This window comes from Phodopus roborovskii, unplaced genomic scaffold, assembly GCF_943737965.1.
Source record: "Phodopus roborovskii unplaced genomic scaffold, PHOROB, whole genome shotgun sequence".
NCBI classification, from domain to species: Eukaryota; Metazoa; Chordata; class Mammalia; order Rodentia; family Cricetidae; genus Phodopus; species Phodopus roborovskii.
In genome coordinates, this window is record NW_026125934.1 from 20,516 (window position 1) to 92,604 (window position 72,089).

The 72,089-nt window shown below is 38.2% G+C and overlaps 1 protein-coding gene and 1 pseudogene across 1 annotated transcript; both read left to right on the forward strand.

The window, feature by feature from the left end:
• Nucleotides 1–5,160: 5,160 nt before the first annotated feature.
• LOC127218022 (isobutyryl-CoA dehydrogenase, mitochondrial-like) lies at nucleotides 5,161–5,926 on the forward strand (annotated as a pseudogene).
• Nucleotides 5,927–31,412: 25,486 nt separating this feature from the next.
• On the forward strand, nucleotides 31,413–32,318 carry LOC127218029 (olfactory receptor 10A4). The gene has a single exon (XM_051179038.1). It carries the CDS (start codon nucleotides 31,413–31,415, stop codon nucleotides 32,316–32,318), a length of 906 nt encoding a protein of 301 aa, XP_051034995.1.
• Nucleotides 32,319–72,089: the final 39,771 nt, after the last annotated feature.

The following is a 72,089-nucleotide window of genomic DNA, read 5'->3' on the forward strand; positions in this document are numbered from 1 at the left end:
AGATATTCTACAAACAACAAGAGAGTATAGATGCCAACCCAGACTACTATACCCAGCAAAGTTTTCAGTCACTACATACAGAGAAACTAAGATATTCCAAATTTAAATGATACTTATCAACTAATCCAGTCCTACAGAAAGTTCTGGAAGAAAACTCCAACTCAAGGAAGTCAACTGTACCCTCAAAAATATAGGCAATAGATAATCCTGCTTTACCAAAAGTCAAAATAAAAAGCAGGGTAAATCTACACACAATACCACCACCAACCAATCCAAAACAAACGAGAATTAACAATTAATGTTCCTTAATTTCCCTCAGTATAAATAGTCTTAACTGGCCTATAAAAAGACACAGGCTTGCAGAGTGGGTAGAAAGACAGAATCCATCCTTCTGCTGCATACAAGAAACACATTTCAATTTCAATGACCGTCATTGCCTCAGAGTTAAGATTTGGGAAAACATTTTCTAATCAAATCGACCCAAGAATCAAGTGGATGTAGCAATCCTAATATCTAACAATTTGCACTTTAAAGTTAATCAAAGAAGAAGGTCATTTTTTAATCATCACAGGAGAAATTCATCATGATGAAGTCTCAATTCTCAACATCTATGCACCAAATGCAAAGACACCCACATTTGTAAAAGAAACAACTAAAACTCAAATCATGCATAAAACCTCACACACTTATAGTGAGAGATTTCAACACTCCACTCTCACCACTACACAGGACTACCAGGCAGAAACTTAACAAAGAAACAAAGGAACTAACAGAAGTTATGTCCCAATTGGGTTTAACAGACTACTGTAGAACATTCCATCCAAACACAAAAGAATATATGTTCTTCTCTGCTCCACATGGAACCTTCTCTAAGATCTACCACATACTAGGTGACATAACAAACCTCAACAGATAGAAAAAAAATTGAATAGCCCCCTGTATTTTATCAGACCACTGTGCTTTAAATTTGGAATTCAACAACAACACAAATTGCAGAAAACCTACAAACTCATGGAAACTGAACAATGCTCAATTGCACCATTCCTGGGTCAAGGAAGAAATGAAGAATGAAATTAAAGGCTTCGTAGAATTCAATGAGAATGAAGACACACATATCCGAACTTATGGGACACTTTGAAAGCAGTGCTAAGAGGAAAGTTCGTAGCACTGCCCACATGAAACCAGAAACTAGTTTTGTTGTTGTTGTTTTTTATTGTTTGTTTGGTTTTGGTTTTTTGAGACATGTTTCTCTATGGCTTTGGAGGTTGTCCTGGAATTAGCTCTTGTAGACCAGGCTGGTCTTGAACTCACAGAGATCCACCTGCCTCTGCCTACCAAGTGCTGGGATTAAAAGCATGTGCTTCTAACACCTGTCGAGGATAGCTTCATTAGAGAATTAACAGCAAAACTGAAAGCTCTAGAACAAAATGAAGCAAACTCACCATGGAGGAGGAGTAGACGCCAGTAAATAATCAAATTGAGGGCTGAAATCAATAATGTAGAAACTAGGAAACCAACACAAAGAATCCATGTAACAAAGAGTTGGTTTTTCGAGAAAATCAACAAAATAAATAAATCTTTATCCAAACTAACCAAAAAGCAGAAAGGGAACATGCAAATTAACAAAATCAGAAATGAAAAGGGGGACATACCAGTAGACACTGAGGAAATCCAGAGAATCTTCAGGTCATACTTTGAAAATCTGTACTCCACAATATTCAAAAATTTAATGGAAATGGACAGTTTTCTGGAGAGATATCACTTACTGAAGTTAAATATAGAACAGCTAAGCAAATTAAAGAGATCTATAATCCCTAATGAAACAGAAGCAGTAATCAAAAGTCTTCCAACACAAACAGTCCAATTCCAGATAGCTTCAGTGCAGAATTCTACCAGAAATACAACATCAGCAAATACCAGTACTCTTCAAAGTAATTCACACAATAGAAGCAGTAGGGTCATTGCCAAACTCTTTTAAAGAGGCTACAATTACTTTAGGACCTAAGCCACACAAAGACACAACCAAGAAAGAGAACTACAGACCAATCATCCTCATAAACATTGATGTAAAAATACTCAATATAATACTGGCAAATCGAATCCAAGAACACATCAGGGACCTCATCCACCATGACCAAGTAGGCTTCATCCTAGGAATGCAGGGATGGTTCAACATAAGAAAATCCATCAATGTAATCCAGCATGTAAATAAACTGAGAGAGAAAACCACATGATCACTTCACTAGATGCTAAAAAATGCCTTTGATAAAATCCAACACCCCATCATGATAAAGGTCTTGGAGACATCAGGGATAACGGGAACATAACTAAACGTAATAAAAACAATATACAGAAAAAAAAACAATATCAATCTAAATGGAGAAAAACTCAATGAGATTCCTCTTAATTCAGGAACAACACAAGGCTGTCCAATCTCTCCACATCTCTTCAATATTGTACTGAGATACTAGCTAGATCAATAAGAAAACATAAAGTGATCAAGGGGGTACAAACTGGAAAGGAAGACATCAAAATTACATTATTTGCAGAGGACATGACAGTTTACATAAGTGACCCAAAAAACACTCCCCGGGAACTCTACAGCTGATGAAAACCTTCAGCAATGTCCCAGGATACAAGATTAACTAAAACAAACAAACAAAGAGTAGCCCTACTGTATATAGACAATAAAGGGGTTGAGAAAGGTATCAGAGAAACAGTACCCTTTACAATAACCACAAACAACATAAAATATCTTGGGGTAATGCTAACCATACAAGTGAAAGACCTATATAGCAAGAACTTTGCATCTTTAAAGAAAGAAATTAAGTAAGATTCCAGAAAATGGAAAGATCTCTCATGCTTTTGGATAGGTAGGGTCAACATAGTAAAAATAACAACCTTGCCAAAAACCATCTATAGTTTCAATGCAATCCCCATCAAAATCCCAGCATAATTCTTCATAGAACTTTTAAAAAACATACTCAACTTTATATGGATAACAAAAGACTTTGGAAGCCAAAACAACCCTGAACAATAAAGGAACTTCTGGAGGCATCAGCATCCCTGACTTCAACTTCTATTATAGAGCTATAGTCCTGAAAACAACTTGGTATTGGCACAATAATAAACAGGAAGACTAATGGAATTGAATTGGAAATCTTGATATTAACTCACACACCTATGAACACATGATTTTTTGACAAAGAAGGTAAATTTTACAATGAAAAATAAAGCATCTTCAACAAATGGTACTGGCATAAATGGATGTTGACTGCTCCTGAACATAACACAAGTAGTATAAGCAGTGTGATCAACAATTAATAAATGGCATGTGATGGGAGATGTCATTCTGTATATGTTTCTCATACAGTATGAGATGGACATTACAAAGAGTTCCTGCTTCATGGAAGAGTCTGCCAGACAGTCTTCAGGACACAGAGAAAAATGACAAGCTGCCAATAAAAGAAGACAGTTTAAAGTTTCCTGCTTTGCTGAAGAGTCTGCCAGACACACTATGGCCTATGGGCTGAAGATGAAAGATTACAAAAGAACTTTGGGTGATCAGGCAGTGAGTTGTCTCTGTCATTTCTAGAGTTTATATACTATCCTTCTGTGGTCTTTGAAGGAGTTGAAGACAGATATAGTTAGTTTTCCTTAGTTAGGATTAAAGATAAGTTACATATAGACTTTAGACACACAAAGATAAGATAGATAATAGAATATTTTCTTCAAATCTTGCTAAATGTTAATGGATGGACTAAATATTGTTAACTGTTGTGTTATATATTTTGCTATGTTAAGCTTAAAACCCTTCTTTTATTTTAGACAGAAAAGAGGAGATGATGGGAGATGTCATTCTGTAAATATGTTTCTCATACTGGTTAATGAATAAAGCACTGTTGGCCAATAGGAAAGGAAGATAGGTGGGACTAGGAGACAAGGAGGAAAGAGAAAGTAGTAAGGAGGAGCGAAGATGGAGAGTCTGGAGAGAGAAGTATGCCGCAGCCAGCTCCGGGTAAGAAGACCACGTGGAAATACATAGATTAACACAAATGGGTTATACTTAAGACAGAGCTAGCCGATAAGAAAGTAGTAACTGGCAACAGTATAATATCTAATACAGAGTCTCTGTGCATTATTTGGGGCTGGCGCGGCAGAGGGACAAGACTGGCGGCAGGCGAAAAAACCGTACTCCTTACATGCATGTCCTGAAATTAAAAAGCTTTTGTAAGGCAAAGGACAGTAGCCCATAGAATGGGAAAAGATATTCACCAGCCCCATAACTGTTAGAGGGTTGCTTTCCAAACTATACAAAGAACTCAATAAGCTAGTTACCAAAACACCATGTAATCCAATTAAAATTTGGGGTACAGAACTAAATAGAGAATTCTCAATAGAGGAGTCTAAAATGGCTGAAAGACACTTAAGAAAGTGCTTAACATCCTTCGCCATCAGGGAAATTCAAATCAAGGCAACTCTGAGATACCATCTTACTCCTGCCAGAATGGCTAAAATTAGAAACACCAATGACAACTCATGCTGAAGAAGATGTAGAGAAAGGGGATCACTCCTCCACTGCTGGTGGGAGTGTAAACTCATACAGACACTTTGGAAAACAGTATGTTGGTTCCTCAGGAGAATGAGTCTACCTCAAGATCCAGTAATTCCACTCCTATCCATTTGCCCAAAAGATGCACATTCATACAATGACATCTGTTAAACTATGTTCATAGCAGCATTATTTTTAATAGCCAGAATCTGAAAGCAACCAAAGTGTTCCTCAACTGAAGAATGGATGATGAAAATGTGGAACATTTACACAATGGAGTACTACTCAGCAGAAAACAAAACAAAAAACAAACAGAGGGTTTGAGACGAAGAGCAGCTGTAGCGATGTTGTGGTGTGGCTCCCGGGGCCTTGACTGTCTACGTGCCACCCTCTGGTCCATGGCTCAGACCGACCACCAGAGTGTCTCCTTATGCATCGATCCTTCCTTGGGACTAAATGAAGAACAGAAGGAATTTCAGAAAGTGGCCTTTGACTTTGCTGCTCGGGAAATGGCTCCCAATATGGCGGAGTGGGATCAGAAGGAAGCAGGAGTGATGCTGCCTCTCTTCTGACGTCAGCCAAACAATAGGAAGATCATTACATCCTCAATGGTTCCAAGGCCTTTATCAGTGGGGGGTAGTGAGTCAGACATCTATGTGGTCATGTGCTGGACTGGAGGATCCAAAGGCATCTCCTGTGTAGTTGTTGAAAAGGAAAACCCTGGCCTTAGCTTTGGCAAGAAGGAGAAGAAGGTGGGGTGACACACTCAGCCAACCAGAGCAGTGATCTTTGAAGACTGTGCTGTCCCTGTGGCCAACGGGATTGGGATCGAGGATCAGGGCTTTGTCATCACCATGAAAGGACTGAACGGTGGCAGGATCAATGTTGGCTCAGCTGAAGTCCTGACTCCTCCTCTCTAGCATCCTGCCCTCTTGGGGCTGCTCATGCTTCAGTTGTCCTTACCCAAGAGCACCTCAAGGTCCGGAAGCTGTTTGGAGCACCTCTAGCCAGAAACCAGTACCTGCAATTCCAGTTAGCAGACATGGCCACCAGGCTGGTTGCCTCCCAGCTGATGATCCGTATTGTGGCGGTAGCTTTGCAGGAAGAGCGGGAAGATGCAGTGGCCCTGTGCTCCATGGCCAAGCTCTTTGCTACAGATGAATGCTTTACTATCGCAACAAGGCTTTGCAGATGCATGGGGGCTATGGCTACCTGAAGGATTATGCTGTTCATCAGTATATGCGGGACTCCAGGGTCCACCAAATCCTAGAAGGTAGCAACGAAGTAATGAGGATGCTGATCTCTCGAAGCCTGCTTCAGGACTAGCTCCCAAACTGGAGAGTCAAACCTGGGATTCATGTGCAGCTGCAATCAGAGTTGTCCTGTTGCAAATGGACCCTGGAGTAGGTTGAAGAGCTTTGCTCTTCTGATAGAGAACCTCAGGTCAGCAGCAATGCTGGCTCTAAGACAAGAACAGGATTCTCAGAGCTGGATGGGCCCTGAGGGGCCACCCCAGGAGACCTGCTTTCCTCATTCTGGAAGGAAAAGCAGTCAACACTGTGGCTCAGATCCACACTATGCAGTTTGATGATTCTTGAAGTCTGGGTACTTCAATGAAGCTTTTCCTGATTGTGGATGTAAAGTGTGGGGAAGCAAGGGCAATGGACAGCCTGTGTCTTTCTGTTCTCTGTTCTGCACTGGCAGTGTCTCAGGACAGTACTCCTGAACTCAGATCATGATGAAGTGATTATTTGGGAACCTACTGCTAAGCTATGAATTAGGGTACACCTTTACTCCTGCCATGTAATAAATGCCAAGGGCTGAGGTTATTTGGAACACTTGGAGTTTTTATATGGGCTTTTATTTCCTTTTTTGGGTCTACTTCTCTTTTTAAGTACTTTTATTAGTACCTTGGTAAATAAAATATACATCTTTACTGTATCCTTCAACTAAAAAAACCAAACAAACAAAAAACAATGGAATCTTGAAATTCACAGGCAAATGGAAGGAACCATACTGAGTGCAATAACCCAGTTACAAAAAGATGAAGATGAATTTTACTCACTCATACATGGATTTTAGACATAGAGAAAAGGATCATTAGCCTACAATCCACACTGCCAAAAATGCTTTGAAAAAAGTAGAACACTAAGAGAGACATGCATGGTTCTCTGTAGAAGGGGAATGGGACAAGATCTCCCAAGCAAATTGGGAGCATGGCGGGGGGAGAGGGGAGAGGTGGGCATGAGGGAGCAGGAAGATTGAGTCTGGAAAAAAATAGAGGAAAGGAAGAAAAGAGATACCATAATAGAGGGAGCCATTATAGGTTTTAAGAGAAATCTGGCACTACGGAAATGTCCAGAGATCTACAAGGATGAGCCCAACTAACAATCTAAGCAATAATGGAGAGACTACTTAAATGCTTTTCCCTGATAATGAGATTGATGACTACCTTTTATGCCATCCTGGAGCCATCATCTAGTAACTGATAGAAGCAGAAGTAGACACCTGCAGCTAATCACTGAGTTGACCTCCTGGAATCCAGTTGTAGAGAGGGAGGACTGAGAGTAAAGGGGTTAAGCCGAGGCTGCAGACACCTACAAAAACTGTTTTCCTGAACAAAGGGAAGCTCATGGACTCCAGTCTCACAGCTGGGAAACTAGCATACTACGCACTGAGACTCCCTGAACGTGGGTGTTGGTTAGTAGGTCTGGGCAGTCTATGGGACCTCAGGTAATGGATTAGTATTTATCCCTATTATAGGAATGGACTTTGGGAGCCCATTCCAAATAGCAGTATACTCCCTCAACCTAGACACATGGGGAGGGCCTAGGGCCTGCTCCAAATGATATGACAGACTTTGAAGACTCTCTATGGAAGTCTGCTCCCTGGGTAGCTAAAAGAGGATGGGATGGGTGTTGGTGGGGGGAAACAGGGGAGGACAGGAGGGTGTAGTAACTAGGATTGATATGTAAAACAAGCTTGTTTGAAATTTAAACAAAAATTTTAAATTTATTATGTATAATATATGATCATTTATTTGCTGTTGCAAAGTAAGATGACTATATATAATGATGCATATTTATAAACAGTAAATGTATATACACACACATATATATCCACACACACACACACACACATATATATATATATATATATATATGTATATATGAATTAAAGAAGAAGAGGTCATAAATTTGAGAATTTGTGAATGATTCAGGACACTTGGGAAGAGTTGGAGGAGGTCAGGAAGCAGAATTGTGTCAATACAGTATTCATGTAGGAAACTTACAAAAACTTTTAAATAAAAATTTAAAATATCTATTAGTACAGAACACCTATCATAGAATCTGGGGTTAAGCATGAGGTTTCCCTAAGTTTCACAGTGATTTACATATGCCACTTGTATACAGAATCATTGTTTTAAAGAAAAGGACTGAGCTGATTATCAATATGTCTTCTTATAAAATTATATCAATAGATTTTAAGCACAGGAGTATAAGCTGTATAGTTAAACATACTTTGAAAACAGTCCATGTTTGATTATGTATGAACTGTAACATCTTTCTGAACTTAACTTTCTTTATCTATAAAATACAAATCATATAGTGCCTACTCATTGGTAGTTGCCAAAAAGAACAGGGAATCCTGTGCTTGAACTTGTCACAGTTGTTTGTACAGATTGTCTCAATAAATGTTTTGTGTATATGTAACTTGAAATTTTAGTCTCTGAGCTATAAAGTGCCTATCTGCAATCCAGAACAAACATAGAAGATAATTTAATTTGGGAGAGAAAACGACAAGGATGACATCATAATAAAGAAGGGCACATATTTTAAGAAGGACAGTGAAACTTCTCTATTGTCAGTCTCCAAGGAGTTGTATATCCTGATTTCATTAACAGAAGACTGGTGAAAAGACAGCTTTTCAGTCTGTTCCCAGGTACAAGTAATTCATTGATCAAGTCACCATCACCACAATAAAGATAAGTGGAAGCACATTTGTGTGTCATTGAGCCTGTTCCTCACGTCTTCCGAAAATTCACTGCACAGATGGTGAAACAAATTATCATTGTAAAGGTCACCCATTTCCACATTGAGAAGATGGAAATACTCTCTGATAGCCATAAATCCACAACCCTCACAATTTACAGACCGAATTTACTTGCTTGCACCATTAAAGAGTTAGGATGGTGCTGCACTCACTAGTAAGCACCTATGAAGGAAAGCAGGGACTGCACTGGTGTGTGGGTGGAATCCTTACAAATTACACACTTTATAGCATCTTCAGAATTTTGCTGCTGGCTTCTGTGAGACCTGTGGAGTTTATGGAAATGATAGAACATGGATATCCAGAAGTATCACTTCCACATCATTCAAATGTGTACAGGCAGTGACAATGGGCAAAGACATCCCCATTAATATATCACAACCTGGGGAAGAGATACAGAGCTCCAGCTGAACACATCTGGGCACTGACTTGCTCTGCTGACACATTACATCATTCATCTGGAGCATTAATGAGTTAGCCTTTAAGTTGTTATCCCATAACCTCCATTTCAGCAAAGGCTGCAGATGCAGTGAACAAAATGACTCATTTTAGCCTATGCAGTGGTGATGCCCCAAGATAATTAAATCTGGGGACAGTGTTCTTCAGTCTGTGCAGTCAGCCCATCAAGCCACGACTGAAGCTCATAAACCAGCTCAAATAACACCTAATGTACTACAATTTAACTTGAAAAAAAAGATAATATCACTACTTAAAATGACTGTGAAATTCTACACAACCAAGCAATACAATTAAGTTAATCTGTCCACAAGGGAGATGTCTATTCAAACTAGTCTCTTGCTTTAAAAATCAATAGTTTTTAGCCTTTGAAACGTAATAACTGATATTTCCTTCAAATTCTGTTAATGAGCCTGCATCAAGAAAGATTGAAGCTGTTTTTGCATTTCAAATGAAAGACTATGTGCATATTGCATGATCATACAAGTGCAGACATGTTTCCCCAGGGAGTAGGAACTGAGTATATGTAGAGTTTCTAATATCATCATTGATTTCACATTCCCAGTTTCGAGTACAATGACAAACATGTGAGGTGTGTTTATTAAATAGTCATTGAATGAACAAATAAAACAATCCATTTGGAATTGATACTTTCACAACCCAACTTGGTTTGACAAAAATGGAAAAGCACAGGACAAGGTAACCTGCCACCACAGAGATTCCAGCATTCAGCAACTGTATTGATCCCATAAAAGTTAATTAAATAAATCCTTGGTGTTTAAAAGTGTTCTATAGTTTATAATCTAACTAAGTGGTTGGATAAGCAAGGCTATATGACAGAACATAAAATGAAATGTGTTCTCACTATTATCTATATTGACCATTGTGCACATGATCCTAGATTCCCTACACTTGGGGAAATACTCAATATTTTAATTTTGGCTAAGATTTCTAAAACAAACAAGAATAAATTTTAAATAAAAAGTTATAAAACAATATATCTCACAGTCAATTTTATTCTTCAAATTGTTTCCAAAACATTCCAGTGGAAAGTGCAAGTCCCCAAACTCTCTTGTTATGAGTCAGTGAAAAATAACCCGTTGGTAATGGCTCTGCTTACTGCTACAGCCACCTTAGATGTCATAGCTGCCCAGCCTCTGGGCTTCCTTTTCTGTCCATCTCGGGAGACCAGTCAAGAAGGCAGAAGCTTTTGTTATATTAATGATTCTGCCAATTACAGAGTAATGGCCAAGTCCCAAGAGAGAAATAGGGAAGGATTATGACTTGGACCTTAGTTCCAGAGGCTTTCCTGTTGTGACACATGGACTTTTCTGTGAGTGCCAAGGGAACATCTGGAAAGCCAGCAAAGACAGCCTGGAGCACTCTGAATAAAAGTAGAGACAGCAAATGACTAATGGATGCTGGTGATTTCTAGGGACTTTCAAAGAAGAAACTTGGTTTTGATAAAGGACAGGAATGCTTATAGATAAGAGACCAAATATACTGCATGCCCAGTTTTTCCCATCATCCTCTGCTTAGGCCACAGTTCTGATTGCAGGCAGTAGTCTATGTAGACACAAGCACGTTGCTTCGTGTTTCTGACCATTGGCAAGCATCTGTTTACACACTAGATGTCTGTATAGCTGACTCCTTACTGTTCAGATTGCAGGCGTTAATGTCAGAGACATCTGCTGCCATACTGCATGGGGTTGGACCTCTAAGCCTAAGATATTCACCACGAACTTTTTCTACTTTTGTATAATGAACGGCTTTGCTATTTATGACACTTACTCAACTTAATTTATTAATTTTTAGTATTTCTTTTACATTTTCAAGATTATAATGTACTTACACACACCATTTTCCCTTTCCTCTCTCCAGTCCTTCCTATATATCCTTTCTTGCATTCGTTTAGATTTGTGGGCTCCTTTTCATCATTAGTGTGTGTGTGTGTGTGTGTGTGTGTGTGTGTGTGTGTGTGTGTGCTGCGAGCATTGCCAAACACATTAGTACTGCAACAGTATAATCTTCCGTATATTTGTGTCTTCGGAGCTGACCATTTGGTATTAGATAAGCTGTTGGTATATTCTTCTCTGAGGAAGATTATTTCTCCTGCTCTCAGCTTTCCTTGGTTGTCTGTAGCTCTTTGTTGAGGCACCCCCCCCACACTTTACACATTAGCATGTCTATTGGTGCTATCCATGTAAAACACTGAGTTTTACTTCTTCATCACTTCCTTTCAACTAGGAAGTCCATCAGAGTAGGGATGAAGTCAGTCTTATTCACTGTTTTGTCCTAGTGCCAGTGCCTGTCAACACTGTCTCAAATGCGCTAAGGACTTCATGAACATTTGAGTAAATGTTTGTATGACTAAGGAAAATGTGCCTAACACTTTGAAGCTTACAAAATTGAGAGAAACTATTTAATTAACATTAGCATGGTGAAAGGATAGATTTTTGGCTAGCGGGATAAAAACTTGAGCAGTTCCCAATTGTGTGAGATCATATTTAGAAAAAGCAATGTGAATAGTATACTAGCATTATCACATAACTAATTTGTTTTTGTGACTTTTAATTTTTATGTTATTTTTATTTAGTATACAAAATATAGAGTACATTGTGACATCAGTATTTTCATCTATCTGTCTGTGTATGTCTTTCTGTCCATCTATATCTCATCATACTTTGCTATTAGTCTTTTAGTACTGTCCTCAACGGTTCTTCTCTCTTTTGGTTTCCTTTCTTCCTGCAAATAGTGCCTCCTTTTCTTTCATTAGAACAATATTTTGGGAGGTACTGCTATGGATTGAACTCAGAGACTTCTCTATGTTAGGCAAGTGCTTTCCCACTAGACTGAGCTACACCCACAGCTCAGCAACCTGTGTTTGATATAGACACAACTATGAGAATTTCAGTGGGAAACTGCATTTTGCCAAGTCTCAGTTGTCTGGTTTGTGAAATGTCAATTATAATAGTAATTACTCTTTCCAGTTGTTGGAAGATCAAATAAAATGGCTTATTAAAATTGGACAGTGTTGAACTAAGTGCTCTGTTCACAGCAGCTGTTACTGTACTAAGGATAATATTTCAGTTTTAAACAACTGGTACTAAACACCGCTGAACTTTCTGTTCTCACCAGTGGCTGTCACGGGGACTTTAATGCAACAAACATCCAGAACAGGCAGAAGCAACCTCGAGGTAGAAAAAAAGACACTGGCCGCTTAGCTCAAGTGTTGTAAGAAATTTTTTCAAGGCTTTGTGTCAGAGCTAAGAAGGAAGAGGCCAATGTGAAATGCTTGGTGGGCTGAAGGTGTCAGCACAGACCCCAGAGCTAACCATTTACCAATTGCCATAGAAAACATTTTAAGTTGATTTGGTTATCCCAGTTCATGATCTCTAAGGATATCCATTCCAACTATACTTACAGTTTACAGAGGATTTTTTTCTTGAGGCTTTCACTCGATCTCTGCAGCAAGCATGTGAGATTAGAAGTGAAAATGTTCTTATTTTACAGATGAAGATCCTATAACTCAAAAAGGATTTACTATAGGCTACAGAGCTCAGAGCATATGCATCAGGATGGGAACTCAAATATCCTGAGTCTAAATCCCTTCGTATAAATCCTCTGTGCAAAGCTCTAGTTTGTCCTTCAGTAGCCTGCCTTATAACAGAGAAATACAATATCAAAATAGAGTCAGACTTTGGCAGACTCACTGATTAAGAGACAGGGTAGACATGGCTTTGTGTTGAATTTAACATAGCTATTTCTCAAGCAACTGGTTGTTTAAGTCATCATATGTGCTTATCAATCAGGCAAGTGACACATCCCCATGTGATTGGAGTAGAGGGATTGTGTACATCCTAAAGAGGATTAGAGGTTAGGATTCTCTATTGGGAAGGATCTCAAGGATACAGATCTAAGTCTATGAACATTTGTGTGCAGTTTTCGATCATTCAGAGGCCTCAGTCAGTACTTTTCTCCATCTAAAGTTATACACAAATATAAAGAATATTATATAAAAATTATTTTTGTTCATATATAGTATATATACTAAATAAAAAGATACAGCATGAAATTTGATAGAGATATATATTATACAATTGTCTGTCTACTTTCTGAAACATCATTTCTTCACAATAAGAACATTCTACACTCCTTAGTTTTAGCATATGGAGTGCACTGTTGTTAACAACATTTAGCATACTGTTCCATAAAACAAGAAAGGCTATTTATCTGATCTGTATAAGTTTATACCCATTGATCAATTTCTTTTTTATTTATTTTTCTCATCTTACATACTGATCCTAGTTCCCTCCCCTCCCTCCTTCCCTCCCTCTCTCTATCCCTCTTATTCCCCCTGACCACCCTCCCATCTCATTCCCCCTATCCCCCCCACTACACAGGGAGGGTGATGCCTTTCAGGAGGGGTCAACAAAATCTGTCATTTGGAGTAGGGTCTTGGCCCTCCCTCCTGCCTCTAGGCTAAGGGAGTATCCCTCCATGGGGAATGTGCTCCCAAAGTTCTTTTGTGCACCACTGTCAGAAGCTTAGACCCCCTGAACACGGGTCTCAGTTAGAAGGGATGGGCAGTCTAAGGGACCTCTCACAGTAGAACCATTGATCAGTTTCTACCAGCTCATTCATCCTTCCCCTTCCCAGACTTTTCCCTATTCTCAACTTCCATGGGAGTAACACTTTTAAGCTTCCACACTTAAGATCATGCAATATTTATCTTCCTGAACTTGATTGTTTTTTGATTCAGCATGATGATTTAATGTATATTGTTGCATATGACCAGATTTCAATCTCTTCATAGCTGACTAGTATATAGCTATGATGTTTGTTTTTCTGCCCATTCCCTGGTTAGGTATTGTGAGCAGTATCAGAATGAAGATGATTGTATAGATGTCTCTTTGACATGCTGATTTCATTTCCTTTAGATATATACTTTTATTTGACATGTTGTTAAATGAAGCTATTCTCATGCTTTATACAGCCTAAGCACAGAACACTTACAAAATATAGTAATTAGTAACTGGAGAATAATAAAGAAGGGATGTTTACTACAATGTGGTCAGAAAAATCTAAAAGGAAATTTGAGTATGATTTGAACACACAGATTCAGTGTGGCTAAAAGTTACCATGTACCAGACTCTGTGCTAGATGTTTTATGGGAATTATCTCATTTTGTCTTCCTATAGATTGATGATGTGGGACAACCTTAATATGTTCATGTTACAAAAGAGGAAAGCAAAGCTCATACAGGTTGTGTAGTGTGCTCAGTTTTACTTGGCTAATAAGTCAGAGTAGTATTGTTGCCCACAGACAATAGTCTTGGAGTCCACTTTCTTTCTTTCCTATTACACTGTTTTACAGTCATGCCTCATTCTTTGCTTACCCCACCACACTTATAATGGAAGGGCCAACACATGACTATGGTTCTTTCCCATGTATATACTCTGTGGCCTTACGTTTGGTGCAGAGTATACAGTAGCTAGACATAGCTAACATTGAAAAAAGGGGTATAGAAATGGAAAAGAAATTTGAATTTTATTAAGTCACTGCGTATACATATGCTGTGTTACATGTCTTTTATAACCTATCATAACATTTGGTTTACATAACATTTCTTACATTTAAAAGTTTCCTCAATTTCAGGAGTTCAAAGTCCATATTTGTTACTTAAAAGTTGGTAGTAAATAGGCTGGAAGTTGCCAAGAGAAGAGTGAGACAGGATGAAGAATTTGCTGTAAGACATTTGCACACAAGACCTCTCATATGCTAGCAACACAAGGTGAGTCCTTATAGGTCTTTATTAAGGTCTTTGAATTCCTTGTGCCATATCATTGTCACTCATGTCTCTAATGAATGCCAGAAATGATCCAGCATGCAAGATGAACAGGTTTAGGAAATTCTTTATTCTGGTCCTCATCGCTTCAGTGTAACTGAACAGATGAGATTTAGTGTCTTCCTCCTTGCCTACGTCAGCATCATTCCTTTGTAGTGGCTGGTCCTTGAGTCTGTACCTCCATGTCTTTCTTAGCAATACGGTCATTACAAATTTTGATATTATTCTTGCTTAAAAGAATAAAAAATTACAAGGCTCTCTCATTGACAATAGAACTCACTATATTTTAAAATCTTCACTGTCATGCATTTTCCTATTGGTTTCTATAGCCAATTACTACTATTTGGTCATCTTCAATCCCCTGCAATACCATATTATCATACTCCCATTGCCAATCTTACAGACAGTAGCTGCCAGTTCTGCAATAGGCCTCAGTTCCATCATATTTCATCTGACTCTATGTTAATCTCATGCCATTGCTATTTCTGTTATCTGTCCCACAAACCCAGCCAATGTATAATCTCACCTGCTTTCCAGCTTCTTATCCAAGCCAAAGAGAAGTTTAATAAGTCTATGTCCTCGATAGATTTCATTTGTTCCTTCACATGTGACTTCTTTGTTATTATTAAGCATTAATACTTGGTACCTTGTGGGTCAGTCTGTACCATGGAGGCACAGTGTTCACTTCTGTCTGCATATTCTCTAACTACTCATTAGGCAGAGACCCACTGAACTTCTTCTACACAGAAACCATTCTCATGCACAACCCATCTTAGGAACACAGACCTGAAGGGAACAGCCTCATGAAAAGTATGAGAGTTTCTCTCCTTTATTATGGCTAGATTATCCCTATATCAAAAAGATTAAAGGAAACAAAGGGAAGTTGACAAAAAAGAAAGATTTCTATCTTCAACTATTATTAGGTAGTCCTAAGAAGTTTGAAGTGATTTTGTGTTGAATCCTCTTTACACAGTGCAAATCAATGTGCATTATTCACACCTTCTACATGCAGAGACTATTACACTTGGTGGCTTGCTGATTTTCATAATAGTATATAGTTTGTCTATAGTGTAACTTGGACTTTAGTTCAGTATTGTGTAATTATGGAAACCCTTTTATTCTACATTTTTCAGTTTGGCTAAGATGTTCCATTCTCTTCAAACCCTGAAAGTTCAATTTCTAAAATAGTTCCCCATCTGATAAATTTTTTTCTCAAATTTATAATAAATTCAGTGTCATGAGGCCTGTTTTTTTCCATAGGGGGTTTACTGCTTGTAGTCTCGCAGCGAGTCTAATTAGGCTACCAAATGAATCTATCACCTATTGTATTTACATCAGACAGAGTTATGAAAAGAGATAAAAATAGAAAACTATAGTCATCATCTATTTATAGAAGACATAAGATCCATCCAGCAGACAATCTAAATTAAAACCTTTTAGTGAATTGAGACTCACTGACTGTCTTTAGTGTGTTAACAGCTAAATCAGACATCTCATTTAATTTTTGCACATTATCTGTGAGGTAGTTCTTACAGTTGTTTCCATTTTACAGATAAAAGGAAGTAGTTAAAAAGGTAACCACAGCTATGCACCTGGTAAAAGGTAAATAATCACAGATTTTTTTTTTTCTTTGCTCAAAGAGCTTGTGTTCTTTTCACTCCAATGTATCACTTTCTGAATTGCCCCACCAAATAATGTAAGGTATGAGTTTGCTGTTCAAGATGAGAAGAAAATGGATTGGGCTTGTGAAATGGTACCTAAAAAGATGTAAATGGATTGAAGAAAGTCCATAAAGATTGAGAAGTGGTAAACATGTGTAGGATAAATGAAAGGATTGAAAGGACCCAGAGATCAAAGAATGTGCAGCAAGTACTAGAGGAGTAAATTCCTGGTTGGTCTAGAGCTGATTGTAAGTTGTGTTTGGAATTAAGATATTGCTGAAATGAGGAAATTGTTGAGAAGACTTATTATCTGTCATAATCTGTTTCTAGGTCTAATTATCATCTAAATAATCACCTTCTGCCATGTGTACCACATGTAGGAAAGAACATTCTCCAATTTCCATAATTTGTACATCATAGCTTTGAGCATGTGACTGAAAGAATTTGTGGCTAATGCTCAGCAACTGGAATCCAAGACCTTGTTTTCATCTACAGACTATACATTTTATGTTGGCCAGATGATAGATAGATTGATTGGAGTGTTTGATAACAACAGATAATTACTTCTCAAGTAAAAATCCATGCCAATGCAAGCATGGATAACATCTATGCAAGTTTGGCCTACTGACATCACTTCAAGTCCAAAGGCAGCCAAACCTTGAAACTAAAGCTTATCTAGCTTTATGAATGGAGGACCTGCTCCATAATGCCTACCAATTCCACAACCACTTCTTTTACTCACAAGGTCTCATTAGATTTTCCAAAAATCTGAAGTTCTATTAAAAAAAATAAAACAAGTTGTTTTCCAAATAAGAATGTGGACACATCTTTATTACTAGAAGACGCTAACCTCACCATCTCAGAAATGGAGGTATTAGAACTGTGAAAATATACACTACTTACTAAAAGTAAGTTAATACATACATTGGATCTGAGGCCCATAAATATGGGATGTACATAATTATCAAACAAATGAAACATTTACAAACTTAGGCCATAATTTAAATATAGCAATAATGAAAAAAAACTCAAATTCAAATGGGCAATATTATATTAACATTTCTATGAAAACAAAAGAAAATATTAAGAAAGGCATTCATAAAGTCTTACCCAAAGTGAGAAATTACAACTTAATGGCATATACTACATTCTCATATTGCGGTCATTTATAAAAATGCCAAGACTTGGGAGATGGGAAACAATGCTTGCTGTAAAACCAAGAGGACCTGAGTGCAACCCCCTGAACCCACATAAAATTCAGGTGTGGCATGTGGCTGCATGCCAATGTAACCACATCTTTATAGAAGTTAAAGACAAGAAGATCCTGGAACTTGGTGGTCAGCCAGTCTAGCCTAAACAAGAAGCCCTACATTCATTGAGAGGCTGTCTAGTGGGAATAATGTGGACTCTGGCAGAGCAGGAAACTCAAAATCATTCTGTGACCTACATGTAAGGATTGCATGCATATGAGAGCAATCTCTCCCCCCTACTCTGTGTGTGTGTATGTCAGTCTATCTCTCTGTCTCTCTGTCTCTGCCTCTCTATCTCTATCTCTTTCTCTCTCTCTTTCTCACACACACACACACACACACACACACACACACACACACACAGAGACACACACACAGCCTCCACACCAGGACACCCACCAAAAAACAAAACAACAAAAAAGTTGTTACACATGCAATAATGTTAATACCTAAGCATTTAACACAGAAATTAAAATAAAATGTTGCAAATCATATGACGGAAAAATAAAGGAACTAAATATTAAAACAGAAATTAATGAAACAAGAAAGATAAAATGTTTAAAAAATATTTCAAAGGCTATTATTAATCCTTAAATGACTGTAATGTGATAACATTGATTAATTTTAAAAGAATAAGGCCTTAAACTATAATAACCATAAAATTGAGATATCACTGAAAAACATGTCAAGTTTTTAAAATATGTTACAAAATATTAAAATTAAATATAAAAATAGATAAGATGGTAATAGAAAATTAAAACCACCAAAACTTCATTCAAAGGAAGAATAAGCTACTAAATGCTGAAAAATTCAACAAGTAGTACCTCTGGGTGACCACAGATACTAGATCCTATATAGTTTTGCAAACAAATTTCATCAAAGTTCAAAAGAACAGGCCTGAAGATGTAACTCAGTGGTAGATCTTTTGCCTAGCACGTGCAAGCTCCAGGCTCCATCTTCAGTACTGCCAAAGAAAATAAAAGATGTTAACAAAAACACCCTCAAAGAACAGTCAAGCTGCATGTTATATAAAACACCCCAGTGAACCTAAAAAGGGGAGAAAACTGCCCAATCTATGTTATAAGAACTGTATCTAAATTTTTAAATGCCATGAAAATAGAAGGTGGACTATTAGTAAGGAAGAAAGGAGCCCAGCATAAGGGTGAAGAAAAGAAAAGAGGCTATTAGAGGCATAATCTTATAAAGGTGTATTTCATAAATGTGTAAAATGTTGTAATCCAAGACATTGTTTTATATGATTAATACACATTGGTAAAATACTGTGATAACAAAATGAAATGAAAGCACTGTAAAAGTTATACACACTGTTTTCACATTTGATAAAGTCTTCAAGTCTTAATTAAAAATTTTCAAAGCATGTGTAGTAAAAATCTGTGCTTCCACAGTGAATTGGTTTTCAACAAAGACAGTAAGAACACAAGTGGAGGGAAGGATTCACTTCATAAACAGTATGGGAAAACTGAATTTCTATATGCAGAAAAATGAAACTAGATTTATTTCTCACTGTTTTATTTAAAATTTAAAATAGAATGAGCCAAGGACTTATATGTAAATCCTAACATAAACTATTTACTAGGGAGAATAATGGGAAAATTTCAGATTTGGATGAGCAAATTTTTTTTGTTTTTGCATATGACTCTGAAGCAACTTACAGCAGAGATTAACAAATATAATTACATCAGATTGAAAGACTGCCTCACTGCAAAGAAACAACAGCAACAACAGATCAAAAACAGATTGAAGAAACAGCCTACACAATCAAATCTCTTACAAACTGTACATTCAACAAGGGGTTAACATCAGGACTACATGAAGAACTCAATTGAACAGCAAAAATGACGGGCTGACTGACTGATTGGATGAATGTAAGAATGAAATGAATCTACGTAATATGATGTTTAAAATGGACAAGTGATCTAAATAGTTATTACTCAAGAGAAGATATGTGAATGCTCAACCAGCATTACTAGTTATATAGTAACATCATTAAAAAACAAAATAAAATATTCTATTACTCCGGTTAGAATTGCTATTATCATAAAGACAAAAAATAACAAATGAGAGCAAGGATGAAGATAAAGGAGAATATTCATATATAGATGGTATTGAATTGATTAAATTGTGAAGGAAATTTCTAATCTTTTCTGAACATTTGAAATAGTTTTCTTTTCCACATCTTAGGATTAGGTATTATTTTCTTAACTTACTCTGTCTTAAATCTATAGGTCTGTTTGGTTTGGTTTTTATTTGTTTATTTAAGGATTAACTTCTTTAATAAGATACAACCCCAGTCACTTAAGTTTTAAAGGATTGACTCACTTGTCCACAGCAAGGGACAAAGCATTTATCTTTATTTCCTTCTGTATGTAAGATATTGTAATGAAACAAAATAAACAGACAAATGGTATGGAAAAGACATTTGAAACAAGTAATACATATGGACTGTACAAAGGATTGCATCTATTAAAATAATCTAAGTTAATTATACACAAAATATTCATGGCTAATGCATAGAAATGATAACATTAGTGGCAGGTACATATATAAAACATGCTTATATTCATTATTAATTAGAGCAATGCAGATTAAATTAGCGTAGTGATACTACTCATTACTCATCAGGTTGCCCCAAATACAAACATCTGCTAATATCATATGCCAACAAGAATGCGGGGCACCAAACTGTTCTACAGTACTTTGAAGAAGTTAGCAGGATTCAGTAAAACTAAAAATGTGTGTATACTGCATCATCAGTTTAATTCCTTGGTACCTGAAAGAAATAATAGAAACATATTCAAGGATACTAATTTTGACTGTTATAATGGCTAAAATATATTAACATAAATATCCATTCTTTTCTGGTGCTATAAAATTTGCAATTGATTTACTCTTTCAGTAAGAATGTCTGACATTTTTGTTATTCTTTGCAGCAAAACCTCAAAACAGCCATTGAAGAAAAATATTACAGGATTCTCATTCTTTTATTTTTAATTAATTAATTAATTATACATCCAGACCACAGTTTCCCCTCCCTCTTCTTCTCTCAATACCTCCCCCTCTTCCTCTCTACCTCCCCCCACTCCCAGTTTTCTCTTCCATTTCTATTCAGAAAAAGGCAGACCTGCAATATATATCAGCAAAACATGGCATATCAAGTTGCTATAAGACTAAATATATCTCCTTGTATTGGGCAAGGCAATCCAATATGAGGAATACGGTTCCAAAAGCCAGCACAAGAGTCAAAAGGAGCCCCTCTGTTAGGAATCCCACAGGAAGACCAAGCTACACAATAGTCACATATATGCATGTACACACAGTCCCATGCAGGCTACCTGGTTGTCTGTGAGGTCCAATGAACCCAGGCTAGTTCGTTCTGTGGGACTGTGTGTGTGTGTGTGTGTGTGTGTGTGTGTGTGTGTGTGTGTGTCCGGGTGTGCGGGCAAGTGTGTGTGTATGTGTTGACCTTTCTGTCTCCTACAATTCTGCCTCCCCCTTTTCCTCAGGATTCCCTGAGCTTTCCCTAATGCTTTGGTGTGGGTATCTGCATCTGTTTCTATCAGTTGCTTCATGAAGACTCTTTGATGACAACTGGGCTAGGTACCAATATATGAATATAGCAGAATATCATTTGGCATCATTACATTGATATTTTTGTGTTAGTCATGTTTTGTTCTGTCCTAGGTCTCTGGGCCATCCAGACTCTGGATCCTGGTGTTCCTGGCAGTATCAGGGATGGGCTATTCTCATGGTGTGAGTCTGGGACTAGACTAGTTATTGGTTTGCCATTCCCACAATCTCTGCCTACCTTATCCCAAAATATCCCATAGGCACAACAGACTGTAGGTCGACATTTATGCAGCTCGGTTGGTGTCTCTATCCTTGTAATGACTGCAGGAGATACTTAGTTGGAGTCATCCTTGTGGAGTCCTAGGACTTTCTCTTGCACTGGGTTTCTATTTCACCCTGAAATGCACTCCTTTCCAGTTGTCTCTTTTAGTTCCTTTTTCCCCAACCTGATCCTTCCTGTTCTCATCCCCACCCACCCCTGGCCACCCATAAAATCCATTCTATTTCCCCTTCCCAGGGAGATCTGACCATCTCCTTGAGCCCTCCTTGTTCCTTAGCCTCTCCGAATCTATGAATTGTAGTGTTATGAGTAGTTTTCATGCCAGCCTGGTCCCACACTACGCCAACCCCAAATAACACACTGAGATGCTGTATTAGATATAATGTTGTTGGCCTGTTACTAGCATTTCTTATTGGCCAGCTATGTTTTAAATAATAACCTATTTCAATCAATCCAAGTATTTCCACGTGGTCTTACCTTACCAGAGTGAGGGTCCAGAGATATTCTCCTTCAAGCCTCTACATGTTTAATCTCCTCCGACCTCTCTCCTAATCCTCCTTGTCTCCTAGTCCCTATCTTGATTTCCTATTGGCCAACAGGACTTTATTCATTAACCAATAAGAGAAACATATTTACAGAATGACATCTCCCATCATTGTAGCATGGTTATCTTTTATTTTACAGTTAATAATCACTTATAAGTGAGTACATACCATGTTTTTCTTTGTGGGTCTGGGTTATTGTACTCAAGATGATTTTTTTCTAGTTCCATCCATTTGCCTGCAAATTTCATGATGTCATTGTATTTTTGTTTGTTTGTATTTTGAGTTTTTTTCCTGCTGGGTAATACTCCACTGTGTAAATGTACCACATTTTCTTTACCCCTTTTTGGTTGCAGGACATCAAGTTTGTTTCCAGTTTCTAGCTATTATGAATAAAACTGCTACGAACATTGTTGAGCAAGTGTACTTGTGGCATGATGAAGCATCCTTTAGGTATATGCCAGAGTAGTATCCCTTGTTCTTTTAACAAGTAAGCTATAAGGGAAATGACAAACAACCCACAAGCATTCAGTTTAGTGTAGAATAGGTTCAGTTAATAATATCTTATTCTTGATACATGAAACTGCTGGAAGGGGGCAATAAATCTCAACTATTCCCTAAGAAGACTATGGAAACTTTAAAATGAGCGAGATTAGATCTTTGTATGTGTTCATATACAGAAAAATCTCCAAGATAAATTAAAAGTACTATAAAATCTGTGTGCATTGTGTGATCACTATTGTAAAAATAAAGAGAAAAAAGAATGTGTTCAGAATAGTGTAAGCACACAAAACTCCCTCCAACACCCACAACAACCTTAGGCTTGTAGTTGCTTTTAGAGGCATGACTAGTAGGCTGGGGACGGTGGGAGGCTTGCTTTTACTATGATAATTATGGTCTGTGTGCAAAGAATTTATTGTTCATGAAATCTAGTTTTTGAAGAAAATGTAGCTTTAAAAACATTGCCTTCTTTGATTTTTAGACTGGCATTCTTTGTTTATAGATTATGTGGCACTTACTAGGTTTTCTTAAATTAAACTTCCTGCTGAGCTTTAGGGAACCACAAGCTGGGCAGTAGAAGAAGGTGTCCCTTTGTTGAGCTGTTGATCAGAAAGGTTTTTTTGTTTATTTCCTTCAAGGCCAAGAGCTGTATCTAAAGCATCTGTGTGTTTCCCAACATATATTTTAGAATTTTACATTTTTGCAAATTATGCGCATATCTATGGGCTTTAACATGTTCATTCATTCACTCAGGTAACACGTGTCATTAGAGAATCCCCTAACTAAAAGTCTTCTCTCCATAACAGACTGCTATTTATCCTCCACAGTCCAGTGATTTGTAATGGCATGTGTGATGTTAAGAAGAAAACCTTTTGTAAGTAAAGATCAAAACAGACGAGAAATCCTCCAAGATGTCTTCACAGTTATGACCTCTCCACTAATTGATCCTCAAATTCTCTTTGCTATGTATTATATACAGGGATCCATTTGTGTTGATCATGTTGCAATTTTATTATCACGTTTTCTTTTCTGCATGGCCATGCAGCAAGCTTAGCAGGCTTCCTCCTGCACATTTGTACTCTCAGCATTTAGAGGATTTATAGTTACAGGGGAGGTAACATACTATTGCTTCAGTTCTTGCTCATGGTGTGATGGCAATTATGTTCTGAGAAAACAAAGGCAATATCAGAGCTCTGGTTTTATATGGTACTAATAGATACTTAAAGGATGGTTGCATAGGGGCTAGGCAGATGACTCAGAAAGCATGAAAAACTGAATGTAATCTTCAGAACCAATGTTAAAAAGCCAGTGATCATGTGGCATGTTTGTAATCTCAGCACTGGAGAGAAAAAGACTGGCTGATCCTTAGGGCTCACTGGCTAGCCAACCTACTACAATAGGTGAGCTTCAGACCTATGAGATAGAGTGCCTAAAACAAAATTTGGGGGGTACGCTGGGAATGATATTTGTGGTGTATTCTGGCCTCCAAACACATTTTCACGCAAACACTTCTATGCACATACACAAAGCATCAAAGAAACAGGAAACAGATTCACAGAAAGATACTGCTTCACTTCCAAACTCTTTACTACATAGTCTGGGAAGCAGGGAAAGCATATAAACAAGTGTCAAGGAAATGAACCCAGGAGGTACTTGCAATCTGTCCAAGAATGGATTAATGACAAGGTAACTGGTTTGAAAAACTTCCTCTGACAGGTTGTGTAAGAGGATTTATAATTTGATTATAAAAACTGAATAAAGCACTTGTGATGTTATTAATATGCAGACTTCACTTAAGGCTGTCTGAAAGTTTGAATGAAGAGGGATTTTGATATTTTCAAGTAATAGTTAAGGATACAAGGGGTAAACTAGTGTTACACTGCCAGTTGGGAGGGTCAAAACCTCCTTGAACTTTAAGATAAAACTGTCTTCAACTTTGTGATCATTCATTTATTCTATAAATATGACAGTAGAATGTATTGTGGCATTTACTAGCTAATCCAGTGACTCCCCAACTAATACAGGGACTCCTGACACAACACTGCATTTGAGTCAAACAATAGCCTTGTGAGGTCAGCAGGAGAGTTCAGAGTAAGAAAAACTGTGTTTGTTTGAATGTACGTGACAGCAGATTGTTCAGACACAGAGATACCTGGGTCGAGAGCCTTGGTTTTCAGTCATTAGTTTCAGCACTTTTAGCATTGTGCCCTCCCCAAACTATTGGTTGGTACTTTCAACAGCTTCTGGAGTCTGACCTAGATGGATTGTGCATTTGACCTGTATGACATGTCACATACTCCAATATCCAATTTCACACCATTAGTTGGCAGTCACTGAATGGAAGTTCAGGATGTCACGAGAATCTAGCATCGATCTCTCAATTAAAAACCAAAGCTCCCCTGGGAGCCAAACTTAAAGATAATTGGTTTTCTTATTTGAACTCTACCTCCCAGGCTCTGCTTGCAGAAGGTTGTTGGAAAGTTAAAAAGGGAGATATATTGGTGAGTGCTTTGCTCATTCTAAACCTAACTGAGGTCACTGCAGGGGCCAAAAATGCTTTGGTCACAACCACCTGAAAACTAAAAGTACCTTAACTTGACACACTCCTTGATTATTCTTTTTTGGAAGCCTTGTGATATTCAGGGAAGTCAGAGAGAAAATGATAATTGTTCAGGAACAGAAAGAATGGTGGGAAGCTACACATCTTAAGGCTCTGTGCAATCTCCTTAGAGGGTGTAGGATGCATCTGCCACCCTGTTGCTGGATCAGCTCCTGGTCGGACAACACAGTAACATTACTGGGAATCAGCTACCTGTTTTAGCATCTTACTATTCTCCTCCACCAAGTGTTTGGGACTCTGCAAAAATAGACGGAGCAAGAAGACAGGTTCAAACAAAGCAAAGTGAACATCTTTGTCATGGACTCAGCATAGATATGTAAGGATGGATTAAGTTTCCAAATCAAATGGAAGGAAAAGTATGAGGTAATTATCTTTATACTTACTATCCATATTCAACTAACTGCATCTTTTATGAAGTATTCTTCTTTCTCACCACAATCCAGAACCTCCAGTCACGAATTTTTATCATTCTAGTCCCTCCACACATCTTGAAGTCACTCTTTTCTCAAAAACACATCCTCTTGCATGTCTTTCCTCTTTCTTTCTTTCTGTAGTGGCATTATTTGCCAAGGAACTAGATTAAACTAGATTAAGACTCTCCTTCACAAAGAACAAGAATGAAAAGGTTCCCATTGCCTTTTCTTCTTTCTATATCTAGATTCTATCTCTCCCCCTCTCTCTCTGTCTCTCTCTCTCTCCCCCTCTCTTTTACTCTTTGTCTGTCTGTCTTGGCCCATCCTTTGGCAACACACTCTTTTTTATATTCTTTGTTAAATTTAACTTAAAAACAATCTTATCTTACATATCAATCCCAGTTTCTTCTACCACCCGTCCTCCCATTTCCCCCCACCATCTCCCCATCCCACCCCCATCCACTCATCAGGGAGGGTGAGGCCTTCCATGAAGGATTATCAAAACTGTCACATCATTTGGGGCAGGATCTAGGTCCTCCCCACGAGTATCTTGGCTAAAAGAGTATCCTTCCAGAAAATGGGCTCCCAAAGCCCTTTCATGCCTAGGGATAAATACTGGTTCCACTTTCATCGACTCCATAGACTGCCCAAGACCCCCAACTCTCACCCACTTTCAGGGAGCCTAGATGGGTCCTATGCAGGATCCCCAGCTTTGGTACGGAGTCTGAAAGCTCCCACTTGCTCTGGTCAGCTGTTTCTGTTGGTTTCACCAGCCTGGTCTTGACCCCTTTCTGTGTTGCTCCTCCCTCTCTGCAAATGGATTCTGGGAATTCGGTTCAGTGTTTAGCTGTGAATCTCTGCTTACATCAGCTTCTGGATGAAGGCTCTAGGATATCATACAAGGCAGACATTAATCTCATTATTGGGGAAGGGCATTTAAGGTAGCCTCTCCTCTTACCGCTTAGATTCTTAGTTGGGGTCATCCTTGTGGATTCCTGGGAATTTTCCTAATGCCAGGTTTCTCATTAAGTCCATAATAGTTCCCTCTATCAAGGTATCTCTTCTCTTGCTCTCCTTCTCTGTTCATCCCCCAACTCTACCTTCCTGATCTGTCATGTTCTCCTTCCCCTATCCCTTCTGCCCTTCCCTTTCTCCTTCCCCTTCCCTTCATGCTCCCAATTTACTCAGGGGCTCTTGTCTCTTGCATTTTCATTTCTTGGGAGTCTATATATGTCTCTCTTAGGGTCCTCCTTGTTTCCTAGCTTCTCTGGGTTTGTGAATTGTAGTCTGGTTATTCTACTCTTAGGCATATACCCAAAGGATGCACACTCTTCTTCATATTCCCGTTCCCACCCACTGCTGTCTGCTTGCTGTACCTCACATTGTAGGAGTCATGATATCTCTTCACTAAAGACTCAACTTCCTCCGTGGAGTCTGACAGTTTCTTTGTTTCTCTCACTCCCATGACTCATTTTTAGAATCCTTTTCAGGTTAGCCCCCCCCCAAATCTGAGTGTTCTCCTGTCAATTCACTTTAATCCACACTCCACTAAAAATCTTTCCAAATTCAATCCCCTAGGTCCCCCTGCTTTTTTTGCACATTCTTCCTGGAAGGCCTCTCTCCTGCCTGGTTTTCAGACATTGAACCATCATATGCCATTCTACTTTCCAAACCTTTTCTTTTTCAAAGCAGCCTTTTCTATTTGTTGTTGTGACATCTCTGTCGTGGAAATTTATGGCAATATCCTACATTTGTTGCTCAGTTTAGAATGTTGCCAACCCCATATGGTTCCTATTATCCAGTTACCTGAGGAAAACTCCTGGCTCATAATATAATTAGTGTTTTATAAATTTACATTTACATCAATATACATAAGATTACCTTTTTATCTCCAGGGAAAAGAGTTATAATTGAAATACCACTTTGTTGTGGTGTTGGTGGAACCATCATATATTTTCTCATCTCTAAGTCCAGTGAGGTAAATCAAAGTCTTACTCCCAAATGCCTCATAAGACACTCAGAAGGATTAAAACTAGCAAAAGGTCTGAAAATTTTCCAAGGGCTATGCTTGCATAGTACACATTAAAATGATTGCTTGGGGCACTGGAGGAAAATAAACAGAGAAATGAATGAATAAATGATTGGGTGGATGGTTAAATAAATAAATAAGGTATATTACAGTGGAAGAAGCAAGAATTAGATATGAAAACTTGGTCCCAGACTCTGCTCTGTTTTTCAATAGACCTCAGACCTTAAGAAACACTTAGACAGACAATAGTGGTACATGCCTTTAATTCCAGCACTTGGGAGGCAGATGCAGGCAGATCTCGGAGTCTTTGAGTTCAAGGCCAGCTTGGTATATGGAGTGAGCTCCAGGACTGCTAGGGATACACAAAGAAATCTTGTCTCAGTAAAACCAGAAAGAAAGAGAGACAGAGAGAGAGAGACATGGACAGAATGAGAAACAGAGACAAAGGATATTTTACTTGTCTGTACTCTCCCTGGCAGTGAGAAAATGGAGAATTTGTTTAAATGATGGGTTAAAAGTTCGTTCCTCTTTAAGCATCCTATGGCTTTATAATCAATAGTAGGAAGGGATGACTTTCCATCTATAAGTATAATTGATTTTTTTATAATTGCTCTGATTTTCTTGCTTTTCTTCCTTTCCATTATTTTAAAGCTGGCAGAGCTCCAAACTTGTTTTAACCTATCTGTTTCCTCTATCATAGCAGCTAGACATTGCCAAAGATCTTTTTAGTGATATGTTTTCATTTATGTTTTGAGAATGATATAGATGTAAAAAAATGCATTTTCATTATACCACCCCCTTGGACTTCCCCAAAACATCCCAATAGCAACTTCAATTTTTTTTCTTATTACCACCTGTTTCTGTGAAAGTTGCCCAAGTGCTAAACCTAATTGTTTAAGTGATGTTCAGGTCTGCACGGATAATATTTCAGGAAGCCAGTCTTCTACAAAGACAAATTTCATCTATCCAGGATCATAGATAAATGGACTTATTTCAGCTCTCCAGTCTTAAACTCATAACCTCAAATATCACATCTCTACTCAACACTGTCTAGGGTCAGGATTTGTTTACTAGTATATAACATAGTCTTCCTTTCTTCCAGGTCTGCCTGTTTTACAGCTTTCCTTTGTCCTCAAGCCTCCCACATGCACTTCCTCACCCCTTACAGAATGACCTGTCATACTTTACTGAAAGAATAGGAATTACAAATGCTAACTCAGTCCTCTCCCTCAGATTAAATGTAGCAATTTAATAGAAACTGTTTTGGGGATCTTTTTCTTGATTAAAAATAACAACAAAGTAAAGTTGTAGTTTTCTCTATCACAAGGTAACCTGTCCACTTGGGCTCTACATTCTATTTTCTTCCACTTTTTGAAAAATTCCACTATTCCAGATTAGCTCTTCCTTAGTTTATGCGTCATTAACATCCCCTCTCCAATGTGTCTTACCAGTGTAGAAAATGTGTCTTACCAGTGTAGAAAAGGTAGGTTAATGCCAGCATAGAAATGGTAGGTTAATGCTTATCTCTCTACAGTTAGTAACCTATGACTGTCATTTATCCATGCAATCAGATTAAAAGACTATAATATTTTAGCCTCACAATCTTGCAATAACTTTAAGCATAATAATTTTCCTGCGAGGTGACTCTTCTCATTCTATTTCCTCCTGGGTTTCAACCTCACCTCTCTGTCTTCTCCTTTTCAATCTTTTCATCTTCCTTCAATTCTTTTTGACCCAAATGTAAGAGAAAGTCAAAGCCCAGTGTTAGGTATCCTTCTGTATTTTATAATCCTTCTTAGGGTCATTTCACTTAGTCCAAATTCCTTGAATACTATCCATATTCAGAGGACTTCTAAGTTTATATCCCAGTCTAGCTCTCACCTCTGGGTTCAATACAAATGTGCTCCTCTCTACACAGAATTCTCACACACATCTCCGACTTACAAACTGAATGTGTGTTTCCCTGGAACTTTGCTTCCACACGAGCTTCACCGTCTAAGTAAATGGTTCCACTTATTCAAACCAGAAACCCATGAGTCCTTTGTGATCATTCACCCTTTCTTTTCCTCACATTTCATGTTAGTAAATCTTATTTTTCCTACCTCCCAAACACATGAATTTGTCTGCTCTCTATCTTTTTGGCAATAAGATATTCTATTGGATCTTACATGGTCCACTGAATAGTATTTTAATTTGGTTACTCTATGAAGCTCTCTTTCTAATTTATTTGTTGCATAGCATCAAGTGTTTGAAGTTACACAGGAGATAAAACTTAACTATTTAACTCCTTTCTATGAAGTCACACAGCACTTAAATATCCTCTTTCTAGGACAGCCAGTAAGAAAACTAAATGCTCTGCCATGCTCCTTCTTCTCCTCATCTTTCTCCTTCTCGTCTTCCTTCTCCTCCTCATCAGCTTGCCCCTCATCTCCCTTTTCTCTCCTCTCTCATTTCCTTAGTTTAATTTATATTTCTAAAGACAGTTCTTTCCTGACTAAAGGCCTAGTGAGTTGTCTAGAATGTTCTCTTTATCCTCACTTCCAATGCTTGCCTTACTATCTTAACTTCTTCCCATTTCCTAGGTCTCATAGTTTTTTGTTGTTTCTTAACCACAGCAGGCAAAATATTTTTCTCTCTCACACACATGTATAGAGTATTTCCTATTCTGTGTATTTGTCTGTTACAATCACAGTGAATAGATCAAAATTCTTCTGTTGGTCATTTCTTTCTTCAAGGTCTTTTTACATGTCACCAGAACATTAATTCAGGAAAACCCAGAATATTGCTTATTAGCTAGAGTTCTTCAGTATTGTGTTCTGAGCAAATTTGGCTTATAGTAGAGACATTTGTCGAATGTAGCCAGTGCCTGAAATGAACCAATAGTTATGTAAAATGTAATATATAAAATTAATACACTACTTTGTAGATTGGAAAACAACTGTCAAAAGAGTAATTTGTTCCAAGAGACACAGGTAATAAACATGGCAGACTTGTTATATACATCCAGGAATATCTCTTTCTATTATTCTATACTGCTTCTCTATTGTCAGTAGCTAACTCTTGCTCCACTATTCCTCATCTATTGATTTTGATGACTTGTTATGAAAATAAATTTTAAGGACTAGGTGTCCTTTGTCATGGTGAAACACAACACACATACATCAATTGATATGGAACTTATAAAACAGAAAATATAAAAAATCCTTTCATTTTTACATGCAAATGACTAGGATTATAGATGACTAAGAGAGCACCATCCACAGGAGTTATAAAGAAAGAAGGAAGAAAGGAATAAAAGAAAACAAAAAACAACGTAAGATCTCCAAGGATTGGATATCGTGTCCCATTTTCCAAATAAATGTTTGGAAGTATGCATATCTATGGGTTATCGTCACATTCTAAATACCATAGGACAATTTAAGCCATGTATTAACTTTCTAACGGCTCCTGGGAGACTGTGCTCAAACACATTAGGTTTCAGAACTCTGAAGAAGCCAATTAGACTTGTTATGGATAAACCTCTCAGCATTTTGATTTTTCCTAAAATAGCATTTGATCGATTGTTCTTTTTCAAACTTTTATCCATTTAGATGAAATCATGACTGTCAGTGAAGAAGAAAATATGACTCAAATTTCAGAAATTGTCCTTTTGGGTTTTGGGGATCTCCACAGTCTTAAATTTCTTCTTTTTGGGATATTTCTGACCATTTATGTGATGACTCTCATGGGTAACTTTGTAATTCTCATTGTGATATCAGCTGATTGCTCTCTTCACACGCCCATGTATTTCTTTCTTGGTCACTTCTCCTTCCTAGAGATTGGCTACACCACCACCATTGAGCCCATAATGCTGAAGACATTGTTATCGGCCCATGTACCTATCTCCTTCCTTGCCTGTGCTTGTCAGTTCTATTTTTTTGCTTCCCTGGCAACGACAGAATGCTTCTTCCTTGCTGTAATGTCTTATGATAGATACAGAGCCATCTGTGACCCACTCCATTACTCCAGTATCATGGACTTCTGGAGTTGCTTCCAGCTAGCTGTGGCCTCTTGGTTGGCTGGATTTCTGGCCCCTATCCTGCTCATGATTTTCCTTTTTCGCTTAACATTCTGTTCTGCCAATGAGATTAACCATTTCTTCTGTGATTTAAAGCCCATCATGAAACTGGCCTGCACTAATACTCAAGTAGCAGAAGTGACTTCTTTTATATGCACCTCTGTATTTGCCCTTGCTCCTTTCCTACTGACATTGGCTTCCTATATTCACATCATTTGCACCATTCTAAGGATTCCTTCTACCACAGGGAAGCAAAGGGCTTTCTCCACCTGTTCATCCCACCTAACAGTGGTCAGTCTCTATTATGGGACTTTGGGCATTGTTTATGGCTTCCCATCAATACCTAGATATGAAGGTGTATTGAAGTTGCTCTCCCTTCTCTACACAGTGTTTACTCCTGCTGTCAATCCTATCATTTACACCCTGAGGAACAAGGATGTGAAGATAGCTCTGAGAAAATTGCTACAATGACATACATACCTGGTCAAAGGATGTTGGAGAATTGTACTGGCTCACAATGCATACTGTGTACTCCAACCAATTAGAGATGTCAATAGTATACATATAGACAGTCTAGAAACAAGAATTTGAATGTGAACCCATAAGTTGCCTAGCACCAAACTGGCTGCTTATATTAAGTGAGGCAAACTCAAAACCCTGAGTCATCCAAGACAATTTTCTTGAATAATGGAAGACAAAACTAGTTTATTTTTCTTATGAGAACATGGCTTATATGAGAGAAGAAGGAAAAAAATAATGGGATGTAATTGAAATCACAGTCTTCCTCTTCAAAGTAACAATGAAAGTGAAAGAGATAAAAATATTCAAGAATTAAAATTATATTCAGTTATTTATTTCAGTTGTATACACAAAAAAGGCTTTAAAGTAATGTGACGGTTGTTAAGAAGTAAAGCAATGCACACATATGACTATAATATGTCCATAAATAAACAAACAACAGTGGAGAACAAATCAGCTCTCTGCACTTATATAGAGAGCTTCCTACAATGTATCAGATGCAATGTATAGAGTATGGTACAGAGTATGCAAAAAGATAAACTAATTCTGGTTGTTATGGTGCACACCTTTAATTCCAGGACTTGGAAGGCAGATGCATTTCTGTGAGTTCGACATCAGCTTGGTCTAATTAATGAGTTCCATGACATCCAGGACTACATAGAGAGATCTCTCTATCCCTGAAAAACAAAACAAAAGATAATATTTATATTCAATTATGGGTATACAAAAAAAAGGCCATATGGATTTGGTGATTTCCGTGGTCTCTGGGTTAAATTAAATCATCTTTTGAGAAGGTATCTCTGGTTAATGAGTCAGTGTAAGTTAAAGGTAAATATGTTTTTGAAGACTATTTTAGAGACTACCATGGAAAGCTATTTGGACACAAGAAGACTTTTCTTTAAAAGACAAGTTGCTGAGTCTATTAGAACAAGGTCCTTGTCACTTTTCTGTGACAGTGCTTAACTGACAAAATTGTTAGATATCAATGTAATTATAAACATGTAGTGTAAGTGTAAACTCTGGGCAAAAAACCCCTGTTTTTTGTGAACTTCTCTCTTGAATTTTTCATTCAGTTAGCTAAGCCATACACAGAACATCAGACTTAGCCTGCATTCAATTAACATTTGCTCAACTAAGCCAAGACAAGGAAGAATAAGTGTTGTCACTTCCTAAGAAAAGGACTGCTCTCTATTGAGGTGATCAATTCCTGATAATTTCATTCTTGTATGATACACTTGGGGAAGACAAGTATGGTGAACAAAAGGAGAGACGAACATTTCCACGTGGAAAAGTAAAGCCATCATTTTCATGACAGAGTAGCTCCCATCTGCCAAGGAGAAAGCAACACATCCATTCAGCACAACAATTACAGCTAATTGGATTTCTTCTTCTGTTTTAATACCTGAGCTGGGGCTCTATTGAGAACAGGTAAAGAGATCTTTTAAAGGCAAGTCATTTTCTGCATATCACTTTATTCAAAGTACTTAAGGAGGCATATTACACACTATATTCTTCTGAAGTTCAAAATGGTCCTCTGTGTAAATTTAGGGGCTTAACCCTAATTATTGGGAAAAATCTAATTATGATATGAAGGTAATGTCTTGAACAAGGGGAAATACATTTGCACAGGTCACACTTTGGGAAATATGAAGCCAGGCATCCAGACAACAATGAAAATTTAGATAACTGTTCACTTTTAGAAGCACTGCATTTAGCACGTTTTCAGGCACCTAGTTGTTTCTTGCTATCTAGATATAGCATTCAACAATGCTTTAAAAAGTTGGTTTACAAATTATACCAGTTTTTTACAACTAAGTAAGTATCTTAGCCTCTCTGAGCTTGCAAATCTTTCATATGGAAAATGGAGACCATAACTGTCAGTACCATTTGTGAATGTCATCGGTCCTTCTCTTGATATACTAAAGTATTATGGGTCAAGATATTATCTGAATTACAGTGAAGTCATTTAAATGCATATGCTAGAAAAATGGGAGACAAGTTTCTGATGTATCCATTTTGCTGAGGTCTTAGTTCACTATCATTGCTAGTGCAAAACTCAACAAGCTCTGAACCAATGTGTTTCCCATCACATCAGCTCCTAATTGCTGCTCAAATGACATCACATTGCTCTACTTTACTAGTTCTGTGGAAACCACGTTTTCTTCTCTCTTTATTAACTCATAGTTTCCTTCCATGGAAAGAAATAATCACCCTTCTTACAGCAAGTAGTATTAAAGTAAATAAAGCAAGTGCTTAATTAGAGAAGACAGGCTAAGGGGCAAGGGACCTACTTAATAGTTTGGCCCCTACCTACAAGTTTGACTTTATCTTGTAACATTATTTTTCTCCATGTGTGCTCTGTTCACACTGGAACCTTATTTCTAGTTCTTGAATCTACAAATTCTTCTATGCCTTCAAATATTTGCATATGGTATTCCTTCTACTTAGAATACTCTTACCCAGGCCTGGATACAATTAGTTTCTCCTCCTGCCCCCCCCCCCACTCCTTCTTTAAACTATCACCAACTGGATATTTCCTGACTACCTCATCTAGCTTGACTTCTCCACACATACTATCACAGCCCACCACTTAGGATTAATTTCAGTGTCATTAAAATAATCATCTAGCAAACTTGGTCAATATGAAATAATTTGTATATTTTTCATGTGTATCTCTTGGAACTTCTGTTCTTGTCCCAAAGTAAGTTCTAAAATGTATTATAAAAATGTCTTTGTAATATTCAATCTCTACTTAATAAATGAATAGTCAGTGGTTCTGACTTGGTAGTTGGGCAACTTAGGAGAGTCTAAAACATGCTTCTATACTCATTAACTGTCTTAGCATTGACAATTGTAATTAACATTTTCTATTTTGAATCTATTTTGAGTACAACTTGGAACAATATACCATGGCATGGGCACCATCTGATATTCTTGGTAGAGCGGTAGCTTTGACAACAGAGGGAGTGACTTCCACATTCTGGCCATAAAAAGTGGTATATATTTGGACTTCTTGGTTAAAAAAACTTCTTTCAGAACACTAAAATTCCTTATAAGAAGTTTTAATACCCTAAGATCCCCAGAATGAAGGCCACATGGAGAGGCTATGAAGGGATTCTTTTTTCCTGTTACTCTTTCTTATCATCTCATGTCTATGCTTTTTAATTAATGGTCTCCATGGATATTTCCATATAAGATCAATAAGGTCCATCTCACATGCAAAACTCCTTTGATATTTTTTCTGTTGGAAAGTAGGATGTAATGGGTAGAATGCTTTTCACTAATTGAATATGACCAGAGCATTACTTGACAGATACCAGCATGGACAGTCAAATATGTGAGTGCAGACGTCTCTAGATGACTCTTCATTTATTGTTGAGACCTGCCTAGTCATACAACTTTCATCTATCTATCTATCTATCTGTATGTCTGTCTGTCTGTCTGTCTGTCTCTCTGTATGTCTGTCTATCTATCTATCATCTATCTATCTTTTTGGATTTTCAAGACAGGGTTTCTCTGTGTAATAGCCCTGGCTGTACTCGAACTTACAGAGATCCTCCTGCCTCTGCTTCCTGGGTGCAGTGATTCAAGGCTAGCCCCACCATATCTTGGCATGCCCTGGTTTCTGATCCACAAGATCCATGAGCATAAATCAGTTGTTGATTCTAATGTACTAATTTGGTAGGGGTGATTTTTATGAAGGAATGTTTACCTAAAGAGTAGCCATGAAATCCACATATTTCAGAGGCACAAAGTGAGGTCTGAAGTTTAAGCTCGAATGAAAAAAGGGATTCTTGATTGTCACCACATTTTTAAAAATATGATTTACTATTTCATGCAATTAATTCAAACCTTGCTTTTCTGAAGTAAAGATTCCTGAACCTCTCACCAGAGAGGAGTGCATCTTTTATCCTAGCTGCTTCCATTATATGGAAAATACTTTGTATTGGTCCCCTTGTGCATATATTAACTTTCATCCTCCTTCACATTCTAAAATATCTTGCCTGTACTATTTGCACCCTCAGGGTCTTACAGTGAGTTCATTGTATATATTTTTGGTGATGAAATGAACATTCTTCATTTCAAATACTAAGTACTAGTTATGCCTGACCCTGCTTAGCTTCTGAGATAAGACACTATCAGGTACATTCAGGTGGCATGGCCATAGACAAAATGGATATTTCTAATGACCATTTTCATGAGATCATTCTGGTCTGAGTTTGGTCTCCTCTAAATGCCAGGCTTCAGTGTGTTCCAGGTCGGCACCGACCTACTCTAACAAATATGGAATATAGATGAGGGTCTGAGCCATCTGTGCTGTTCTGTTTGATTTAAGGTCATCTGTGGCTTTGCCATCCAGATTTCACCACTAGCATTTCATACATTCATTTCCTGCAGTTCTACTTCCTGCAGAAGTAAACACATGGAGAAGCAGGCACATTCATGAGGAAGCCAAGGCTACAGCTAAAAGCAACAATAGCCACAATAATAGAAATGCATTTAATGGTAAAAGAAATTTTGCTTTGTTCCAGGCAATGTGGTAATATTTTATATACATGATTCCATGAAATCCTTACCAGTGGTCCTGCAAGTCGGAGACTGCTTTTTATTATCATTTTACAGATGAGGAAACTGAGGTTCCGAGAATATAAATGCCAAGATTATGGCTGCAGATTTGGAGGTACAGGGCCAGCTATGAGACTGTATAGCTCATCTGCTGACAGGTATTCCTATAGGTATCTTGGTTTCTTTGGGCTTCTTTAGACCATTTATCTTTAATGGCAAAATCAAGGCAACCCAGGCTTGGAATTCATAAGCATTTCAATCCTTGTCTTTACCAAATAGAGGGCAGGGGGAGTGAAGGTGAAGCTGGAGCACAATGGTATTCCATCCCCATGGATACATCTGTGAAAGGGACTTAGTCATTTCATGGAATAAAGGATAGTAGGAGGAAGTGTGCATAATGAATTCAGTCATTTTCCCCCTTTATTTCCTGGCGCACCTGCCCAAGGAGTTCTAAATATTGAGATTCAGAGTCAATTTATACCCCTATTACCACCACTATCAAGGACCTTTACTCTGACCCCCCTGAAAGGATGGGAATATCCCCAAAGGTTGGCAAAAGACAGTGTTAGAACTATAGAAGAGGGACTTTTTGAGTGGCAGTTAGAAGTAGATATTAGACAAAAGGAACCCCCAGGGGTTTGTGCTCTACTAAACAAGTGCTGGGTGAAGGCGGTGATTAATGCCAGCTTGTTCAGTGCACTGCTGACGTGGATGCAGATGAGGAATACACTAAGGCTGACAAACTCAGGAAAGAAACTAAGAATTTGGTTTAACTGTTTGGAAGTAATTCTAATTACAGCATTTATGTGAACTGTTTACAATTTATGCCTAATTGCCATCCAGCACAATAACAATTATGCATATCATTAAATACGTGTCAGATTAATTTTGTTGTAAGTTTTTAGAAAAGCAGCAAACCCTATGTGTATATGCACTGTCTGTATAATTTGTTGCTGAGATTGCTCACAACTTAGGAATAAATGAGACAGAACATTGGCTGGGGGGCCGGGAGTGGGAAAGGTACAGAGGCAGAGGCAGCTGCCTTGGGTTGAATATTTACTATGGGTAGTGCACAAAGTGGATAATCAACAAATGCATAAATCCCAGCAGCTTAGCTTCACTGGAGCCCTGCAGGCAGCTCCACAATCTTTTATTCATTTCCTGTTGATTCTTTGGATGTATTCACACCCACAGCATGTCCCAAACCATTTTTAGTCTCCTTGGCCTCTCCACTTACCTCTTCTCTCTTGATGCTAGTTCAGCGAGTTAAGGATGACTTCGCTCCAGGCTTTAGGCAGTACATCTGGCTAATAGTTTACCGGTATGGCTTTTACTGTTCTTTCAAGTCTCAGTTCTCCTTTCATGAAGGTCTCAGACCTGTAACTGGGGAGGGGGCTTTTCATTGTCCCCCACCTTCCCACAGGCTGATTACTTGCCTTCATTTTCTTAATATATTTTTTTGTCATGCACATAGTGGGCACCCTGTAAATCTTTACTGAGATTTCTTCTTGATATACACAGGACACAATGAGATTTTACACACACACACACACACACACACACACACACACACTCATGCACACATGTACTCACACACACATACACACAAGAGAGCGGGGAGGGAGCGAGAGGAGGTCTGCTGTTCTTTCAAGTATATCCACTTGCTCTTCTTTCTCTGTGACCCTTGTACTTACTACACGTCTTTCAAATACAATTGTATTTAAAATTCCTTTAATGAAAGAGGATTCTGTGAGTTTAAAAAGTGTCTCACGGCTTGCACTGAGGTACTCAATAGATACTCAAAGACCCTCCATCACAGACCCTCTCATAATGATTCCCTTGTAGAGGGATGAGAAAAGCTGTCACTTTTCTTCTCCAGCATTATTTTGGAGACCCTTGAAAAGCACAGAACAGTAAAAGGCATGGAACTTTGCTGTTAATCAAATTATCTTCCATTTCAAGGTCTGGCCATGACTAAGAGAACTATGACAACTGGTTTCCTCTTTCTAGGGCCCAATGACCTCATACAAAAAATGAAGATATGATAAAGCTTATCTTTACAAGATTGCTATGAAGACAAATTCTTATGCAAAAGAGAAGGGTCTGACACACACAATAGTAATGATTCTTCCCAGGCAGAAATTTACAGGTGCTGTGGCTCACTGACACAGAATACTGGTTCAAACTATTACACGAATAATGAGTCAAAAGTTCTATGACTTCTAGCCTTACTTTTGGTGTCTTTTGCTCTTGGGTCTCTATCTGTAGTTTCCCTTTCTATGAGACTTAATATTGCCTCTTAATATTTTGTGACTCACCAATCCTTCACTATCCTCAAGTGAAGTTCATAGATGATATTCCCTACCTACATACATAATTTAAATAAAATCAATACAGTGACCTAACAGAAATATGAATGAGAAATGAAAGGAAAGTAATTTACAATAAAATGATATGTATTTTAATATAAAAATGCAAGGACACAACCACAACAGACAGCATAATGAAATACATGTTTATAGAAACTTAAATAGATTTATATGAAAAGATTGGGAGTAATTATACATAAGAAAATAGCATAAAAGTCAAGGAAACAGAAAACCAATAACATAAAAGCTGCCATTACAGTAAGACAAGAATCAAATAATTATCAACACGTTTTTCTCATCTATATTATTAAAGCTCACTGAAAGATTCTAAATCATCATGCTATACAGGACAGATATTCATTACATAGTATGGTTTTGTATATTTTAGGGCAAGGAGTTATTGATCCCAGTGCTTTGAATGTCAGTAGCACCAACCAAGCATGGTGATAACCAAAATGTGTCAATAACATTTCAAACATCTCCTACTGGACAATATCCATGTTTTTGTGGATTGGCCCTCTAATTCATGTTCAGAAATAAAAAGGCTAATTTGACCAATATCATGAGTTTGATGTTCTAGAATGTGGGGCTCTCTATTATGTGGAGTTCTCTGTCTTTGTGTTGTTTCTGGTGGCAGTATTCTTGGGACTATGACACATGATCCTGACACTGTCATAACCAACTATCTATTTTGTCTCATAATGTGTCAATGACTATCACTTAAGTTTCTGTGACCCTCTAATTCCTTCCTTTCTAGTCACTGAACCTGTAAGTCTATGCCATCCAACTAAGAAATATGTATCCTAAGCAAGTTTGTTTGGAGCTGGAGAGATGGCTCAGCCATTAACAGCTAGGCTCACAACAAAAAAAATTGTTTAAAGTTATTTTGATGCTTAACTACCCAAGAAGTACAGGTGTAAACAAATGACTGTATGTAACATTGTTTCTTTGATATTTCATGGATATTATTGAATTTTAATCATTTTGTGGGTATGTAATTTCCAAGTTTTTTGGCTGTATCATTATAATTCTCAATGAGAAAACTGGAAATATTTTAAACAAGCCCTTGTCAACACAGAACCCAAATGATGACTGAATCATAGAACACAAGATGCTGCCACAGGAGTACCATAAGTCCAAGACCAGCCTAGGTCACACAGAAAGTTAAAGGCAAGCATGGAACACATAGTCAGAATTTGGCTGAAAAGATAAAAACAAAACTAAAGAAGTCATGAGCATTTTCAAAACCTCAATTTCATCATTACTATTTCAGTTTGTCTTATCAAATATATATCAATTCACGCATCCTTCTGGTCATCCATCAATGTATTATATTTGTTGATATATTTTACAGTGAATTTCAAATGTCCATAGACTCCTTAATCCTTCAAGACTTCTTAATTTTTTTCAAATAAATATGTATTTAAATTAGAAACAATCTTATTTTACATAGCAATCCCAGTTCCCAATCCCTTCCATCCTCCCATGCCCCACACTGACCCCCCCATATCACCCCCATTCACTCCCCAGTAAGGGTGAGGCATTCCATGGAGGGGGGTCTTCAGATTCTGTCACATCATTTGTGGCAGGGCCTAGGCCATCTCCTGTGTATCTAGACTGAGACAGTAACCCTCCATGGGGAATGGGCTCCCAAAGTCCACTAGGGAAATATACTGTTTCCATGGCCAGAGGCCCCATAGACTGCCCAGGCCTCTTAACTGACACTAACGTTCAGGGGCCTGATTTGGTCCTATGCTGGTTCCCCAACTGTCAGACAGGAGTGCCTGGACTTCCACTTGCTCAGGTAAGCTGTTTATGTGGGTTTCTGCAGCCTGGTCGTGACCCCTTTGCTCATCACTCCTCCCTCTCCATCAACTACTGGATGAAGGCTCTAGGATGGCATTTAAGGTAGCCTCTCCACTATTGCTTAGATTCTTAGTTGGGGTCATCCATGTAGAATCCTGGGAATTTCCCTAGTGCTGCATTTCTTATTAAGCCCATAATAGAGGAGGTAGCTCCTTGCTTGGTTTCCTCTATTCTTCCCCCTACTCAATCTTCCTGATCTCTCATGTTCTCCCCTCTTCTTCCCTTCTCTTTCTTCTACCTCCCCCCCCCAACCCATGCTCCCAATTTATTCAGCAGTTTTTGTTTTGCCCCTTTCCTCTTCTCTGGAGACCATGTATGTCTCTCTCAGGGTTCTCCTTGTTTCCTAACTTCTCTGGTGATATGTATTGTAGGCTGATAATCCTTTGCTCTATGTCTACTATCCATATATGAGTGAGTACATAGCATGATTGTCTTTCTGCAACTGAGTTACCTCGCACAGGAAGGTTTCTTCTAGTTCCATCCATTTCCCTGAAATTTTCAGGATTTTTTTAATGAATTAGAATTGTTCTTAAGCAATTTCGTACATGTACACAACACATATTGACCACTCTTGCTCCTGGTTTCCCTACCATCCCTGTCCATGCCCTCCTTCCCACAAATTTCTCTCTCATGTTCAATTCATGTCTATTCATTCTGTATTGTGACCCACTGAGTTTAACCAGAGCCATTTGTGTGACCAAGGGTCTGGAGATATCCATTAGGTAGGCTCAGGACTGGACATACAACTAAACTCAGACATTCCCTATATCCCAGGTTCTATCTGTTTTATGTAGCTCAGTGGTAAAGGCTAAATTCCCATGACCACAGTAGTCTTGCATGTTCAACTTTTCTGTGGTCCCAGTGCAGGTAGCAATAGTTGTGTGGCATTGATTGCAGTGGTCATACTGGATCCAGATGATGACATTTTGCAACTTTTCTCCCTATACTGTCTGCCCCCTCTTCAACAGTGTTTCCTGAGCCTTAGAGGTAGTAGTGTGTCTTGCTTATGACTGAGTGCAAACATGTCATTTATTCCCAGCATCTTTGGCAGCCATGAGACTCTACATTCACCATAAGAAGAAGCTTTTATCTATGGAAATAACCATAAATATTTTCAGAGTAGTTTGATGCTGTGTAAGTTTGGGTAAACATCAGTAATAAATTCCCCACCTGGGTCTACTTCCTTTCCAGACATGGGCTGTTAGCTTGGCTTACAGTTCCAGGCATGGGTTTCCCCCTACCTTTTCCTACCCCATAATGTAGGCCTCAAATCTAGTCAGGAAAGAGTTGACTCCCTACTCTCCACTACTACAGAGGTGGTCATACTTTCCCTAGCAGATGTAATTCCTAGTGTTCACAACTTGGTAAAACAAGTGATAGCTTTTCTCCCTTAGCACTCTCTGGTGCTTTGAATGCTAGCCAGGAAGGAAGAAGTTTTCCAGACAGTTCTAGCCAGCTTTATCTAAACATGAAAACCTAGGTGAATGGTGTGTTTTCAACTATGAGCTTATTCTCAAAATCTGGTGAACAACTAAGAGGATTTTGGAGGCTATTTTGGAGGCCTTTGGGGAGACTTCATGACCAATTCCTGTGATAGTATTTTAGACCTGGGTCTGGCAATCATGTTGATTGTGACTCAGAACTGCTTCTAGGACCAGTGCCTGAGTCAGTCCCATGCTGGCTTCCCAGCTATCAGTCTGGTGGCCTGTTAGCTCCTCCTTGTAAAGGTAAGCTGTCTGTATGTGTTTCTGCCACATGGTCTTGTCCTCTCCATCTGCATCTGGGTTCTAGTTTGACTCAGTGTTTATGTATGGGTGTTTGATCCTGATTCCAACAGGCATGTTGGAATGGATCAGTTAGTTGTTGATCTCACTCTCCGGGAAGGGCATTTATGGTAGCCTTTCCACGGAAGCTCAAATTGTTAGTTGGCAGCAGTCTTGTAGTTCTCTAGACCTTTCTTTGTGTTCAATTTTATCTTCAAATCAATATTGGCTCCCTCTTTTATGTTCTCTCTCTCTGTCTCTCTCTCTCTCTGTCTCTCCTGTCTTCTTTTCCTAACCACGCTCAATCTTCCTGTCATCCAATCATACAGGGTAACTCTCTTTGATGCCTCTTTTGTAGTTCTATTTTTGAGTTATGAGACAATAGGCTTCCATACTGCTTCTCTGTACTCCTACTCATTTGGTCACTCATCCACATCAGCACCCTGCACTCTTGGCTCCCCAACCCCTCTGCCTCCCTATCAGTAATTAGAGTTGAATAATTGGTAACAGATTTTCTTCTGATGAAAAAATTGCATGAAACTAAAGGAAAAAGCCTTAAGTCCATATTCATTAAATTTTGACAAATTCACACATATATATTAAACATTTCAGAATATAGAAAATTACTAGTAACCCAGAATTCTGCCATTTACCAACCCAGTCAATCCTTGCCATATCTTTTTTCTATGCTTTCCCACAAATTTATATGTATGTATATACTAGTATATACACATGTGTTTCTGGATATTAGTAAGCACTTTATATGAAATTCTTTCACCCAAAATAATGCTTTTACTTTCATACATGCTGTTTCATATTCCAAAGTAGATGATTGCTAATTGTTGTGATATTCAGTTTTATGGCTGTACAAAATTTCTGTTATATTGATAAAAACCTAGAATGCTTCCAATTTTTCCTGTTGTGATTTAAACTTCAATGAATATTTGTGACCAGATTTTATGTGGACATACGCTTTATAATTTATTTTTACTAAATATGTAGGAGTTTAATTGCTCTATCTATCTAAAAGAAACTGCTGGGATGTTTTCCAAAGTCATAGTACCATTTTACACTACCACCCAATTGTAGGAAAATTCTGATTGCTCCATTTCCTTGCCCACATTTAATGTTGACAATTTTCTTCATTTTCGCTGTCTAGGTGGGTGTCTGTTGATATCGCCTTGTAGTTTTAATTTGCTTTTCTATGATGCCTAATGATGTTGAGGTTTTTTTTCATGCATGCTAGCCTTTCCTATATTTACCTTCGCACTGTCTGTCAAAGACTTTTGCCCTTTTAAATATTTTGAAATAATTTTATGCTTAAGAAATTGTTGTATAAATATTACAATGTTACTATTTAAATATATATATATATGTATGTTGCTAATAATGTTAGAACATTGTGCAACTATGATACATGCATTTATTAAAAGTTAGCATATTGGAATATTGCTGCTAACTTTAACTGGTAGAACTCCATCATAAGCTTAACAATTTTCTGTACCAATATCAAATTTAGGAGGCTACATTATATTTCCTTGTCAGTTCACCTTAACATCATTCAATCTGTGATAGTTTTTAGTCTTTACTTTTGATTCGCCATGCTGATGTTCTTAAAGTGGGGTATTGTAGGCTATTTATCAATTTGGCTTTACCTAATTTTTTGTCAGAATCAAACTGGGGCCCATGTGTTAAGAAGGAGAATGGCGCAAAGTGCCTATTCAGCATATCACAGCAGGAGCACTTAACATCTGGTCTATCAGTGATGATGTTAACCTTAACCACTTGGCCAAGGTGGTACCTTTTAGGTTTTCCACAAGAAAATTAGTCTTCCCTAGTAGCATAAATCGTCAGTACTTACACAATACTCACTTGATTAGACTGTATGCTCTTTCTATTAAGGCCATCTCACATTCAAAAGAAAGAGAACTAAATCCCATGTAGCATATGGAGGAGTAACAAAAATGTAAACATATCATAAAACAATCACAAAATAATTAATATTTGAAATAGATAGAAATATCTCATTTTCATTAAAGTTTTATCTGCTGATTTCAGCATTGACCAGTGGATCTTGCCTATATAAAGAATACTGCCTTACTGATTTACTTTAATCTCACTTTTCTACTTTTATTAATTGGAATTATTCTAAGAAAAAGACTTATTCACCACTCTCCATTTATTTATTAAATTGTCTACATTTGTGTAGTTGTTAGTATTTTTTGCTAATGGAACACAACCAAAATTATTTATTTAGGTGTTCTACATTGTCCTGCCTTTATGGACTCTCACAGATTGGGCCTTATATCATTTTTACATGGCCCTCTTATTTGTGGTTGCTTTTAAAAAACAGTTTTTGTCAATGTAACATTACATTGTATTGTCCCTATCTTAGTTAGGATCTCTATTGTTTTGATGAAACACCAGGATCAAAAGGCAAGTTGGGGATGAAAGGTTTACACTTCAATATTACTGTTCATCACTTCTGTCTTAGGGTTTCTATTGCTATGAAGAGACACTGTGACCATAACAACTCTTAACTATTAAAACTTTTAATAGAGTGGCAGGCTTACAGTTTCAGAAGTTCAGTCCTTATCATCAGGATGGGGAGCATGGCAGCATGGTGGCTGATGTGGTTCTGGAGCTTAGAATCCTACATCTTGCAGGTAACAGGAAGTCAGCTGGCACACTGGGTGTTATCCTAAGCATAGGGAGCCTCATAACCCACCCCCACAGTGACACACTTCCTTCAACAGCACCATACCCACTCCAACAAAGCCACATCTCCAAATAGTGCCATTCCCTGTGAGATTATGGGGGCCAATTACATTCAAACTACCACAGTCCCTGATTCTTTCTTAGAAGCATCCATTGTTTAAGGGCTCATAACTGTTTTTAATGAAAAATGATATTTAGCAACTGGGGTTGTTTGAAGGAGATTGTTCTCCAAAGGCTGGTATGATTCAATGCCTGGTCTCCATTTAGTAGAACTGCTTGAAAAGGATTAGAAGGCACAGTCTTGTGGGTTTGTCACTGCAGGTGAGTTTTGAAGTTTCAAGAGCCCATGACAGCCCCAGTCTCTCTCTGAAGATCAAGATGTAGCTCTCAACTACTTCTCCAGCATCAACTCTTCCTGCCTGCTGTTATACTATTCACCATGACAATCATGGACTCACCTTCTTGAGCTGTAAGCAAGCACCCAATTAAATACTTTTTCGTATAAGTTGCCCTGGCCACAGTATCTCTTGACAACAATACAACAGTAACTCAGACAGAAACCAAGGAGTCAGCCTGGGTGTGCTTGTTGTTGACAAGGTGTTAATGCTTCTAGACCTTCTTGGTGGGTAAAGCCAGGAAAGTAATGTATAAAAAGGCATATTTAATGTTGAATCGATCTGCATATGTATTAGAATGGATGTACATTGATACCTCTAATGAAAATGCAGAGGAAATGGTCTATTGTATTCCTGTAGTACTTAGAAAAATAGTCTCCAAAAGCTACTCATATCCTGGTCCCAGAAGGCAATGATGTCCCACTTCATTGAAAAGAGAATTAAGTTTTTAGTCCAATGATTTTAAGGCACAGATGTTATTCTTGGTTATCTAAGTGGGCTCATTGCTTCACAATGCTCATAATGATCTAGTGTACACAAAGAGAGTAGAAGGTAGACATAGAAGATAAAAACATCACTGGCTTTCCTGGAACACAAGTGGCTTCTAGAAATAAGGAAGAAAAGTAGGCATGGTATCTTCTCTAACAGTCAGGAAGGAAGCAACAATGCTGACATAGTCATTTTTGCCCCTTAAGTTTATATGGAAATTTTATCTACAGAGCTATATGAAAATAAATTTGTGTTATTTTTAACGCACTTAGTTTATTGTAATTTATTATAGCAGCAATGGAAAACTAATACATTCTCCTTGTCTTACTTGTTAATTATTTCTCTGGTAGAGAAAGCTTGCTCTTACTACTTTTAATCCATTCCTATTTTTCAACTCCAGCAAATATGTAACTAAGTATCTGAATTGCTAAACTGGGTACCCTTGTAAGAAAGAGAGTTATCTGTAATATAGGGCCTATGTGAAGTTCTGTTTTTCTTAGGTCACACCAAATAACCACAATTATCAAGCCATCTGCTTCTCTTTACACTTCATGAAATAAAGCTATATCATATCTACAAAAGTCAGATATGTTTCCATATTCTTTATTCCATCACAAATTCTGAGGCATCCTAGAGTTTTTAAGTTTATACAGTAAGACACTCTTTGTTATGTATGGTACTATATGTTTTGACAAATACGTGTTCTTTGTTCATAGCATGGTGCCACACACATTTCTATCATCTGAAAATATCCATATATGTATATGTAATAATCTCCTTTCCCTCCTCAAACTTCTGGAAACCATAGACCTGTCTTCTATATATGTTGGTTTTGCTTTTCCAAAATATCTGATATACAAATTGACACAATATAATTCCTTGTGATTTTCCTGCTTTCACTAAGGCAAAATGGATTTAAGACTCATCCATTATTGCAAAACCAACCATCTGTCCCTTTTGATTAGTAAATAATACTTCACATAGTCTCTGGATCATTTACCTATTGGACACTCTAGGTTGCTTCTAATTTGGAGACTAATAAGACACATAATGTAAACCTTTTGTGCATATACGTTTTCGACTCATTCAGGTATATACACAAGGGTGAGGAAGCAGAGTCATACAGCAATTCTGTGTTCAATTTCATAGGAAGCAAGAAAGCTGCTTTCTCAGCTGGCTATGCAGCTTCATGCATTTAAATTGTTTTAGAGTTTTATTATTGCAGCTGTATGAGTTCCTTTGGTATTGTGAGTAGTAATCTTGTCAGATATTAATTTTACAAATATTTTCTCCTACTATAAGACGTTTTGAGTGATGTCTCCAGTGAGAAAGAGATTTAATATTTGATGGAATGTATCTTATCAGTTTTATATTGCCACTGTTTTCTGTGCCTTGTATACAAACCCCTCATCTATAGGTTTACAAGAGATATTCACCAATGTTTTCTTTTAAACTGCATGGTTTAACCTTTTTTATTTGTGTCTTTGACCCATCTTGAATTAAATTTATATACTTTATGATAAAAGGTTTGAGAATTATTATTTTCTTTTTTTTTTTTTTTTTTTTTTTTTGCATATAGAGTATTTTTTATTTAATTTTATATAACAAAGTCCAATTAAATGAAAACAAACATTTATACACAATATTTGGGAATTTGGGCGTCGTTCTTTCCAAACTACTTCCTGCTGGTAAGGGGCGCTGTCTTGGGGGATTCGAAGAAGATTCAGATATCCTAGCTGTAGTCTGTAGGGCTGTTTTGTCCAGCTGTTTGGAATGTAGGATCAGCTTGTACTCTGTTTCAGGCGGTCTGGTGTGATCAAACCACATTAGTCTGGAAGGAATCCACATCTTTTCATTTTCTGTGGAAACAAAAATAGAAATACTTTTCCCCAGTAACTTGTTCTTCAACTTAAATTTTGGAGTCAAAGCGTTTTTTTTTTTTTTTTTTTTTTTTTATTATTATTATTATTATGTCGATCCCAGTTCCCTCTCCCTCCCTCCCTCCCTCCCCCCAAGCCCTCCCTCCCTCCTTCCCTCCCTTTTGCCCTCTCTACCCTCTCCCATGCACTCTAAACACCCTCCCCTCCCAACCCCCCACCACAATACAATATGTAGGGGAATGCCATCCAGTTGGGGTCATGTAGATCTGACAGGTCCTGTGAAGTAGGGACTAGGGCTTCTCTCCTATCTCTAGAATAAGGCAGTTATCCCTCCATGGGGGATATGTTTGCAAAGTCCTTTTGTGCACCAGGGATACATCCTGGCTCCACTGTCTGAGGTCTCTTAGACTGCTCAGACCTTCTGGCTGAGACCCATATTCAGGGGAGTCCGAGTCAGACCTCTGTTGGCTTCCCAGCTATCAGTCTAGTGGCCCTTAGCTCCTCCTTGTTCAGGTAAGCTGTCTCTATGTACTTCTACCGCATGGTCTTGTCCTCTCCATCTGCTTCTGGGTTCTAGTTTGACTCAGTGTTTATGTATGGGTGTTTGCTCCTGTTTTCAACAGGCATTAGTTGAGGACTCCATGTAGAAGTTAGTTGTTGATCTCACTCTCCGGGAAGGGCATTTATGATAGCCTTTCCACGGAAGCTGAGATTGTTAGTTGGGAGCAGTCTTGTAGTTCCCTCGACCTTTCTTTGTGTTCAACTTTATCTTCAAACCAATATTGGCTCCCTCTTTTATGTTCTCTCTCTCTGTCTCTGTCTCTCTCTCTCTTTCCTATTTTCCATTCCTAACCAGGCTCAATCCTCCTAGTCACACATGCCTTCCTCTCCTCCCTCTCATTTTCTCCTACTTCTCTCTCCATTAGCTGTCCTCCCCCACTATACCTGAGGTCTGGGGGACTTGTCCCTTCCCAGTTCTGTGAGGGACTTTATATGAATCTCTTAGAATACAACTTGTATCCTAGTTCCTCTGGTGATGTGAATTATAGGCTGGTGATCATTTGATCTAGGTCTAAAATCCATATATGAGTGAGTACATACTGTGTTCCTCTTTTTGTGACTGGGTTACCTCATTCAGGATGGTTTCTTCAAGTGCCATCCACTTGCCTGCGAATTTCAAGATACCATTATTTTTTTCTGCAGAGTAGTATTCCATTGTGTAGATGTGCCACATCTTCATTAACCATTCTTCAATTGAAGGGCATCTAGGTTGCTTCCAGGTTCTTGCTATTACAAATAGTGCTGCTATGAACATAGTTGAACAGATGTCTTTGTTGCATTGATGTGAATCCTTTGGGTATATGCCTAAGAGGGGGATTGCCGGGTCCTGTGGTAAACTAATTCCCATTTTCCTGAGGAACCGCCATACTGATCTCCAAAGTGGCTGTATGAGTTTGCACTCCCACCAGCAGTGGAGGAGTGTTCCACTTTCTCCACATCCTCTCCAACATAAGTCATCACTGGTGTTTCTAATTTTAGCCATTCTGGCAGGGGTAAGATGGTATCTCAAAGTTGTTTTGATTTGCATTTCCCTGATAGCTAAGGATGTGGAGCATTTTCTTAAGTGTCTTTCAGCCTTTTTGATTTCCTCCATTGAGAATTCTTTCTTCAGTTCTGTACCCCATTTTTTAATAGGGTTATTTGGTGTTTTGTTGACTAGTTTCTTGAGTTCTTTGTATATTTTGGAGATCAGCCCTTTGTCGGATATAGGATTAGTGAAAATCTTTTCCCAGTCAGTGGGCTGCCGTTTGGTCTTGTCAACTGTGTCCTTTGCCTTACAGAAGCTTCTAAGTTTGAAGAGGTCCCATTTATTAATTGTTTCTTTCAGTGTCTGTGCCCCTGGAGTTATGTTCAAGAAGCGGTCTCCTATACCAATTTGTTCAAGGGTACCTCCTACTTTCTCTTCTAAGAGGTTCAATGTGGCTGGATTGATGTTGAGGTCTTTGATCCATTTGGACTTGAGTTTTGTGCATGGCGACAGACATGGGTCTATCTGCAGTCTTCTACACACCCTCATCCAATTGTGCCAGCACCATTTGTTGAAGATGCTGTCTTTGCCCCATTGTATCATTTTAGCTGTTTTGTCGAAAATCAGGTGTTCATAGGTGCATGGATTAATATCAGGATTTTCAATTCGATTCCATTGGTCTACCTGTCTATTTTTATGCCAATACCAGGCTGTTTTCAGAACTATAGCTCTGTAGTAGAGCTTAAAGTCAGGAATGGTGATGCCTCCTGATGTTCTTTTATTGTATAGGGTTGTTTTGGCTATCCTGGGTCTTTTGTTTTTCCATATAAAGTTAATTATTATCCTTTCAAGGTCGGTGAAGAATTGTGGTGGGATTTTAATGGGGATTGCATTGAATCTGTAGATTGCTTTTGGTAAGATTGCCATTTTTACTATGTTTATCCTACCTATCCAAGAGCATGGGAGGTCTTTCCATTTTCTGGTATCTTCTTTAATTTCTTTCTTTAGAGTCACAAAGTTCTTATTATATAGATCTTTTACTTGTTTGGTAAGCGTTACACCAAGATACTTTATGTTGCTTGTGGCTATTGTAAAGGGTGATGTTTCTCTGATTTCTTTCTCTGCCTCTTTGTCGTCTGAAAAAAATAGGGCTACTGATTTTTTTGAGTTTATCTTGTATCCTGCTAGTTTGCTGAAGGTGTTTATCAGCTGTAGGAGTTCCCTGGTAGAGTTTATTGGGTCGCTTATGTAAACTATCATATCATCTGCAAATAGAGACAGTTTGACTTCTTCCTTTCCAATTTGGATGCCCTTGATCTCCTTTTGTTGTCTTATAGCATTAGCTAGAACTTCTAGTACGATATTGAAGAGATATGGAGAGAGAGGACAGCCTTGTCTTGTTCCTGATTTTAGAGGAATTGGCTTAAGTTTCTCTCCATTCAGTTTGATGTTGGCAGTTGGTTTGCTGTATATTGCTCTTATTATGTTTAGGTATGTTCCTGTTATCCCTGACCTCTCTAATACCTTTATCATGAAAGGGTGTTGAATTTTATCGAAGGCTTTTTCTGCATCTAGGGAGATAATCATATGGTTTTTCTTTTTCAGTTTGTTTATATGGTGGATCACGTTGATAGATTTTCGTATGTTAAACCATCCCTGCAATCCAGGTATGAAGCCTACTTGATCATGGTGGATGATTTCTCTGATGTATTTTTGAATTCGGTTTGCCATTATTTTATTGAGTATTTTTGCATCGATGTTCATCAGGGATATTGGTCTGTAGTTTTCTTTCTTAGTTGTGTCTTTGTGAGGTTTGGGTACCAAAGTTATTGTGGCCTCATAAAAAGAGATTGGCAATAAACCTTCTGTTTCTATCTTGTGGAACAGTTTGAGGAGTAGTGGTATTAGTTCTTCCTTGAATGTCTGGTAGAATTCTGCACTGAATCCATCTGGCCCTGGACTTTTTTTTCGTTGGAAGGCTTTCGATGACTGCTTCTATTTCATTTCGGGTTATAGGTCTATTTAAGTTGTTTGTCTGTTCTTGATTTAATTTTGGTAAGTGATAGTTATCCAGAAACTTGTCCATTTCCTTTGAATTTTCAATTTTTGTGGAATACAGATTTTCGAAGTATGACCTGAAAATTGTCTGGATTTCCTCTGTGTCTGTTGTTATGTTCCCCATTTCATTTCTGATTTTGTTAATTTGCATGTTCTGTCTCTGCTTTTTCGTTAATTTGGATAAAGGTTTATCAATCTTGTTGATTTTCTCAAAAAACCAACTCTTTGTTGCATTGATTTTTTGTATTGTTTTCCCTGGTTTCTATTTTGTTGATTTCAGCCCTCAAGTTGATTATTTCCTGGCGTCTGCTCCTGCGGGGTGAATTCGCTTCTCTCTGTTCTAAGGTTTTCAGTTGCGCTGTTAATTCATTTATGTGACTATCCTCTGTTTTCTTCATATGGGCACTTAGTGCAATGAACTTCCCTCGTAGCACTGCTTTCAAGGTGTCCCATAAGTTCGGGTATGTTGTATCCTCATTCTCGTTGAATATTAGAAAGTCTTTAATTTCTTTCTTTATTTCTTCTTTGACCCAGGAGTGGTGCAATTGCACATTGTTCAGTTTCCATGAGTTTGCAGGTTTTCTGCTATTTGTATTGTTGTTGAATTCCAATTTTAAAGCATGGTGGTCCGATAAGATACAGGGGACTATTTCTATTCTCTTGTATCTGTTGAGGTTTGTTATGTCTCCTAGTATGTGGTCGATTTTAGAGAAGGTTCCATGTGGAGCAGAGAAGAAGGTATATTCTTTTGTCTTTGGATGGAATGTTCTATAGATGTCTGTTAGCCCCAGTTGAGACATAACTTCTGTTAATTCTTTTGTTTCTTTGTTGAGTTTCTGATTTGTGGTCCTGTCTAGTGTTGAGAGTGGTGTATTGAAGTCTCCCACTATAAGTGTGTGAGGTTTTATATGAGCTTTGAGTTTTAGTAGTGTTTCTTTTACGAATGTGGGTGGCTTTGTATTAGGGGCATAGATGTTCAGAATTGAGACTTTGTGTTGATGGATTTCTCCTGAGATGAATATGAAATGACCATCTTCATCTCTTTTGACTAGTTTTGGTTTGAAGTCTAGCTTGTTAGATATTAGGATAGCTACGCCTGCTTGCTTCTTATTTCCATTTGATTGGAAAATCTTTTCCCAACCCTTTACCCTGAGGTAATGTCTATCTTTGGAGCTAAGATGTGTTTCTTGTATGCAGCAGAAGGATGGATTCTGTCTTCGTATCCATTCTGTTAATCTGTGTCTTTTTATAGGTGAGTTAAGACCATTAATGTTGAGGGTGAGTAAGGACCATTGATTGTTGATGGTTGTTTGATTTAGGTTTGTTGTTGGCAGTGGTATTGTGAATATATTTGTTCTGCTTCACCCTAGGTTTCTGGTGTAGTTGGATTATCTGTTGCCTACATTTTTGTGGGCGTAGTTACCTTCCTTGGGTTGGAATTTTCCTTCCAATACTTTCTGTAGGGCTGGATTTGTAGATACATATTGGGAAAATCTGGTTTTGTCATTGAATATCTTGTTCTCTCCATCTATATTGACTGAGAGTTTTGCTGGATATAGTAGCCTAGGCTGGCATCCGTGTTCTCTTAATACTTTTAGAACATCTATCCAGGACCTTCTGGCCTTGAGGGTTTCCATGGAGAAGTCAGGTGTAATTTTGATAGGTCTGCCTTTATATGTTACCTGTCCTTTTTCCTTCGCTGCTCTTAATATTTTTTCTTTATTCTGTATGCTAGGTGTTTTGATTATTATATGTCGAGGGGTCTTTTTTCTTTGGTCCAGCCTATTTGGGGTTCGGTATGCTTCTTGTACTTTCATGGGCATGTCCTTCTTCAGATTTGGAAAGTTTTCCTCGATGATTTTGTTGAATATGTTTTCAGCACCTTTGAGCTGGGCCTCCTCACCTTCCTCTATGCCTATTATTCTTAGGTTTGGCCTTTTCATGGTGTCCCACATTTCCTGGATATTGTGTGTTAAGGATTTGTTGGATTTATGGTTTTCTTTGGTCGATGAATCTATTTCTTCTAGTTTATCTTCTGCGCCTGAGATTCTCTCTTCCATCTCTTGAATTCTATTGGTTATGCTTGTGTCCGTGGTTTCCGATTTTTTGCCCAGCTTTTCAATTTCCAGCTTTCCTTCCATTTGTGTTGCCTTTATTTTCTCAATTTCGGTTTTCAAATCTTGAACCGTTTCCTTCACCTGGTTAATTGTTTTTTCTTGGCTTTCTGTACTTTCCTTAAGGAATTTGTTCATTTCTTCCACTTTTTTGTTTGTTTTTTCCTCTATTTCTTTAAGGGATTTTCTCATATCTTCTTTGAGGGCCTCTATCATTTTTATGATGGTGATTTTTAAGTCATACCCTTCTGCTTCCTCTGCTTTGTTGTTGTGTTCCATTCTAGTTGGTGTAGATTCCCTAGATTCTGGTGGTGTCATGTTTGTCTTTCTGTTGTTAGGTGTTCTCTTGTATTGCCTTCTTCCCATAGTTTCTTCCTGTAGGTGTTGGTGGTGTCTCTTCCCTCTCTCTATGGTCCTTCCCAGATGGGCTTATGTGGATCAAAGATTCAATGTCTGTATCTCTGTGTGGTCCAAGCTCTCTAGGAGGCTTCTCTCTGGCCAATAGCCGGGAGAAGAGGACGAGGGCTGGACTGGAACTTGAGAAGGTTTTGCAGGGTAGTGGGATCTCACTGGAAACTGGCGCTCTCCAGCTGAGACCTCGTTCTTTGGCAGGGCCCGGATTTGGGGGTCAAGGATCTTGCCTGCAGGAACTCCAAGTGGACCCGCAGAGATAGGCGGATCTCTGGGAGGGGCCTGGGACTCCAGCAGAGGACTGGAGGCGGGGTCAGGGACCAAGCCGGTGGAAATTACAGGTGGTCCCACGTGGATAGTCAGGTCTCCTTTGTTCGGAATTGCTCCGAGAGGTCTCCGGAGTAGGGTGGACTGTTGGCTCCACCCTCTGTCCCAGTGCTCAACCAGAGCGGCAGGACCGTAGGGTGGGGTAGGGCCCCGGGTGGGGGGGTAGGCTGGAGGTTGGGATGGGTGGGGGTGTATCAGAGCTCCAAGGGTGCTCTCAAAGGGGACCGGAGACAGGAGCAGCAGGATCAGGGGCCAATCCAGGGAGTTCAGGCGGGGGAGGGGGTAAAGAGGTTGAAGGGGACAGGCAGCCCCGATTGGGCCCAGACTCACCTCTGGCCAATAGCCGGCAGAAGAGGACGAGGGCTGGGCTGGAACTTGAGAAGGTTTTGCAGGGTAGTGGGATCTCACTGGAAACTGGCGCTCTCCAGCTGAGACCTCGTTCTTTGGCAGGGCCCGGATTTGGGGGTCAAGGATCTTGCCTGCAGGAACTCCAAGTGGACCCGCAGAGATAGGCGGATCTCTGGGAGGGGCCTGGGACTCCAGCAGAGGACTGGAGGCGGGGTCAGGGACCAAGCCGGTGGAAATTACAGGTGGTCCCACGTGGATAGTCAGGTCTCCTTTGTTCGGAGTTGCTCCGAGAGGTCTCCGAAGTCGAGAATTATTATTTTCATATGTGGAATTTTCATATTTACTGTCACAAAAAGGTTAAGATTCATATTTATCTTCATAGATATGCAATTATCCTAGGACTGTCTATAAAAGGAGATCGAAAAGGAAAACAAAACAATACAAAAATATTTTCCTTTCCTTGTAAAATTGCTTTATTACCTATGTAAAATTGAACAACTGTCTAAAGATCATGTTTATTTTTGAATTTCAATTTCAAATAAAATATCTGTCATTACTTGCCAGACTATCACAGTCTTGACCTTAATATTAATTTTATATCAACTGAAGTACTTCCTTCAATGATGTTCTTTTTAAGTATTGTTTTGATTGCTGAACTTTAAATGCTGTAAGTTTTTTAGAATTAGTTTGTCAATTTCTATATTAAAAAGTCTGCTTACATTTGGCTCTGGTTCTAAGATAAATTTGGAATTATGAATAAAGCTGGAAAAATAATTTTTCTTCTTCCTCCTAAACTACAAACATAGTGTGTTCATCTCATTTATTTCTCTTTTTCTTAGATTTTTTTTCATGAGAATGTATATATTTTCCTTGTCTGTTTTTGTTAACTTTATTTCTTTTTAACTATTTGAGGCTATTATAAATAAACTTACTTTCGAAACTCACTTTCCAAAGTATATATATGATAGATTAAAATGTGGCTTGTTTTGATAATCTTCTTGTTTTACAGTACTGATAAAACAAAATAGAGAATGTAGCATTAGTCACATGCACATAGGTGAACAACTTTTCTTTTAGTTTGCATATTTTAATAAAACAATGGGTTTACACTGTTTAGTACCGATTCCCCCATGGTTTGGCGTCTTTTCTCTTCCAAATAGTCTCATTTCTACTTTAATACTTTTCCATTTAATTTTATTTTTCCTGTTTATATATGTGTGCATGTGAAGACTAGACGTTAACATTGGTTGTTTTCCTCTTTATCTACCTTTTTTTAAAGAACAGATGTATTAGTGTTAATTTGATTGTATTTATGTTTAAATTTAGGTTTTAAATATATTTGAACATTTCATACATGAGTACTATAATGGAGAAAGTGTTTTTAATTGAATGGTGAGATTACATATCCAGCTGTGTTGGGCGAGACAACTATTCCCTCATGGCATGCTTGGGGGTGTTATTATCCTTATGGTGTCAGAAAACCTAGCCACTGTGGGTAGCATCATTCCCTGAGCTAATATTCTGAATTATGTAAAAGGGACAAAGTGGTCTGAACACAAGCATTTATCATTGCATGCTCTCTTAGTATAGATACAATGTGAACAGCCAGAGAAATTCTTACCAGTATGCCTTCCATGCTGGTTTCCATGTCATTCTCAACATGATATATTATATCCTTCTAAAAGTATAAACCAAAATAATCTCTTTTCCTGTAGGTAAATCAATGGATGCAAGAAAACCATTAAAGCAAGTTATGTTGGTGTCAGTAGGTATCTGTACGCATTAAAATTAACCTTAACCAAAATATCACACATTGTCCTGAAATTAACTGAGAACAGATCATGGATATAATCACAAAACAGGAAAAATATTCAGGATAAAAGAGCTAAGCAAATTGATCTAAGAATTGACAGCAAAATGGCACATATAAGTACTGATAAACTGCCCATCACCAAATTTTAAGAAATTTACCTCTTAAATTTAAATTTTTATTTAAATTAAAAATAATCTTATTTTATGTACCAATCCCAGTTCCCTCTCCTGTACTTTCACTCCCCTCACCATCTCACCATCCCACCCCAATCCACTGTTCAAGGAGGGTGAGACCTGGGGGATCATCAAATCTGTCAAATTATTTGGGGCAGAATCTAGGCCCTCCCCTGTGTGTCTAGGCTGAGACAGTGTCCCTTCATGAGGAATGGGCTCCAAAAAGCCAGTTCATGAAATAGGGATAAATAAAAATTTTAAAAATTTAACCTCACTATTTAAAAGGAAGGAGCACACGCTACAGATAAGGAGAAGCTATTTTCAAATTACATATCATTTCAAGGAAGTATTTGTATCTACAATATTTTCAAGCAGTAAAGTAAATATGTATAACTCTAAAATTTACAAAAGCCATGGACTGATATTTTGTCAAAGAAGATAAATCACAAACACATACTAGAAAATAATTCAAATAGCATTAGCCAATGGAAATATAAATTAAAAACACTATGAGATGTACATCTAGTTGGAATAAAAAGTAGTGATAACTCCAGTTGATTTTGAGAATGAAAAAACAAAAAACAAAATCCCTGGACCCTCATACAATGAAAAAGAGTGTAAATGGGCTGATCAATTCCATTAAACAGTTTCTTACAGAACTAAACATGCAACTACCAAATAATTAGTTCAGTATTTGGGGGCATTTATCTCCTAGAAAGATGTTATACTCATGCAAAAAGCTAAACATCAATGTAACAACTCTTTTTATAACAAAGTATAGAAACAACCCAAATGTTCTTTAAAAGACACCATATGGAATACTAGATGTATATAATGACGGATAAATATCCATACGTTTAACCATAGTGAAATAAGTCAATCATGAATGTAGTGTGTCTTTTGCTTTCATTTACATAACACTATTAAATGACAGAGTTATAATAATAAAGACTGGTCTGTGTTTGGCATGTGTTAAAAATGAAAGAAGGGTACCTGGGAGCCTTCATGCCACCACTCCAGCTAGGGACAGAATTTAGCCTAACTGCAGATCTTCATCTCTCCTTTCCTTCCTCTAAATTCGACCCTCCCATCTCCTTTCAGCTCTTTAGCAGACCACCTGCTGTGCTGGCCTTCCTTTCTGACTGCCATCTCCATTAAATGCAGATGTTCTCTCTGTTCCTCCTGTAATTCTAGCCAACTTCAGGCACATTCCGTTGAAACCCACCAGCCAAGCCTGCCAGAGAAACAAGTGGGTGAGCAAATCAGGTAGATATAATCTTCAGACCCTCACTCTCACTCCTCCCCTCCCTATTCAATGCCCCAATCTCATCCCCAACTCTGTAGACAAGCATGAGCTATGGCTGCTCCTTACTGTCTGCCCAATTCTCAGGGGATTAAGCAGATTCTGGTTCCACACTTGTGTTCCCACCTCCTGTGAACACCCTTAGTTCCCTTTCCCAGCCCATCCCCATTCCTAAATTACAGCCATCAATATCCAGAGACACATTTTACATGGAACCCCCAGTGGCCATACTTAGCAGGATTCCAGGGGAACTACCTACAAGGCAGCACACAGCTATCACACATTCTTATGGACCAGAAACTGAGGGAAAAAAAAGCACCAACCCAACATAGACAAAACCAGATATAATCACCCAGAATTACAGTCTTCACAAACCTAGAGGAATGAATGTCAGCATAAAAATAAAATCAATAACATCTAGGACAATATGTCTCCAGTATTGCCCAACAACGCTAGCACAGGAGGCCCTGAATATTGCAATATAACTGAAGAACAAGATAAAGATCTTCAAATAGCCTTTATAAATATAATAGGGGGTCTTTAATGAGGAATGAATCTATAAAAACTCAAGCAATTGAAGGAAATTAAAAAAGGAATTCAAAGCCTGGAAGTGGAAATAGAATAAGAAAAATTATAGAAATGAGAAATTTAGAAACTTGAACAAGAACTGCAGAGATAAACATTACCAATGGAATACAAGAGATGAGAGAGAGACTCTCAGGTACTGAAGAGATCAGAAATGGATACCTTGGTAAAGAAAATCTTAAATCTTTAAAAAAAAATCCTGACACAAAACTTGTATACATGATTAAAAGACCAAGCTTAAGAATAATAGGTATAGGATGGAAGGGAAATTGTGGCTAGGATAAAATACATGAGAGAATAATTTAAAAAAAAGAAAAGAAAAAGAAAATGAGTAAAAGGTACAGAGGAATAATTCCAGCTCAATGACTCAGAAAATATTTTCAAAGAAATCATAGAAGAAAACTTTCCTAAAATAAAGGAGATGCTTATAAAAAGCATAAGAAGAATACATATAACCAAATACATTGGACAAGAAAACAAAGTCCCCTTAGCACATAATAATCAAAACACAAGTGCATCCATGTTTATACACAAACACTACTATAGTTTAAATCACATATTGACCCTTACACACTAATTCAATACCCCACTTTCACAAACAGACAAGTCTCAGCCAAACAAAAAGTAAACAGAGAAATTCTGGACCTCACTGATGTGTTAAATCGAACAGACCTAACATATTGACAGAACATTTCACCCAAGCACCTCACAGAACTCTCTCCTAAACTTACCACATACTCTGTCACAAAGTAAATGTCTACAGCTATAAGATAACTGAAATAAACAACCTGCATCCTATCAGACCATCAAGGATTAAAGCTAGACATCAACAATAGAAATAGCAGAAAGCCTACAAATTCATGGGAACTGAGCAGCTCTCTACTGAATGACAGGTTAAGACAGACAGAAACAAAGACATTAAAGATTTTCTGGAACTGAGTGAAAATGAATATACAATGTACCCAAACATATAAAACACAGTGAAGGCAGTTCTAAGAGGTATGTTCACAGCATTAAGTGCCTGTAAAACTAATAACTTGACAACACAGTCAACACAGTTGTAAGCTCTAGCAAAAAAAGACATCATACACAAAATGAGTAGGTGGCAAGAAATAATCAAACTCAGGGCTGAAATAAATGAAATGGAAATAAATAATCATTGTAATAAAGAGTTGGTACTTTGAAAACATCAATAAGCTTGAAAAAACTGTATCCTTAAGCCTACAGAATGGAAAAGATCTTCACCATCTCCACACCTGACACAAGGCTAATTTCCAAAATAGATGAAGAACTCAAGAAACTAGGCATCAACAAACAAAATGATCCAATTAGAAAATGGAGTAAAGATCCAAAGAGAGACTCTCAACAGAGGAATCTTAGATGGCCAAGAAACACTTAAAGCAATGTTCAGACATCCTTATCGACTAGTGAAATGAAAATGAAAACAACTCTAGGATTCCATTTCACACCTGTCAGAATGGCTAAGATCAAAAACACAAGTGACAGTTCATGATGGAGAGGATGTGGATCTAGGGTAACACTCCTCCATTGGTGATGGGAGTACAAACTTGTACGGCCACTTTGGAAATCAGAAAATTGGAAATAGATCAACCTCAAGACCCAGCCATACCACTCTTGGGCATATGCCCAAAGGATGCATTTTCATACAATAAAGACATCTATTCACCTATGTTCATAGCACCATTATTTGTAATAGCCAGAAACTGGAAGCAACCTAAATTCCTCTCAACTGAAGAATGGATGGAGAAAATGTGGTACATTCACACAATGGAGTACTAGTACTACTTAGTGGGAAAAACAATGGCATCTTGAAATACACAGGCAAATGAATGGAACTAGAACTATCCTGAGTGAGGTAACCCAGACATAAAAAGACAAACATGGTATGTACTCACTTATATATGGATATTAGACATAGAGCAAAGGATTACCAGCCTACAATCCACAACCCCCGAGAAGCTGGGAAACAAGGAAAACCCTAAGAGAGACATACATGGTTCCCTGGAGAAGGGGAAAGGGACAAGATCTCCCAAGCAAATTAGGAGCCTGGGGAGGGGTGTGGAATAGGAAATAGAGGAGGGGAGTAGAGAGAGGAGGAGAATATGAGGAATCAGAAAGATCAAGTAGAGGGAAGAGTAGAGGAGAGCAAGGAAAGAGATACCTTAATAGATCAAGTCATTATAGGTTTAAAGAGAAATCCGGTATTAGGAACATGTTCAGGGATCCACAAGAATGACCCTGACTAAGAATCTAAGCAATAGTGGAGAAGTTACCTTAAATGTCTTTCCCATATACTGAGACAGATGATTACCTTAAATGCCATCATAGATTCTTCATCCAGTAGCTGATGGAAGCAAAAGCAGAGATTCATAACCAAGCACTGAGCCAAACTCCTGGAATCCAGTTGTAGAGAGAGAGGAGTGATGAACAAAGGGATCAAGATCAGGCTGAGGAAACCTACAGAAACAGTTGACTTGAGCAAGTGAAGTCCATGGACCCCAGTCTGACAGCTGGCGAACCAGCATAAGACTGAACCAGGTTCCTTCATGGGTGTCAGTTGGGAGACCTGGGCAGTATATGGGGCCTCTGGTAGTGGAATCAATATATCCCTAGTGCACCAATGGGCTTTGGGAGCCCATTCACTTTGGAGGGATACTCTCTCAGCCTAGATACATGAGGGAGGGACTAGGCCCTGCCCCAAATAAAATAATGTGCCAGATTTTAATGATCTCTCATGGGAGGCTTCACCATCCCTGGGGAATGGATGGGGAGTAGAATGCTGGGTTAGTAGGGAGCATGAGAGGGTGGGAGGAAGAGGGAACTGGGATTGAAATGTAAAGTAGGTTTTTTTCATTTAAATAAAAATTAATTTTAAAAATCTTTTTATTATTATTTTTCTTATTTTACATATTGATCCCAATTCTCTCTCCCTCCCTTCCTTCCTCTCTCTCTCTCTCCCATGCCCCCCAATGACCCTTCCATCCCACCCCCCCCCACTACACAGGGAAGGTGATGCCTTCCAGGAGGAGTCAACATTCCAAATGACTTGGGACTAGACCCTCCCTCCTGCCATGGGGAATGTGCTCCCAAAGTCCTTTTGTGCACCAGGGATACATCCTGGTTCCACTGTCAGAGGTCCCTTAGACTGCCCAGGCCTTTTAACTGAGACCCATATTCAGGGGGTCTGAGTCAGTCCCATGCTGGATTCCCAGCTATCAGTCTGGGGGTCCATTAGCTCCCCTGTTCAAGTCAGCTGCCTCTGTGGGTTTTGTAGCCTGGTCTTTCCCCCATTTTCTTATCACTCCTCCCTCTCTGCATTTGGATTCCAGTTTGGCTCAGTGTTTAACTGTGGGTGTCTGCTTCTGTTTCCATCAGCTACTAGATGAGGGCTCTAGGATGGTAGATAATTTAGTCATCAGTCTCATTATCATGGAAGGGCATTTAAGGTAGCCTTTCCACTGTTACTCAGATTGTTAGTTGGGGTCATCCTTGCAGGTTTCTGGACATTTCTCTAGAGTCAATTTTCTCTTTAAACCTATAATGGCTCCCTATTTATGGCATCTTTCTTTTTCTTTCATCTGTTTAAAAAAGTTCTAAGTAAATAATACACACACACACACACACACACATATATATATATATATATATATATATATATATTAATCATAAATAAACGACACAAGGGAGGAAGATTAGTTGAGAAAAGGAAATGAACCAGTGGGAGTTTGAGGGTGAAAGGAAAGGAGTAGGAAATAAATATCATCACAATAAATTATATATGTATAAATGCTGAGGCAAAGCCTGTTATTATGTATAATAAGTATATTTCAATAATAACTCTAAGATGCATTAAGACATATTTAATTAAGTATTGTTTAAATTAACATATAATTACACTATTCCCTCCTTACCCTTTCCTCCTTCCAGCTCTTCGCATGCACCTCCCTCCTTGCATACTCTCAAATTCATGATCTCTTTTTCTGTTTTGTTCTTTTAATTTTTCTTATGTATAAATGTTGTAACTTTATGTGTGTATATGTGCCACATGTGTGTTCCTGGTACTAGAAAAAGTTAGAAGGCAGCTTTGGATTCCCTGTAACAGGACTTAGGAATGATCGCAAGCTTTGGGAATCAAACTTGGCTCAGCTACAAGAACAAGTGCTCTGAAACACAGAGCCATCTCTGCAACAGTATCTTTTCTTGGTTATTGTTACATACAGGTATAACTGCATAAATATATAAATACAGCCTTCTGAGTCTGCTTAATGTTACCTGTGTTATATGATTTCAGGTCTAACCACTTGTCATTGTAGAACCAATTAGGGGGCATATCCTCCTGGAAGAATGTTTCTCCTACTTTGGGCATTCCTTGTTTGCAGTAGCTCTTTATCAAGAGGAAGGTTTCTGTTTTTGTTGTTGTTGTTGTTGTTTTGCTTTATGTTAACCACAAAGCAGCTACTATTGTAAAGTTTTCCTTTTGGACTAGGTATATCATGTGAATAGAATCATATATATGAACCTTGTTTTAATATATTGTTATTAAGGATTCTCACATAAGACCACATATAAGTAGGTCACAGTTTAATATGCATAAAATATTTCAATGTACAGAGAAGCTACATTCACTTAGTACATTCACCTGTGGACTGACACTTTGGATGTTGCCATTTGGGTACTATTGTGAATAATAAGGTCATAAAGTTTTTATATATCTTTAGACATGTGCTTTCATTTATCCTCAGGAGCTTCCTATTAATAAATTAGTTCAGTCACATGAGCGTAACTTAGTAGAAACTGCAAGACCATTTGCAACACAGGTGCATCATTTTGTGTCTTCATCAGTAATGCATGAGAAACTTAATTTTCCACATCTTTACCCACGATCTGTATAGTCTGCCTTTTTAATACATTTCAAATAGTATCTATTGGTGTTGCATCATGATCAATTTGCATTTATATAATGAGTAACTATATTGAGTATGTCTTTATGTGTAGTAGCCAGTTGTTTATTTTCTTCATTGAAAAAAATCTATTTAAATCTTTGCCCAATGTTTTGTTATTTGTAAACTTAATATTATTAAAATAGTTCATATAGTCTAGATTAAAATATTTTAGTAGATATATGATTTACAAATGCTGTCCTCTAGGCCATATTTGTTTTTTAATTTTATTAATGATGTTCAAATATTCATTTTAATGAAATAAAGCTTACAATTTCTTTCAATTATGGATCATGTCTTTGGTTTTGTCATAAAGAAATCATTTTCTGAACCAAACAGTATAGATTTTCTTTTATACTTTACCATGGAGAATTTTGTGATTTCTACTTCTTACATTTTGTTTAGTGTGCACTCTGAACTTAATATTGATATATACAGCTGGGGTGTGGTGGATCAAACCTATAATTACAACACTCAAACTCAAGGGGTTGAGGCAGAATAATTGATATGAGTTAAAGTTTAGAGTTGCCTACATAGTAAATTCCAGTCTAGCTTGGGGAGACGACCCTGTCTCCAAAACTGTGTATGATAAAAAGTAAGTGTAAAAAACAAAGGTGGTTGTTTAAGGAAATATTTTTTGATTTTGTTTCATTTGTATTTGAATACGTAATTCTCCTAAAATCAGTTTTTGGAAGTTTTATCATTTTCCTTGTCAAATTATCTTGGAATGTTTGTTGAGACAATAAAAGTAAATTTGTTTTCTGAATATTCTTGTTTTCGCTGAGTTGCATGACTTTCTTTATGCCACTAACATACGTTTGATGACTGTGGCTAAATAGTATATTTTGATATTACATTATATAAGTCTTCCAACTTTGTTCTTTCACGAAATCCCATTGGGGAGTCTAGGTCCTATTATTTTCTTATGAACTTTTATGGTCAATTGGGCAATTTATACCAAAATGTCTCTTGAAAATTTAATAAAATAATTTTTAATATTTTTAACTGTGCATATCTGGGGGGAGAGATGTGCATGTGTCAGTGGCTAGCTAAGGAGGATAAAACATTGGGACATATTTAATTATCATTGTTTAAATTAAAATATAATTCCATAATTCCCTCCTTGCACTTTCCTCCCTTCAGCTCTTCCCATGCTGCTCCTTCCTTGCTTCCTCTAAATTCTATCCCCCAGAAATGGAGCTCCAGATGGTTGTTACCTGCCTGACATGGGTACTAGGAATGGAACTTGTGTCCTCTGAGGGAGCAGTATGTTTGTTAAACAATTGGTTATCTCTCCAACCGTCTTTCACCAAAATTGTATTAAAAAACAATGTTCTCAATATTTAAAAATGGTATGTAGTCATTGTACATGATAGTAGATGTTATATATTGTTTTTGATTAAATAAAGCCACTGGAGATCAAAATGCACAGCTAGCCACAGCCATAAAGCCAGGCAATGGTGATACACACCTTTAATTCCATCAGCCACACTAGTTAGCAATAGAAGCTGGGCAGTGGTGGCATATATCTTTAATCCCAGAACTCAGGAGACAAAGGCAGATGATCTCTATGAGTTCAAGCTTACCAAAGTTATATTAGAGTGAATCATTGTAAAAGAGAAAGAGCTCACACAAAGGAGATCTTAACACTTGGGATCCCCGCCTTTAATTCTAGCTCTAGAGAGGTATATAACATAGGAGCAGAGCATTCAGTATTCAGTCTCAGAGATTTAGCCTCCAGCCACATTGAAGACAGGACAGCCCTTTCAGCCTGACATAAAGAAAAGAGCTAGTTGCAAGATGCTTTGCTTGTCTGATATTCAGCTTGAAACTTGAACCCCAATAATAGTCTCTGGGTTTTATTATTCATGTTACCTATAGGGACATTTTCATTGAAGTATATAATGTATTTTGACAGTGTTCTGCCGCGTCTCCTCATCTCTCTCTTTCCTCCCCCTCCAGCTCGTTTGTAACATTTGTTTTTCTGAAAAGTTTTGCTTCCCACTTCTTCATACATACACACATGATTTATGTGTATATATAAAATCTAGGATTCACAGATGAGAGAAATTGTGTGGTATTTATCTTAATTTGTTTAGCATCATTATCCCCATTCACATCAAATTTAACTTCATTCTTTATGATTGAACAACATTTCACTGTGTTTATACACAGCACTTTCTTTATCTATTCCTCCTGGACAGGTGGATGGGAAGGTCCTGAATCTTGTCAGTTGTGAGTAGTGTTGCAGCAAAGCTTGACTAACAAGTACCACTGCTGTGCTGCTGACTTGGAGTCTTGAGGTAAATAGACAGGAGTGGTGGGGCTATGTCATTTGTTACAGCTATTCCTTCCTTCTTTCCTTCCTTCCTTTCTTTTGCTTTCTTTCTTTCTTCCTTTCTTCCTTTCTTTCACCTTCATACTGATTTCAATAGTGACTGTGTCAGTTACTTTCCCATCAGCAGTATGTAAGGCTTGCCTTTTCTTTGCATTTTGTTGTTGTTGCGGTGGAGTTTTTGTTTGGTTTGGTTTGTTTATTCAGACAAGGTTTCTCTCTGTAGCCATAGCTGTTCTGGAAATCACTATGTTGACCAGACTGCCCTTGAATTCACAGAGATCCGCTTGTCTCTGCCTCCCAAGTGCTGGGGTTAATGGTATGCACCACTATGCCTGGCTTTTTCTGTGCATATTTACCAGCATTTATTGTAATTAGGGAGGTTGCTAAGATTTTTCTCCCCTGATTAGAAATTGTCATTGCATTCACATTACAAGAATTAGGAGTGCTTCTGTGGAAAGGCTACCATAAATGCCTGGTTAGGAATAGAAGATAGGAAAGAGAGAGAGACAGACAGAGACACAGAGAGAGAACATAAAAGAGGGAGCCAATATTGGTTTGAAGATAAAATTGAACACAAATAAAGGTCTAGAGACCTACAAGACTGACCCCAACTAACAATTTGATCATCCGTGGAAAGGCTACCATAAATGCCCTTCCCGGATAGTGAAATCAACAACTAAGTTATCCATAGAGCCCTCATCTAATACCTGTTGGAAACAGAAGCAAAGACCCATACCTAAACACTGAGTTGAACTAGAACCCAGATGAAGATGGAGAGGACAAGACCAGGTTGCAGAAACACATAGAGTCAGCGTACCTGGACAAGGAGGAGCTAACAGGCCCCCAGACTGATAGCTGGGAAGCCAGCAGGGGACTGACTCAGACCCCCTGAATATGGGTCTCAGCCAGAAGGACTGAGCAGTCTAAGGGACCTCAGACAGTGGAGCCAGGATGTATCCCTGGTGCACAAAAGGACTTTGCGAACATATCCCCCATGGAGGGATAACTGCCTTAATCTAGAGTCAGGAGAGAAGCCCTAGTCCCTACTTCACATGACCTGTCAGATCTACATGACCGCAACTGGATGGCATTCCCCTACATATGGAATTGGGGTGGGGGGATAGGAGGGTAGGGTGGTTAGAGTGCATGTGAGAGGTCAGAGAGGGTAAAAAGGAGGGAAGGAGGGAGAGTGGGAGGGAAGGAGGGAGGGAGGGAGAGGGAATTGGGATCGACATGTAAAATAATAAACTAAATAAAAAAAAAAATGCTTTGACTCCAAAATTTAAGTTCAAGGAGAAGTTACTGGGGAAAAGGATTTCTATTTTTGTTTCCACAGAAAATGAAAAGTTGTGGATTCCTTCCAGACTAATGTGGTTTGATCAAGCCAGACCGCCTGAAACAGAGTACCAGGTGATCCTACATTCAAAACAGCTGGACAAAGTAGCCTTACAGACTACAGCCAGGATTTCTGAAACTTCTTCGAATCCCCCATGACAGCATCCTTTACCAGCAGGAAGTAGTTTGGAAAGAACAATGCCCAAATTCCCAAATATTGTCTATAAATATTTGTTTTCATTTAAATGGACTTGGTTATATAATATATATTATATATATATATATACATACATATATATATATAATATGAATTAGGAGAAATCTTTTAGTGATTCTGAAAGGGAGAATAAAAAATAAGCCAAATTAAAGGTTAACATGTATCTGATTTCAATTCTCAAAAACATGAAACAGTCCTTCTGATGCCCTACTCAGGGCCTCCTGAGGCCTGGGGCCTGCTTGCACACAAGGAATCCCATCTAGCCAGACTAGCCTGTCCAGATTCTGTCAGCGTCCTAGTTGCACCTCCACTCATTGAAGGAGCCAACGTTTTCGTGCCCTAGTCAGAGCCTCCTGAGACTGTACACAGGGTAACGTCACAGTGGACCAGCCCATCTGGAGTCTGCCAGCTCCTGAGTCCTATCTGCACCCACTGGAAGAGGAGAGCCACCAGAGTACTGGACCTGCTTTCACCCACCAAAAAAAACACCTTGGTCTCATACCCACCAGGAGAGGAAGGGACCCTACTAGTACACAATGAAAAAAGGGATGGGTACTAAACAGTATTAGAACATAGTCAACAACAAAAAGATCAATATGATGCCCCCAGAGTCTAGGGACTCCACACCACCAAGAGTTGCACATCCCAACACTGATAAAGCAGAAGAGAACAACCCTAAAAAAAACTTCATGAAGATGACAGAGACCCCAAAAGAGAAAATGAAAAATCTTGTAAAGAAATGGGAAAAAACCAAACCAAAAAATGCAAGAAATCAAATTCCTTAAAGAAAACAAAGGAAGCAAAGACAAATCAATCAAACAGATGAAGGAAACAATTCAAACAATTCAAGACCTGAAAACTGAAATAGAGAAAATAAAGAAAACACAAAGCGAGGGAATGCTGGAAAGAGAAAAATTGGGTAAATGATCAGGAACTACAGATCCAAGCATAACTAACAGAATAGAAGAGATGAAAGAGAAACTCTCAGGCATTGACGATACACTAAGAGAAATAGACTCATTAAGCAAAGAAAATCTTAAGTCCAACAAATACTTTACAGAAAATATCCAGGAAATATTGGACACCATGGAAAGGCCAAACCTAAGAATAATAGGCATAGAAGAAGGTGAAGAAACCCAACTCAAAGGTACAGAAAATATACTCAGCAAAATCATAGAAGAAAACTTTTCCAGCCTAAAGAAAGACATGACAATGAAAGTACAAGAAGCTTACAGAACACCAAATAGAGCAGACCACAAAAAAAGTCCCTTCACCACATAATAGTCAACACACCAAACATACAAAATAAAACAATATTAAGAGTAGCAAAGGAAAAAGGTTAAGTAACAAATAAAGGCAAACCTATCCAGAATTACACCTGACTTCTTCATAGAAACACTGAGGGCCAGAAATTCCTGAATAGATATTCTACAAACACTAAGAGAACACAGATGACAACCCACACCACTATACCCAGCAAAGCTTTCAATCATTATAGATGGAGAAACCAAGATATTCCATGAAAACAAAAACAGATTTAAACAATACTTATCAACTAATCCAGCCCTACAGAAATTCAGGTAAGAAATCTCCAACCAAAGGAAGTCAACTGCACCAACAAAAACATAGGCAATAGATAATCCCACTTTACCAATGGCCAAAAGAAAAATGGAGGAAATCCACACATAATCCCAACAACAACAACACATCCAAAACTAACAAGAATTAACAACCAATGATCACTAATATTACTCAGTACTAATGGTCTTAAGTCACCTATAGATGGACACAGGATAAGAGAATGGAAAGGAAGACAGAATCCATCCTTCTGCTACATAAAAGAAACACACCTCAACTTCAAGGACAGACCTCACCTCAGATTTAAGAGATGGGAAATGACTTTCCAATCAAATGGATCCCAGAAACAAGTGGGTGTAGCAATACATATACCTAACAAATTAGACTTTAAAGTAAAATCAATCAAAAGAGACGAAGAAGGTAATTTCTTACTCATCACAGGAGAAATCCATCAAGATGAAGTCTCAATTCTGAACATCTATGTCTCAAATACAAAGGCACCCACATTTGTAAAAGAAACATAACTAAAACTAAAACTCAAATTGCACATAAAACCTCACAAACTTATAGTGGGAGATTCCAACACCCCATTCTCAAAACTAGACAAGACCACCAGACAGAAGCTTAACAAAGAGACAAAGGAAGCTATGACCCAATTGGGTTTAACAGACATTTATACAAAATTCCATCCAAACCACAAAAGAATATACATCCTTTTCAACATCACCTGGAACCATCTCTAAAATTGACCACATACTCAACAATATAGCAAACCTCAATAGGCACAAAAAATTGGAATAACACTCTGTATCTTATCAGGCGATCATGCTTTCAAGTTAGAATTCAAAAACAACACATATTGCTGAAACCCTACAAACTCATGGAAATTGAACAATGTGCAATTGCATTATTCCTGAGTCAAGGAAGAAATGAGAACTTCATAGAATTCAATGAGAAGGAAGACACAACATACCCAAACTTATGGGACACTTTGAAAGCAATACTAAGAGGAAAGTTCATTGTACTAAGTGCCCACATGAAAAACTGGAGAATAGTTTCATTAGAGAATTAATGGCACAACTGAAAGATCCAGAAAAAAAAAAAAACTCACCATGAAGGAAATAATCAAATTGAGGGCTGAAGAATCTAGGGAAACAATACAATCAATGTAACAAATAGTAGGTTCTTCCAGATAATCAACAAGATAGATAAACTAGCCAACTAACCAAAAAGCAGAGAGAGAACATGCAAATTAACAAGATCAGAAATAAAAAGGGGGACATAACAACGGACACTGGGAAAATCTGTACTCCACAAAATTTGAAAATTTAATGAAAATGGACAATTTTCTGGATAGCTATCACTTACCAAAATTAAATCAAGAACAGATAAGCCATTTAAATAGAACTATAAGCCCTAATGAAATAGAAATAGTATTCAAAAGTCTCCAAACCAGAAAAGCTCAGAGCGTGATGGTTTCAGTTTCGAAGTTCAAAGACGAGCTAATATCAATACTCCTCAAAGTGTTCCACACGATAGAGGCAGATGGATCATTGCCAAATTCTTTTTACAAGGCTACAATTACCTTAGTATCCAAGGCATACAAAGACACAACTAAGAATGAGAACTACAGACCAATATCCCTCATGAACACTGATAATAAAATACTGACAAATCTACCTGCCCAACTTTAATCCCAGCTCTCAGGAGTCAGAAGCATGCAGATCTCTGTGAGTTCGAGACCAGCCTGGTCTACAAAACTAGTTCCAGGACAGCCTCCAAAGCCACAGAGAAACCCTGTCTCATATATGGATTTTAGACAGACAGCAAGGATCACCAGCATATAATTCACACCACCAGAGAAACTAGGATACAAGGAGGATTCTAAGAGATGCATATAAGGTCCCTCACAGAAGGGAAAACGAACAAGATCTCCTGAACATATGGGAGCGGGGGGCACAGTGAGTGGAGAGGGAACTAGGAAAAAGAGAAGGGGAGGAGAGAAAAGCACGTGGGACTAGGAAGATTGAGTCAGGAGAGGAATAGATGAGGAAAATAGATGAGGAGAGAGAGTGGGGGGAGAGAGAAGGATGGAGGGATAGAGGGAGGGAAGGAGAGAGAGAGCAGCATAAAAGAGGGAGCCATTATAGGTTTGAAGAGAAAATTGACTCTAGAGAAATGTCCAGAGACCTACAAGACTAACCCCAACTAACAATTTGAGCAACAGTAGAAAGGCTACCGAAAATGCCCTTCCCTGATAATGAGATTGATGACAAACTTATCCAACATCATGGAGCCCTCATCTAGTAGCGGATGAAAACAGAAGCAGACAACCATAGCTAAACACTGAGCCAAACTGGAATCCAGATGCAGAGAGGGAGGACAAGACCAGGCTACAGAAACACATAGAGACAGCTGACCTGAACAAGGAGGAGCTAATGGGCCACCAGACTGATAGCTGGGAAACCGACCCCCTGAACATGGACCTCAGTTAGAAGGCCTCGGTAGTCTAAGGGACCTCTGACAGTGGAACCAGGATGTATCCCTGGTGCACAAAAGGACTTTCGGAGCACATTCCTCATTGGAGG

Bases quoted from the DNA above. Each gene is read 5' to 3' on its own strand.
- LOC127218029 (XM_051179038.1), top strand. From the start codon at position 31,413: ATGACTCAAATTTCAGAAATTGTCCTTTTGGGTTTTGGGGATCTCCAC.